Raw genomic sequence first — 72,089 nt, 5'->3', positions numbered from 1 at the left:
AATACATGGAGAAAATATTAATAACTTCACCATTAAATAAATAAAAACCCAGAAGACGACTTTACAAACTGGACAATGTGTGTATGTATTATGTGTTGTGACTGAAAAAAAGCAAGTTAGAGAATTAAAGTTACAGATATTTTATCATGAATTAAAATTGAACCTACATTTTGATGTGTTTGTAATTTAATAATTATCAGATTAGTGGGTTTACTTCATTATTGAAATGTTGCATTTTTGAGTCTTAAAAAAAAAAGAAAAAAGAAAAAAAATACAGTTTGATAACTAAATCAAAAGATAAACATAAATTATATATATGTAAGTATTCACCATGCTTTAAACAACATCTTTATCAAATGTGTGAACATATTGTGCTGTTTCTCTCAGATTTGTTTTCTTTAGAGCGTTTGGACTGACACTGCAGTGAGGGACCAACTCTGTAGTGAGAATATTTTTTCCTTATGTGTTGAAATGTTTCTAGTAGTTCACTGTTCCAGCTGTGGAAACTGACTTGTTTAGATTATTCAAGTGTCAGATTCAGTTTTATTCATTTTAAGCATAACAGTGACATAGATGTTGTAAGACAGTGAATGAGTGATTTTGCTTTCTTTCATCTTTTTCCAGTACTACTGCATAGATACTTGACCCTTGACCCTGTCTGAAGTCTTCATGCTCATGTGCTCTTACAGAAAACCCTTAGTTATGTATCAAATTGGGTGAGAAATCTAGTTTTATCCAATACGATGTTCTAGGCAGGCATGGCATAGAGGAGTATTTAGCTGTTAGCAGTGCAAATTACTGTCGAATCAAAGCAGGTAGTCCTCACTGCTTTTGTAATGTGATGAAATTGCACCATTCAAACACACCACTTTAAACTGCCCTTCAATGGGACTTCATGACAGGTAAAACTAATGATATTCAATTAAGATCAAGATCAAGTTCATCTGTTGTTGTTAGGTGTGGTCTCAGACCACCAGCCTAATAAAAGGTAAGTGTAGGTATTAGAATATAACATAAGTGTTATATTCAAAGGTTTTACAGCCCTGTTCTTCATGTTGGAGGCAGCCTCTCCCTCCTGTCTGAGCTGTGTGGGGTCGGGTGGGTTGTGGTTTATCTGTGTCACAGAGCTGATGTCTATCTTGAGATTTGACCTGGAAACTCAGGGGTGAAGTGGCCCATTAACCTCCACCCGGACTTCTGAAGGCCTCTTCATAGGAGCCACTTAGCATTGCTGCTGTTGTCTCAGCTCAGCTGCCTCTGAAGAGCAGCAACCCTCTCTTTTCAAGATAAGTCATCCATCCCACCCTTCTTCCATCTATCCATCCATCCATCCGTTCGTCTGTCCAGGACCAGCGTTAGTGCAGAGGATAGCCAGCCTGTGAAGAGGTGTTCACTTCAAAGGCTTTTTCTAAGCTGAGACATCAGCAGAAAAGAGTCCGCGTCTACCTCCCCAAAATCCGCTGAGGTCTTTGGTTTCACTCGCAGGGTGGAAAAACACAGGTCAGTGCTTGTTGTCGGACATCAAAGCCGAGGCCCTGAGAGATTTATGTGCTGGTCGTGTTCTTCTGTCAGGCTTACACACGGCTCTCTCTCTACTTTGACAGCTGCTGCGGTCAGAGTTATAGCTTATACAATAGTTTGGCAAACTTACTGTAGAAGTGAGGATGCCATGTTCATGAATCTCTGAGTAAAAACAACAAACAGTCAAACCCCACCTGTATGGTAACCACGTCACGTTGGTACCAAAAATCCAGTGAGTCACCGAATATACCAGACACCTGATGAAACAGACTGAAGAAACCCAGCCGCAGCAGTGACGTGTTCATACCAAAGACGAGTGCGTTTAAATTCAAGCGTTTGCCAAACTGATCACTGATGACGCCACATTCATACCTGAGTGACTGTGAATCATCAAGTACGATTCAGCAAAGTTTCATTACAAGTAATTATTAGTAAGAACATATTCACCGCACCGTCTCAATGAGCTCACTACACAAGGTGAAGGTGCAAAGGTAAAGATCCTGTGGAGATTCACACTAATCAGCTGTGCTAAGAACTGGTGTCAGTTACAGTTAATTAAGTGTCTATGAGAACTGGTGAACTTGAAAACTTCAGAGTTAAATACAGACTAGTCTCCATAATAGCAGGAGACAGGGCACTACATGATTTTTGAGGTAATACACGTAAGATTTTCCAAACATTACCATCAACTGTCAGTTGGAAGCCTTGAAGATTTTGCATCTTAACGGTCTCCTGCCTCTGTAATTTGATGCATTTCCTTTTGAAATGGAAAGTTGCACCGGGGCAAACTGCATGGAAACACTGTCCAGAAGTGGGTGGCTTGGACCAGAGCAAAAGTGTAAAAGAAAGACACTGAAGTATAGTGAATGAAGCTGGAGAATAGATCCACTGTGAAAGGCTTTGTGCCCAGTCTTCACCTGCCACAAACAATTACTCAAAAGTTATTTCACGCTTTTGGGACACAATCAAAGTATCTTTTAACTTTAGGAGTTGCAGGATTTATATGGCATATTAAGAGAGGTATCATTCAAAAATCTAAGATGTATTATTGTGTGTGTTTTTATGCATTTTGTGTATTTTATTTCAAATTTAATGCATTTGAAATTCTTTCATATATTTTTTGTAATTTGTGAATGGGAATTAGCTGAAAAGGTAAAAACCTGTGTTTCATTACATATCAATGATCTTTCTGCTTCTTCTGAACATAAAAGTTTTTTGAACCAGAACTTGAATTATACAATGACAATTAGGGGGGTCAGCTTTTTCTCCAGGGAGAAAGGGAACCCAGTACAGCGCAGATGCTTCAGTGAAGTGCTACTGTCCTAACAGTATCTTGCTTGTTTAACTAAAGCTATCAAATAAATGTAGTGGAGCAGAAAGTACAATATTTCTCTCTGAAATGTAGTGGACTGAAGGTATAAAGCAGAATAAAATGGAAATACTCAAGTGAGCTGTTAGCTAAACTGTAACCTCAGGCTAAAGTTAGAAACTAGCTTCCAATTGTTAGCTAAACTGTAATCTCAGGCTAGTTAGAAAAACTAGCTAACATTATTTAGCTAAACTGTAACTTCAGGGTAAAATTAGAAACTAGCATTCGCAGATACTTGATACAATCCAATTCAGAAATTCAAGACAGTACAGTTTATTAAACAAGCTAGATAGTTAGCTACTGATACTGCTACTTACATTATTTAGCACAATTGTAGCCATTAAAATACACTGTTTTCTTTAACTGTGAAATAATGCATTGAAACTTCACACACTTGTTAACCTTGTCATCTCCTGAGTCTGTGCTGTACACTTTGTAGTACTACACTGTGCTATATACAGTATAGTTGTGTAGCACAGTTTGTACTTATGCATTGTGTGTTTGTGGCGTATCACAGATGGACACCAGAGGGATACAGACTCAGATGTTAATCATCAGAGGCCTCATGTTTATCATAACCCTGAGTGTTTGTGTATGTGTTGTATGCGGTTAGAAAAGTCACATCATGCATGAATATGAATTTGGCTCTCAGTACGATGCTTCAAGGCTCAAGTGCAACAGGATCAGGGATCAAATCTAAATAGAAATAAACATCTGCTGGTGTCTGTTGGGTAACGTTGTCCTGCTGGTGGATGAAGGTACAATATCTATATCTGCAATCTCATATTTGCCAGATTTAAGACAAGTGTTGCCCTGCTGTTGGGTAAAAGTCCTCTCTCAGTCTTTGCAGCAGTTTTGGACTGACAGCCATAAATCTTCTAAATTTAGCACATAGCATTCAAAGGGCTCCATCAGCCCAAGGGTCATGGAACTTCCTTGACCCAAAGCTGAATAATTAAACCATCAATTCAAGCGGAAACATGCTAAAAATCAAAGTTGCAGTTAGACAGCAGCTATAGGTAACCTTTCTCTCCAGTAAAAGTCTGTTTCGTTTTTCTCCGCGGACTGAAACAGGCAGATCTCAACATGTCTGATTTATAATGCCAATTCAGCTCCTCCAAAATCCTGAGGGTAGCGGAGGAGGTTTCTAATGATAAGCCCGGTCTTGGGCTTGGTTTATCATTCCATCAGACTGCAGAGTACATATCATACGATGGAACTGCAGCTAGCGCCTGTGGTGTAACCTTGATAGACAGGTAGCATAAAGTGGTACAAGTGAAATGTGCCCAGGGAGGGGAGGACACAGATATACAGTATGAAACAATGCTTTCCTTCACTGAGAAAAAGAGTGAAGGCGTTTCAATGTTACAGAGGTGTTGGCTGGCACAAACTATATCTGGCAGTTTTAGTGGTGGGAGATGGAAGGTTGGAGTCTGATGAAAGCACGAGCAAGGAAAGACAAGAACGTGGAGAGGAGGGAGAGAAAGTGTTAGACACATGATAGAAAAGTGGCGCTGTGACAGTGAAATGTGCCTGAAGAAGAAATACAGTAATAGACACAAAAGTGTGAAGTTTCACTTCAGTGAAGTTTGAATGTGATGAATGTCAGAGGAGATAAATAAAAACCTTTCATGGGAAGAAATGATGAGAGAGACAAGCTGCATTAAAGCCCATTAGTGTCTTTAGGAGTCTTCCCTAAGGCGAAACACCTCACAGTACATCATGTTACCAGAAGGTGATAGTGTGCAGATTTAAAAAGTAGGCTAGGGTCCATGAGGATTTGACTAATGATGAGTTGATTTTGGCTTTTTATTAAATGTTGCACATAGGGCTTTGGTATATGATTGAGGACATTTTCTGATATTGGATTCAAATGTACACAAAAGCTCCTATAAACTCAGTGAGAATTTCTCTTTGTTGTAGTCAGGCACCCTAAAGGAGGGTGCAGGTGGGGTGGGGGTCTTAATTAGGCTTAAAGTTATAGGTACATAATTGAGGATGTGGCATCTTTGACTGTCGGGTGCGTGAGAGTGCAAGCTTGCAACAAACCAGCATGCACCGAAGTCTCAGCTTCACACACACCCCTCCTCTTTGGCCATTTTACAATTAGCCGAGAGTTAGTCAGAGGATGCAGGGTTCAGTTCTCTGAAAGGGAGCCATGCTTCTGAAAGGGAGCCATGCTGCACTCACAGTTGACGTGCTCACCCATAATGAGAGCTGATTGGGGACTTAATCGCGCATTAAGCCTTTATTGTTGCACCTCCGGCCAACTGATGACACAGTGGTCCGTCCATCACGCTGTCTCAACCCAAACGCCCCGGGGCTCGACCTCACAGCGTGCAAATGACATGACGTAAGGTCCGGCTCGCCCTGTATCAAGTCTGTGTGTGTGTGTGTGTGTGTGTGTGTGTGCGTGTGAGAGAGAGGAAGTGTGTGTTACTGAAAGTGAGAGTGGCCGTGTGTGTTTGAGACTTGTATGGGCTAAAAGAGGGTAGTGAGAGGTCAGAGAGTCAGTTTGTATAACCAATGTGTTTCCATGTTGTATCTCTGCATTTAGAAAGTATTGGGATATATATACCATTACAGTTATTTTTACTTTCATAGGTACTTGTGTATATTTACTTGAATTCATATTATTTGAAGAAGTGTTATATATTCTTTACAATTTAAAGATATTATTGTACATACAAAATTCTAGCTGTACAATTATTTTAAATGTATGTAATTTTAATATTTTTATTTAAATAATAGTATTTACTTAAATACATCCGCACAAATATTAATGTATGTTCTTCTGCACTTCTATTTTTAAATTTTACATATACTAAAATTGGAATTTCAGGATTATCTGTACTTGCATTTTATGTATTATTTTCTGTAATTTAAATTAATGAATATACTGGTCTACATACTTCTCATACTGTACATATTTTTCATTTTAACTTAACCAAAATTTGATCTAAAAATGATCTCTAAACAATAGTATTCACTAAAAATACATACTGCATACATTTATAGATTTAAAAAATGTAAATATAATAATATATATCATAAAATACTGTGAAATATTAGAAAATCATGGTGCAAATGTTCATTTTTATTAATTTTCTTTATAATTTTATTCAAAACAATAGTATATACTCAAAATATATACTTCAATGTCTGTATGTGTATGTGCTTTTGTATATTTTATACTATTACATATATTACTACCATTTTAAATATACATAGTGTATATTGATTATAATGATTGTTGTTTCTACTTGCATGTATTTCTTTATATTTTGAAAATACTGACATACATATATATATTTTACGAAATCATAGGTGTAGAAATATTTTACTCTTTTATTGCATTTCATTTTAAGCAGTTTTAAATAGTTCTACTTATATCATAGTATTATAATAGTAGTATTTACTGTAAATTTTAAATTGTAAAAATATGTTATTTGTTTTCTTTTCTTTCACTAATGGTTTTATTTAAATTATAGTATTTATCTAAAATACATGCTTTCAATATTGGCGTCTGTACGTGCAAGTGCAGTAACCACACTGCGTCTTTTCATATGAATGTCAACCACAGCTGAAAACTTTCCTTTCACCTTCAGGCTGTTTTTGTTGCACTGTAAAACTTACCGACCCACGTCATTTGACAAATTAACACTGTGCAGCACGCACAACTATGTAAGCATATCAAGATAATGCGTTTTACTGTAACACAATAAGTTCCACTTTGCCCTTCCTGTGAGAGCGTCTCCCGAGCTTTCAGTTTGTGTGTGCAGAGAAAATCTCCAACATGAAACAGATCCAGTCCATTTGTTGTGATGAATAGGTGGATGATATTGCGTTCCTCTCTGAGTTGAGGCTTGTCTATAAAATGTGTAGCCTTGGGTGGTGCGCATGTAAGCCAGGCGTGCCGCATCAAACTCTTCACATTTCAAAAGGCAATGAAACGATCTGTATCCTGTACCTCTGTATCATGACTGAACACTTTGTGTGTTTTCATCTACAAGTTTTTGTTAACTGCCTACTTAGACAAATGTTTTGAGCCGACTGTTTCGCTGTTTTCTTAACATACAGAGGATGTTTATTCAAGTTAAATCCTGCTCATTTCAAAAGCTTCCTGTTGGAAAACTTTATCATTGTCAAATAAAGGGTAGTAGTGTACTGGGACACTTGTGATTGTGCATTAATTTAAACTTAATTACTTTTCATTTTCTATCTTGGCGTTCCATCATATGCTTGTTAATACTTCAACTTTAATATATTTCACAAGGAAATATTCTACGTTTTACTCCACTACATTTATTTTATATTATATTTTACTTTGCTTATCATGACTTTACAAACAAAACATTTGACCAGATTATAAAATATTTAAAACTATTCAAACAGTATATAAAAAAGTTTAGCACAAGGTTAATTTTTGACATTGGAAATAGCAGTTTACAGAACAATACAACTCAAGGTCTACTTAGTAGTTTGTTTGTGCCCTCAGCTTTATCAGTGGATGGAGTTTGCTCAGTTGTCATGGAGACGGATCTGTTTACATACAAGCTCAGTAGCTGCCATGATTTCATTAATAACACTTTCAGGACTAAAACCTGAGCAGGAAATGCAATAGAAAACAGAATATATAAAACATAATTACATAATTACTGTACTTAGTTATTCAATGAGTATTATAGTTATTCTTTGAGTAATTTTACTGTATGCTGCTACTTTTTACTGCACTACATTTATTTGACAGCTATAGTTACTATATGAAGCTTTGTGAGGTTCATGCTGAAGTGCATTTGAACTGATGCGACTGCTTACTGAACAAATGTCATAGTAAGTGACTATGAATGTCTGAACTGAACTGAATCAGCAAAATGATTAATGTTTTTCAGCTCTGTCTCAGCGTGAATAAGAGCTCCTGGATATTGTTTTAAGACAGACTATTACGCTGCTGTCGGTCAAGTAAAAGAATCTCTGAGTACATTTTCCCACATTATAGAATAAACAAGAAGCCTGTGAACAAACTCATCTGCTGATTAAGATTGTTGACGATCCTGGATAAGATTATCACGCTCGACTCAACCCCAAATATGTTTTTATAGTGGTTTTGCAACATTAACTTGAAGATCTGAAAACTTCCAACACCATTGTCATACTGTGCAGCAGATGCTGCCATGAACAGGGACTCAAACTCCCCTCTGCATATGTACAGTATAGTATGGATGAAATTATTGGCAAATGGATGCAGGCGTGGCCTCAAAGTATGTGTTAGCCTATTCTTCTCTGTGAATACATACCCACAGGACATAAGCATTCATGTCAGCTATTCTGATGAGGGGCCCATCCCACTTCTTACCCTCCTAAATAAATGATTCCTCTCTCTGTGCGCGCGCACACACACACACAACACACACACACACACACACACACACACACATGCACACACACACACATGCACACACACACACACATACACAAAACTTTCCCTCTTTCTCTCTGGAAGTGCTCATTGTTTGGAGTCCTCCTCCACACTTTGAAGTGAAGGGGTCAAGCGGAGGCTCCCTCCTCGTCCCCGGGGGAGAGGCGAAGAGTAGAATATTCAGTGTGTCGGGAACATCTGGGAGAGCGCGCTAAGCAGGGCTTACTTGGCAGGCGGTTGGTATTGGCACAGGCAACCTTCCTACCGGGGGCCTTTCATCTCCGTTTGAACATGTGGATTCGGCCCTAACCCTGGGAGGAGTCGGAGGGCTCACCGCCAGCAGAGAGGCCGAGGCGTGGTCGCTCTGAGGAGGAATCCGGCTCTCCTGCTGTCCTCAGGAGCTCCACCGAGCATTCCTGCCTCCCTCCCTGGCTCCTTATCCATGTGCAAGCTTCCCTCACCTCTTCCTAAAACGATGTCGAACCCTGAGCCTCAATCTGCTTCGATTTGTACATTAGGGTTCAACTGATATGGGGTTTTAAAGAAAGCAGGAGTAAAACCAGAAGCTTGTGTTTAAAATTTAATTCATGTCTCAGTCACAAATCCTTGTCCAACTTCAAACTACACTGAAACAGATTCAGTTCTTGCAGGGTTAGCAGCTCCTCTATGCGCACAAAGGAACAGAAAAGAAATAATAATTAACTTTGTCCACTGTTTATTTTGAACTGCATTACACCAGAGGATGGAGCTAGCAGCCAAAGCTAACGAAGAGTAATCAAGGAGGCGCTGAAACATGTTGTAAGCACTAAACCTATCTAAGAAAGAAAGTGTTCAGAGGAATGACAATGAAAAGAAGAATAAATTAGATAATATGAACATGAGTGAATGGTCATTTATGAGCTCTAGTAAAGTGTAGCTGCTAAGCAATTGCTAAAAACTGGCTGACCAGACCAGCTACAGCATGAAACTTCAGTTCCTTCTGTTACAACAATTTCAGGTTTATGCAAGGGAGCAAATAAAAACACAAATGAATGAATTTGAGCTTCGGAATGAGATGCAGGGGTATTTTACATAGATAAAGATAAAGGCAAGGCTGAGAGCGGTGACTGCTTCGTTGTGACATCACAAAGTTACAGAAGTCCTGACAGCTGGTTTTTAAGGCTCAGTTTCTGAATACAGGCTGTGTGCATTTCTCTGTGGACTGAGGCTTTGATACTTTCATGGTATTAATATGGAACCTAGACCTGCTTTACAATCAAAAAAGACCTGGACATCTACCTTTATAAAAGTTTTTATCTGACTCTTTTGGCATCCCATAGCACATGTAGATCAGAAGAGAGACAAATTACATTACACTGTATTCATCTCATAGGAGCTGGATATCATCCAAAAGTGGGAGTGTATCCCTTTTAAACAAATAAATCCAAGCCCATGTGCTGTAGCACTGAACATGATTTTAGTTGTTTTTTTTTGTTTTTTTTAAAGAAATGAGAGATAAGTAAAATTAATTTACTAAAGTACATGACATGACATGCCATTATTAATTAATTATGTAATGTTGTGTTGTTTTAGATATATTTGCACACAGAAATCTGTGCCAGGTCACTTAGGTTTAACCACAATTTTAAAACATCTCTTGCACAATATTTTTATGGAAACATGGGGTGAAAGAGCTACAGTTGTCCTGTAACACCACCACCAGCCTGTGTGTTTATTATTAGGTGATGTGGTTTTTGGACGTGAGCTGGATACTGACACGCAGACTCACAGGGACCTGGTCCAGGAGCAGCAGCAGCAGTGGTGGTGGTGATTGTGGCAGTATTTCATCATCATCATCGCTGAGTGTGTGTGTGTGTGTGAGACCGAAGCACGCCGCTGGTGATCTGCTGAAAACAGGTGTGTGAGGTTTGAGTGTGTGTGGAGACAGGGTGTGTGTGAGAAGCAGGAGGTGGCTGGGGAAAAGTCATTGAGCCTCCTGGCTTCATTATATCTGGGTCATTGTGCTTAAAAGCTGAGTGGCGCCAGAGCAGCAGGTCAGGGAAAACCTTGGATTTTACTGTGATACAGCGACGAGGCTGCAACTGATCGGATAATGTTCACTCAGCCTCAGCACATGAACCATTCACAAACACCTTTATTTAACGAGGATACACAGACATAACCAGGATTTTACACATTTATAGTAGATTCTGTTCAGGAAATAGTCATTTTTTGTTGTTGTTTGCTCGAAGTTAATCAGTTTGCGATACTGCAGTTAGCTTGTACAATACCAAGGACATAACCTCAGTGTCTTCAGTGTAAGCTACTGCTCAATCATGAGAGGACACTTCCATGCTTTATTTTTGGATACAACCTACAAGAACCTTAACCCTGCTCATCGTCACACCTTCCATTGACAGCGTCCTCTACAGCAAAAATGGTAAAAGGTGAATTTGACAACAATTTGATTAGAAATCATCACAGTTTGAAACTACAAAAGAAGAATTATTATAGATTTTAGTCTAACCTCTTTCTTCAATATAATATTTTTGTTGTAGAGTCTGACAAATGACAACTAAAGCTTTTTGATTCACATTGATTGATTCCAGCATCATCTCAAACTGAGATGCAACGATGGAAAAATGAACCTGCATGTTAATGATCGACTTGTCACAAGATGCTCCTGCTACATTTTCTACTATAGCTGCAGCAATTAGCGGATTAATCAATGAGTTGATAAACAGTAATATAGTAATTGGAAATAATTTTGACGATCATTTTTTTGTTTTACTCAGGTGTCCTGAGGTGTGAAGATTTGTTGCTTTTGTGGTCATAAATGAATAAAGTGAAGATCTTCAGAGTTTTGCAGTTGAATAAAAAAGGCAACTTGAATTCATATCTTACAGCAGTGGGACATTTTATAGACAATGAATGATTAATCAATAATTAAAATAATTGTTAGTTGCAGTGTGTGCATGGTTAAAACGTGGCTCCAGAGTTTTAGTTCACATGGGAGTGAGTGGTTGGGGTTAGGGTTAGATAAACTGCTTATTGCTCAGCAAGGTTAGTCTGTATTGATATACAAGTCTACGAGTCTATGAACTAACAAAAAATAAAATGATTTCTTCAGATTTTATATGCAGAAACACACGAGTGTCTTTCCTCTGGGGGTCCAGCTGACTTACCTGAAACACAGTTGATCCGTCGTTCCTGAACGCCTGGTGCCTGGTGATTGTGGTTCGGGAGCCATCCATCTTCTCAGCAGATGATTCACCACAGCGAGTTTCCCTGTCTAGACGCAGAATATGTGATACTGAGTTAAACATCAAGCGAAGCCTTTGACACATCACTGTGGAGACGACTTTGTGTTGGTCGTTTAAATGATCCAAGAGGACAAGCATCAAATGGAGTGTGAAACCATGCTTTTCTCTCCTCAGGCGTTTTACATCAGTTAATGTTGTCCAGGCATGTAGCTGGATTCAGGACGGAGAGGTCAGTCATCCAGGAGACAAGAAACTGAACCAGACAGAACATTTGTCTCTCTTGCTACGCTACACTAATTTTCAGAGATGTAATCATCAATTACTGTGTCCCATTAAAGATAAAGTACAACAGTCAATCATCAACACAATTATCTGCTAAAGTCTTTGGGTGTAATGTAAAGTGTAAAGTGTGGAGGGCTGCAGATTAAAACCTTTAACAAGGAAGACACAAGGGTTGGACACAACAACACAAATGATTACTAAATATTTTTAACTGTTTATCAGTTTGGCAAAGCTTGTGTTTCAGTTATTCAGTGCAAATGGAATGAAACGAATGAAAGAGACTGAAGAACATGCCTGACGTTGAAATAGTAGTGTGACAAAACTACAGCTGAACATTTTCAATTCATTATTTTATGACCAAAAACTCTTACTAGCTGGATGAAAGCTAGTAAGTAGACCTTGAGTTGCTAAGATTTTTAGGTCAGAAACCAAGAATGAAAATGTTCAACAACCCAAAGTATTAAGTTCAGGAGTTTTACCAAACGAAGGAATTAGTCTCTCCAACATTATAAGGTAGTATCAATCAACCATTCATTCCCTTAAAAAAAAAATGCTGAAAAACTTTAGCAATATACTTACAACAGGGAGCTTCCAAAGATGGCGGACATATCACTTCAATAAACATTTCATCCGAAGAAACAAGAACCTACGTCTATTCCACTACTGTTTCTCCCAACTGTATTAAAATACTAATAAAAACAACTTCCTCTTCATGCCTGCTGCCGTTTTGTTTATTGGGAAAGAGTTCTGCTCACTGGCTAACCTGACCTCACATTAAGGGTTGTTCCTTTCATGTTTGTTTGTTTGTTTGTTAACCGTTCTTCTTCTTCTTTCTTAATATTTCTTGCGTTTCATGGCCGTTGTTTACCGTTTTTACGCTTCCGGGCGACCCCTGGTAACCACGGCGACCCCTGGTAACCACGGCAACCCCGCGTTTGCTGTCACAACGCTATGAACTTTAGGTAATTCCCCTCAGGCAAAGTAGGAGAAATGCGGGCTTACGGAAAGTGCGCAGAAAGGGCTTAAAATGTCTGCTAGTAAAGAGCCCCCATGCCTTCGACGTTTTGACAGTGGGACAGAAACTAAGCCCTCATGAATTTACCGGGAACGAGCCTCCAGTTCTGTGAGTCTGTGACGGTGGACATTAAGATTGGGCCAATGACTGTCTCACATCCTAAACCTGAGCTAAATGCTACCTTCAGGTGTATCTCATGAGGTCGTATTTTTGGCAGCTTTTCTTGGATGGTAGATGACAGACAACAGAACAAGATATTGCCATGTCCCCCTGCCGTAAATGTTAATTATTTGCATAGCATAATCATATTTAAGAAATAGTCAACAACAAATTAATAAAAAGCAAATTTCCTGCTAAATCATGAACACCATCTTAATGGTTTATTCAGATGGGCTCTTCATAGAAACCCACAACATGCCAGCTAAAACCTCCAGAAGACCATTTGTAACTAGCAGTGTGTTTTGCTTGGGGATAAAACACAGGACCTACCTACTAAGTTATCAAACTCCATCAGGTATATAAGGAATCAAAAATATTATATTAGGACTTCACCATGTTACATAAGTTATTTTCAGTGTTTTGAGAGTTTTAGCTCCGCTTGCACAATGTCGCCTTCACACTGCTGCTGCTTTACTCTAAGCAGGAGAAGGTTCAAGTGCATGAAAGTTCTGAGAGAAATCAGCAAGTAGACCTTGAGTTATTGTGAGACCTATTGTATCTGTGGTTTAAAATATACTCAAGGATCTGAATTTCCTAAAAACCATAAACAATTTGTCTGATATTCTAACACAAAGGCCAAATTGGAAAAATAGTGCATTTAGTAGCTGTTCTGGACTTGCATCGTATCACATGATCTTCATCTGCAGGTGGAGTTCATCCAGATTCCCCAACATGGAAGAAATCCTTAAAGCACTCTTAAAACATGGACACTTGACAACCTACAATTCCTTGACAACTGGACCCATCTGCTGATGAAGTTCATGTGATCCAATCAAAAACCCCTGAAGAGCCACTAAATGTATCTGCTGACATTGTTTTGTTAACTGCTACGTCAACGGTCAAGATTGAACTTTTAAGCTCCAATGCTGAAATTATTTGCAGCTACTTCGCATGTGATGTCTAAGACGCAGCATGGAGAGAGAAACCTGTGTGCTGTGGATGAGCAGCCTTCACTATAGCCAGCTCCTGTAGGGATCTGGCATTAGCTTACATGCTGTATTGTGGGATGATGCGTGATCCTAATGCCACCACTGGCCCTTCCTCCTCTTACTATACACCACCATCTCCCCTTCTCCTTCATTGTACTTCTCTCCAAGTAGGTCAGCAAGCGTGCCCTGTACATGCATGTGACCCGAGCGCCGCGCCATCCAGGATTCCAGACACGTTTCCCATTCTTCCCAAAACAACTGTCGGGTTAATGAACCACACAGCGCGGCACATAACGTCCTACCAAGCATTATGGATATCTAACACAGCTGCCGGAAGGCTTTCAAGCAGAGCGGGCTAATGTTAATCATTTCCCACACTGTCATTAAAGCGGCAGATGGAGGCACGCGAAGGCCTCACTTCATTGGCCTGGCGCTAAATGAGGCGGGAGGCAGAGAGACAGCTGATTGGCTGCTTAGAGACTACTGATCATTAAGACGGAATTTCAAGTTAAAAACAAAAAGTGGAAATTTTAAGAAACATACAGCATGTAGCCTCTACAATTTATTGTATATTACCAAATTTCTAAAATGTAAAAAATAAAACTCAATGCAATCCCTTATGTAAAAATAATTTTGAAAGATTCAATATAACTGGAACAAATAAGGCTGGACATCTTCCATCTGGAACTAACAAAGCTTCAAAGAGGGATTTTAGTAACTAACCTTTCTCTGATCAAGCTACTTCTGGAACTTCATGAAATTAATATTTAAGACTTTGTTCCGGGGTTCTGATTTTCATACAAGCCAGCTGTACACATTAAAGACTCAGCTGTTTTCAACCAACTCATGGAATCAATAATTAGTTAGTTGGCTACAAGTAAAAAAGTCTGCCACTGACAGTCGTCCTTTAAGCTGGTACAACTGATGGTCGCCATGTGAGAAGCTGCTTTTGTCAACTTCTGTCAAGGATCCATTGTTCAAAAAGTTCTAGAATGGGAAGTTTGACAATTAAAGGGGGCGTGGCTTAGTGAAGAGTCAGTGATGAGAACAATAGCAACAGCCTAAAAGAAACCTTTATCTCAAATATCTTAACATCAAACATCAAAAAACACAAAACAAAATAAACTTTGGTATAAAATACTTTAATAAATAATAGGATTGTTCTAAGAACAAACAAAAAAAATTCCACTAACAAACCAAGACTTTTACCAAATTTTGTACAAAATAATTACAATGTTCTGCACATTCAGCCCCTTCTCCGGGGCTAACACAATGTAAAATTTACTGACAGAATATGAATTTGGATTTTCCATGATTTGCATCAGCATTATTAACAAAAACATAAAATATTGAAAACATAATGTTCATCCACAGATAGTGACAATATTTGACTTTTTTTTTTTTTCACTACCGCTGTGGAGGTAATGCTAAATGTTTCTCTCTTCCTGTGTGTTCTTAGTGCAGAAACAGACTCTTTACAAACACTGGACAACAAGCACAACAGTCAGCAACATCAACAACAACACAACTTGTTCCCTTCATTAGACCAGAATAGATACACAAGGAGAGGCGGGGCTAAAACAGGGTTAGAAAATTAGGATACAAACTCATTCACTGTGCGTAGGTTCCCATTCAAACCACACACCCTTTGTCTACGATGGGGATTCTGTGTCGTGCTAAAGGGCACTACAGCAAGGGTGGTTGACTGCCGTCATGAAAGTGTCTCCTGCAGCACAAGGAGGGTTTTCGTGCTCACTAAAAACCCTGCTGCCCTGTGTGGCACCTCTGATGCCAACAGACTGGAAAACGATGAAATTATAACCTAAGTATGCAGAGGCTGAAGAGAGACTGGCAGCAGTGCTTTTAAGTTGTTTGGACCCTGTGACCCGTAAGTGTGTACTGGAAATAGCAATCAGATGCATCAGTGCTGGTTCAAGACCTGCTGCTCCACCACAGCACAAGGTTAATTTCCTCTGTGCCCTTTGGAGTCCCCAATTAGGAGCAAAAATCTTGATTGTTTAACCCACTGGACTTCCTAACTAAACTGAAATTGTAGAAAGATGAGAAGGAATAAAGGGATGCTGTGTAATGACATTAAATGCATATTTATATCCTGCCATTTGTTTGTCTTTGAGTGTATTCTGATTGTAAAATACACTTGGGCCACATGTTAAATTCCCGAAATGAAAAGCATGTGCAGTGTACCAGTTTTCTCCTTAATATTCCACAATGTGTCAAACATTGCAAACATCTGATTCACCATTATGTGCCACAATATCTGCCAGAGGGAATGTAAAATTGTTGATAGTGTTAAGAAACATCAATATATGACTCTGTACAATGTAACAAGAGTGTTTGTAACATGGGAGTGGATGAGGGAGCTGTCGGACACAGCTGAAGTCATTTTCTGAGAAATTATTAAGCAAAAAACTGAAGAGAGAAAAATGGATCTGGAACCAGTGGCACGAATTCAAAAGGGGAAAAATGTGCACTGTGGATTGATGAGGAGAAATCAGGCATGTGCTAAAATAGACAACTACTGGCTCACTTCTCGAGACTTTTGGGATGAAGACTTGACTTGTTTCCTTTTCCATTTTCAAATCTCTTGCACAAAAGGAAACCAAAAACATCTCAGCAGGAGGCCCTGCGGCCAGGTCGTCCAATGAGACCAGCCCTGTGTACTGATGCTCTGCTGCTTTTGAACCGGATGCCAACAGGGTGATTTTCATATTTACACACACACAGCCTGTGGGATTGGGTAAAACAAAAACATGAAGTACGGAAAAAGTGGAAAAGATCACCAGTTTTTCCCAAAGAACTGTCAGTGAGCTGAGCTGAAACATCATTTAAAAAATTGACATTTAGATGCATTTGGAGAGTTGGCTCGCATGATTTGAATTTGTGGCTCTTGAAACATATTTTGCATTCTGGGAAACTGGAACTCAGAATTAACATGAATAAGAATTAAATTGGTTTTGATCTTTGTGGACTTGGAATTTGTATGTAGGTGTAGTTTGGGCTTTGTTTCAGAAAAGTTAACGTTGTAGGTGGGGTGGCACCTCAACACAATTTCACTCCAATGAAATGACCAGGACTGTTTTAAAGGAGGTTCCTATAGTTGTAGCATTGACTACTGAGCTGTTCGAGATGTGACTCACTGCTGCTCATGTCCTAACAGCCTTTCACAATGATGGACAGACCTGACAAACAGCTCCCCAGACTCTGTATTTGTCTTCTTAACAGCTGTAACAAATAATCACAACACATCAAGACAAACAATCATGATCTGTTTTCTTTTTTAAACCAATGCTCATGACTCAGGGAGACTCTGGACACAGTCCGAAAATCTGTATAAAACCTGTCATAGTGTCAACAGACACTAATAAACGGAATGACATCATTAAAAAAAAAACAAAAAAAAAAAACAACCACAAAACAATCTTATTTAGAATAACTATGATACAAAGCATCACTTAAGTTACTAAACTCAAATATACACAGCCATTTGTTCATATTTACATATGTACATCACAAAGAAAATAACCTTTACTGTGGTATGAAGAGTTGTTACTAGGACATCTTTCCCTTTATATGGATTTAAAATCTGCATAAAGTCTATAAGAGGAGAGAAAAGAAAAATAAGGGGCTGAAGGCACTTTTCTACCATAGCAAATACTGAAAAATCATCATGTAGACTCGCAGGAAGCGGTGACCATTATTTTGAAAGGGTATATAAGAACCTTTAAGCCTTAACACAGAATGGAAAAGATGTTTTATGAATGTAAACAAAAACTTTTCATGCCAGGTATCATACAGTCAATTCTCTGTGCCAGCTTCCAAAGAACTTAAATGTATAGAAAACTTTTTTTTGTGTTGTTTTTTTCTTTATAAAAAGACATGATATGAAGACAGAGTAGAAAAGGCCCGGCGGTCTGGGCTAAGGCAGACAGGAACCTACTGCACCAAACAGCAGAAACGACATACACAGCCGCACAGCCAGTGTCGTTCGGTTAAATCTCCAAGGTTCAAAAGAAAGAGAGCGTTAGTCCTCATGAAGAAAAAACAGAAACAGTTTATAAACAGAGAAAAAGAAAAATCAGGAACAGTGAAAAAAAAAAAAACTCTTCTTGATTCCAACAGTGTGATGATTAAACTGAAATCCAGAAATCCAGAAGCTGTGATGTTTATTTTCCATCTTTTTTTTTGGGTTGTTTTCTGTGTTTTTTTTGTTGGTTTTTGGTGAAACAAGCCTCCATGCTGCAGACGACCAAGTTAAATAAGGTGTAACAAACAAAAATAAAAAATTAAAGCATCTGTAATCTTCACTTTTGGTGCTTTTAAGAATTGAAAAGTCAGTGACATTGAAGACATTGCAGTTTGTTTTTCTTTGATTCAGGAAGGTCCCTCCTCCTCTGGCGTGTTCACACGTAATGGTCTTTAATGTCCTCGCTGAGCTTGGCGGCGTTCAGGTTTTTACACCGGTTGTCCTTGGGGCTGTACGCTGTCCGGTGTGGTGCCTTCACTGGGCCGCTGCGCGACGTGCAGATGACCCCTCCCTTTCCCATCATCCCCCTGTCCTGCGCTCCTGCTATGGAGCACTTTTGAGGCGGACACTTGTCCCCTATGCCCAGCGCCCTCTCCTCGTCCTCCTCCTGCTCCCCCTCCTGCTCTCCTTCCTCTTCGCCCTCGGCCCCGTCGCACGTCCTGTCGGAGGGGCCCATCAGTTTCTTGCATTCGTACTGAATGTCTTTGTCGCGGTTGTCCTTGAGGGCGTTGCTCCGCAGTGGCTCCAGCTTGTTGTTGACGGTCCTGTCCTCGGATCGGGCGGCTCTCTCACGCTCTTTCTTCCTCTTGCGGGTCCACCAGACGCAAACAACGATGCAGAAGATCCACAGGACGCTGAAGACGACGCACAGCACGGGGACCAGGTAGCCTGAAGGACAAAGTCAGAGGAGATGTTAGGAGATCATTTTCTGGCTAGCAGTTTCCCCCTGCTTTCATCCTTTGTGCTAAGCTAAGCTAAACATGTCACAGCTGCCTTTGCGCTGAATGCAAACAAGTGATCTTGTCATCTAAGCCTCAACAAAACAATAAATATGTGAAACAATGTGAAAGAAAATCCTTGAAACAAAACAGTGAATGAGCTCACGGACTGAGAGGAACTGAGCTTCCTTTAAACTTCTAACTCACCAGCAGGAGGAGATTTGACCATCGTCTCCACTTTGACCTCCACCACGGCGAGCATGACGGTGCTGTTGTGGCGTTTAGACAGAGCGCTGATGATGGCGCTGGCTGCTTTCTGGATCTGTCCACGATCGTTGTCCTTCGATCGCCCGTCCTGCTCAAAGGACTGCAGAGGCGGAGAGAGAGAGAGAGAGAGAGAGAGAGAGAGAGAGAGAAAGAAAGAGAGAGAGAGAGACAGGAATTCAATGGCTTTGTATTTACACAGAATTTCACACGTTGTTTGTACAGCGGCGACTAGCCAACGCGTTGCTGTGCTGTTTTTAGCCCATTACTTTATGAAGTCATCCAAACATTTATATTAACGTACGTAATCATATTCAACATGAATGTTTTTACAGTTCATGTAATTTATGCTTGAAGCTTGTAACTTGGTTGAGTTCAGTCAGACATGCGACAGAACGTCTCACTGCCTTCAGTTTTTGGTTGGTGCGTTGTCACGTTGTGTTTAATGTAGCTGGGAGAAGGGATCATTTTATAAACTCTCCTTTATATTGTGTTCAAGACAACAATATGACACTTAAGGTTTAATTTCTCCATAGCTGAGGGAGTTACATAATGGTGTTGCACAGACTCTCTTAAAAGGTTTCTTTATTTAAGGAAAAATTTAGGGCATTTGAAAAAGTGAAAGAGATTTTACAGCAGTAAAATTCTACTGTTTCCAGAGAGACTGTTGATTTGCTGCCATTAGTTTGTGATACCTGTTATGACATTAAAGAAATGTGCTGCTGTGATCCTCCTGTTGTTTTGATGGGACCCTCACAATGGTGTTCAATAGAAGTTTTAAGCAACTGAAAGTTAATTTTCATTACAGGGAACACAAAGACTCCTAAAACCCTTGTGGAGCACTTTGACTAACCTCCTACAATAATGTACAGAGAGGCTGATGCCAAATGGTCCGAGTCTCGCTCGAGGCTACGCGAGACAACAAAAAAGAAATAACACACATTCATCCGTCCGAATAAAAGAGATTCTCATCCTAACATCTGGCAGGCTGCCCCCACCCCTCCTGCTGAGACCACAGAGGGTGGAGTTAATTGCCTAATAAGGTGCTGAGGGTGAGAGCTGGGAGGTGGTTGGGGGACAGAGGGGGATTAGCTCTGTGCTGTGCAGTTCAATTAGGACAAACAATAGAGGAGAGCCCAGCTGTGCTCTCCGCTCGGCCGGGAACAAACACTCCTCTTTTCTTCTCCTGAGGAAATCAGCAGCTCATTCACACACACACCTCTAACCCCGCCTCCCAGGCTGACTGACAGGTCACATCACAGCGACAGGGGGCTGAGAGCACATCATCAGCACTGTACTGAGCACTGACTGTCTGCCTGTGACACTGAGAGTCTCAAATCATCATCGCATTAAAGTTGCAGCAAATACTCGGCCACTCTCTTCAACATGTTTACTTTTCCATCATTTGTTGCCCGTGGAAACAAGGGGGAGTTAGGAGAGTGAACAGGATGCAACATGTTGGGAACTATTTTCATCAGCGGATTAATCCAGATTTGTTTCTTGCAGCAGTAGGGTGTATGTGGGAGTGAGTACAATAGAGTAAAATAAACTACAGTGTGTGTTCACGGTAATGAAGTAACACTGACGCGTCTTCAATAGTTTCTGGACAACAAGGTTTGTGGATACACAACACTTGTTAGTATGAAGTTGTGTGTTTTAAGGGAATTTGCAGTAATGGAAACACAGAATTAGGAGTTTATAAAGCCTCGTCCTGTTTACAGGACACTGTGAGGAACCTGGCAGGTGAAAAACTCTCCTCACTTTATGAACGTTACGTCTGAATGTCACTTCCACATATTTTGCTGAAGCTACTCGAGCATCTCATTTTCCTTCCAACGCACTTGACGCAGCCTCAACATGTCGAGTTAAAGAAGGGACGGCTCGCTCTCCAAACCGAGCGCTCCTCGCTCTTTCCCACATGCTCAAACATATTGAACCACTTGTTTCTTGCTCAGGTTGGATGCCTCGCAGCGGAGCGGCCTGCTGATCGGTTCAGGGGTTTACAAACACACCCAGAGCTCTTGGACGAGAATGAATCGACACGACTCGGGGGCTGAGAACCGGCTGCACTCCGCGCAGCTCGCGGAGATGATGAAGATTTCACCCACACTTGGAAATGAGCACTGACATTTCTCTGCAACACGAGTCGACAGCAAGTGGGAGTGAGGTTTCTTATAAGAGCCTTGTTGTGGGGTTTTGGGTGGATGTCAGGCTCGCCACTCCTCTTCCTGTATCTGCTGCTCAAAACAAGGCTGCAAACATCAGAGGAACAAGAGCTAATCCTCTCCATTAAGAGCTTAAAGCCCCGAAGTGACTGATTTCCCCCGAGTCTGGGTGGCCGAGAGTGAGAGCAAGACAAAAAATAGGAGAGACGAGGGAGAGGGGTCGAAAAGACAAAGAAAAGGGTGAGGGAGAATGAGAAAACAGAAAAGCAGGAAAGGTAAAAGAGACACGTTGAGAGAGAGAAGAGAGAGAAGACTAAACTGGAGGTGAAAAGAAGTAAAGGAAGAAGAGGAAGAAAAAGAGAAACAAGGAGAAGAAGAGACAGAGATCAGCAAGGTGTTCCAACAGAAAAGCTAAATCTCATCCAGATGTTGAAAGCTTCAAACGCCTCTCTCCCTCCTCTTTCTTTCTCTTCCTTTTCTTTTTTCGTTTCTTTTTTAAAGGAAGAAACAGAAAATAGAAAAAGGTTCAGATTTTACTGCACTCCTCTGGAAATGATTTGCAGTGATGAATTAAGTGCGACTTAATAAAGTGGGAGAAGAAAAGAGGGAAAGTGGAGAGGGTGAGAGAGAGAGAGAGAGAGAGAGAGAGAGAGAGAGAGAGAGAGAAGGCAGCAGCTCCTGAATCTGCTGCTGTGTGATCGTGTGTGTGTTGCTTCGACTGTCTGTTCACCTGCACGTTCTCTCCGTGTGTTTAGAGAATATTTATACATTAAACTCACTCATGCACATTATCATTGGAAATTTCAGGTCTGTTAACTTTCATTTGTATTTCCAAATAAAGTGGTTTAGATAATCTGGCTCAACTGTTACAGCCTTTCTGATTGGCTGTTTTCGCAGCTACGCTGCATCATTCCCAAACCTCAGCAAGACAAGACTATGTAAATAAGACCAAATATTTCCTGTAGATCTTCCACGAGAGGCAGGCAACCCGAGCAGAGCTAAACTAGCGCTAGCAGCTAAAGCTACATCCAAAACCCACTGGAAATAGCATTAGCTGCTAGTTTCCATTGTGGTTCATTTGTTCACTGGAGGCATTTCAGAAGAGGTGTGTCTTCGAGCTGCCTGGTGTTCAGCACACACATTTCAGATATTGTTATAGTTCATTCCCAGTAGACATGGGCTCACTGGTTAGAATGGCAGCCAGGGTGGACCCGAAGCGTTGGGACTTTGTGGGTGTTGTATTTGCAAGAACTTGATGAAAAAATCAAAGTGAGATGGATGAACCACTGTAGGAATGGTTGCAGTACCCAGGTACATCCTCAAATGCGGGACAACCCAAAACTAAGTCCTATATTTGCAGTAGTTATCAATGCGTGTGTGGGCAGGTGTGTGTTTGTGTGTCATAATCACCATGGCGACCTCCACGGCATCACCGTTGGAGTAGGACAGGTCACAAAGGATGAGCAGCGCTCGCTCCTCGGCCAGCGTCTGAGTCACAGGGAGGTACCTCAGCTCCGAGCAGATGTTCTCTACAGTGGTGCCCTGCAACACACACACACACACGGATACAACAGATTAGTATCTGCACTGCTGGCGAGGAACAATCTCTTTCTAATTCCTCCTAGCCAGCCAATCAGAATCAGCGGGGGCACAGATTTCAGATCAGTATCAGGAACAGATGAATTTCCATTACTTAAACTTCACTCAGACCTGCTCCAAGATGCCAGGTAAGGTTTCATGATTCCGTAGAAAGAAACAAAATACAACGAAAAAACTTTTCCTGGAGTTTTTTATTTCAAGATAAGATAAGAACCCACTCTAAAACTTTACCGCTTTTCTTTCCTAGATGACTCATGTGGGAGAGGACAAGCTAAACCTACAAATGTCTTTATGAAGAAGTTACATGGTCGGGTTGGGCAATATGATGATATATCACACACTGTCGCACTGTCAGACTGTCAGAACAAAAGAGCCAAAACGTACTCTCCTGAGTGCACAGCAGAGCATAATGTGAGCGTTTGCGGTGGAAGATTCGAGCAACAAGACATCTGAGATCATTTTCCTCCCACTCCGGATTGTTAACATTCGATAATTCAAACAATTATCGAACGTTAACAATGCAGGGTGGGAATAAAATGATTTCAAATGTTTTGTTATGACACGACACATCAACAGGGATGAAAAATAACTTGATGACTGGGTAAAAGAGGCCGGTTGGTGGTTTTCAAACCGTCTCCGCAGCCTTATTTCAAACTTTTCTCCCACTGAGAACTCGCACGGACTCAAACACACAAACTCACAGCAGGGATATCAGGGCTGGAGAAACGTCTGTCCCTTGATTTACAACAGCGCTACACCCTCTGAATTAAAAGTCTTGCTTTGATATAGAAGACTGAAACCACAAAATTCATGTCTTGAATGCTGTATTACTATTTGAAGCAGAGTGTGCCACCCATCATTTTTTATTGCTGGAGCCATTTTAGCCATTTTTTCCTCTTTTAAATTTCCTGCATTTTCGTTTTTATTGCCCAAGGAGAAGGAAGAATTATAAACTGTCAAACACTGTGACTGCTGTGTAAAACCACAGATTTTCACTCTGGGAAATTGAGGAGCTTAATCAGAACATTTCAGTTTTGGATGATTGAAGCTATTTGCTCAATTTTTTTGTATAAAATGTAAAAAAAAACTGTGTCTACCAGACACAAACCCAAAAATATTCAAGTGTTTGATATAAACCACAGAAAAGTGTTGAACATTAAACTTTATCTACGAGAAAACAGTCCCTCACCTGTGGCACTTTGTCCTTTTTGAAGATGAGTGTGATGCGAGCGCAGTTGTTGTCCAGGTAACCACTGTTTGGCTCACACCGGGTGTGCAGAGGTGTGGGTGGGTCCGGGTTTGAGCACACGCCCCACTGGTGGCAGGGTGGCGAGAAGCAGGTGAGGAACTGATGCTCCACACACTCGTGACCTCCGGGGCAGGACGGAGGGTTGGCGTCCGCAGGAGGAAGAGCCTTTGGCAGGAGACACGGCCGACGACCGCACCTCACCTGGAAGAGCATGGACTCGATCACTTACTGCCGTCACTTTGTTTTCATAACATCTTCTATGTTATTGGGCGAATTAAATCGGCTATGTATATTATCAGTCATCCCTGTGAGGCTGACCTTAGAGCAGTGAACGTATCCGTTGACACACTGGCAGGTGTTACACTCCTCGTCCCACCGGCTGCCGTGAGGAAACTGCAGGTCAGCGTGACGACACGACTTCCCGAGTCCGATGACTGGAGAAAACAGGAGATGTTATGAAGCCTCCATATTTACTCAACCAGCATACAGCTGCAGATCCACCAACATCATACAGCTGATTGATAGTGGTGTTTTAGAGTGAAGTCATTTTAGAAGAGCCTTAGAAAAAAAACCTTTTCCATTACTCACACTCTTGACAGCGCGGTCCCGCGTGGCCTGGAGGACAAACGCAGCGGTAGCCGTTGATTTCGTCCATGCAGGTTGAACCTTCAGCACAAGGAGACGACTGACACTCATCTATGTCTGAAAAACAAAACCACAGAATACATGCAGTATTTAGAGAGTTATTAACTTTTGGGATCTTATTTTGAAAGGACATGAGGTCCAAGGGTAAAAACTATGATCTCTTTCTGATCGTCAGGAAATTTCTGTCAGTAGAATTTCCAGATAAATTCTTGTGCTTCAAATCTTAAATCTTGAGTTATTAAAAAAGAGGCGTCTAGAAAAGCATTAGTATCTTTTCAGGAGCAGAGGAATCTCTTTGCGTCTTCCTCGCACTGTTGATTTCTCCTTCGAGTCTTTCTCCCTCCACAACTTCACGTTAGCTGAGAAAAAACCTGAGCTCTCAGTGATTTGAATGTTAGATTTAAATATCCTCAGTAAGCAATGGAATCCAGAGAATCACTTCGTGCACAATGGGCTTCTACCGGTTTGATTTGAGACACTTCAAATGGATAACACTCCGGTTCTGAAAGGGCTTTTCTGAAGAGATTTCTCCCAGAAGGCCACGGGAGAGCGCACTGACCCGTCTGACGAGCCTCAGCTCTGACCTCGGCTCAGCGCAGAGGGGAGAGGTTAAGACCGGCTTCCTAAAAGGGGCTTCCTAATCTGTCGCCCTGAAACAATTGACTCACGCTCCCCCGCTGCGCCCTTTCACCTCTGACCCCCCGCCCACCTGACCCCTCCACACGCCTCCCCTCCGGTTCCCAGGGACTCACTGATGCGGCAGTCCGGTCCGGCGAATCCTGGGGCGCATTCGCAGCGAAACCAGTTCACGCCGTCGACACAGATGCCGCCGTTGTAGCTGCAGAGAAAACACAGAGAGAAACACATGGATGAAACTGAAAAACAAAAATCTTTTTCCTTCTCGCTGCAGTCGGGCTTTTCTAAAACTGTAAATCAGTGACTTCAGGTGAGCTGCATCTGGAAAGTGACACATTTGGCAAATTCCTCGACATTATTTGACGTCTCCTGTGAAAATGTAAAAATGTCTATTTTGGATTTATGTCTCAAGAGTGGTGAAAAGACATAAATACTTAATGAATATACTGCTGGTTGCTGGTGAAAAGAAGGGAGAGCCCAACTTTAAATGCATTGATAGAAATTACAATGGAGGAGATGACAGCATTTGTCCATCATATGGATTAAATATGTAACACCATACAGGCCTGATTTTATTTTCACAAATCAATAATTTTGTAAAAGAGAAAAGATCATCGTTTTTACACGGTAACTATGTACTTATATCTCCAATTTAGTCCTGGAACAAAGACACATGTGACTGCGTCCCCTCCTGCACACGGAGCTGCATGACGTGAACTCCACTCAGATGGTTTATGTTCCCTCATTTTCTAATATTTCGTTAAAAGGCGTCTCGTATTGTAATTCACTAGGAAGTTTCACCACTGTCACAAATTCTCCAACACAACTTCTTTTTTCTGTGCAACTAGTATCTTGCATTACATTTTCACAGAAATTCGGTTATAGAAGGAGATGTACTATTTCTAAATTTCACTATAATAACTGCAACATGACGTAATCCTGCAGAGAGCTTCTGAAGAAATCAGCTCTGTAGGAAATTATTAGGAAAGTAAAGAAACCGCAAACTAAAATATTACCACTGGTTTATATACCACTGGTGCTGTCCTGGTTTAGTTCTAACAAAATCTATAATCATATTTTTTAACATAAACACAAACACTATACATTTAGTACATCTACATCTGCTATACAAGTGTCTGCAAGGCATTATGGGTCTGTTTTTAACCCACTGAGGTGAGTGTTTGTCCCATGTTCTCTCCGAGACTCTGATTGGCAGCAGGCTGGAGCTAATGTCCAGACTTCATATGTAAATCCCCCCTGACCACATACTGAGCCCCCCACCCACCCAACACCTCCACTCTTCACAGCTACCCCCAGGTCGAGGCCGGTGAATGGCGAGAGGGGGCGTCTCTTCACACTCACCCCCTCCTTCCACCTCCTCTGAAAAACCAAAACCAAAACCACCACTAATCCACCTGTCAGTCATTGTAGAGGAGGGTGAGGAGGACAGAAGAGGGGGAGGAAGGGGGGAGGCTTTTGTCCAGGGTAGCCTCTCTGATCCAGAGAGGCTGTCAGTGGATGCACCGCCCTGATTTTCTTTCCCACTTGTGTGTTTTTGCGGTAATTTTGTCAATGATCAAAAAGTCTTTAAATGTCTCGTTTTGTCCGACTAACAGCTCAAAACTAAAAGATTTTTAATTTAAAATGATATAAATCAGAATAAAGCAGCAAATTCTCACATTTGAGAAGCAAAAATCAGGGAATGTTTTGCATTTTTTCCACAAACACATTCAGATAAAAATAAAAAAATAAAGCCACAGTTTCAGACTATCAAACAATAAACATATAGGTAATCAAAACATATATGAATTCAAGTACATACATCTGCACTCACACCTCAACATCCACAGTCTTTAATGAGAAAATCCAGAGTATGAAATCAGATTTGCTGCTGTGTGAGAGTCAGTGGGAAACCCTGTAGCTGCTCCACCGCTCTGTTTCAAGTTAAAACACTTCGTCTCAGGTTGGAGTGAACCCAGAGTGTCTCAGGAAAGATGCAAATGTCAACTAGAGCTGATGTTTCTGAATTATTGAGAGTGAAGGTGAGGATGAAAGCTGCCACACCCAGCAGTAAACAGTTTGTAGGATTTATGGCTCCGGTCCAGACCACCGGAGTGGAATCAGTTCCCGAGATCCCGAGAAGAGATTAATAAAAACTTTGACAATATAAGCAGATTTTTATAGGTGAAACTCTACTATTTGTAGCACCAAAATATGCCAATTAAATAAAAATAAAAAAACTAAGCTGACAAAAAGTGAAGCCATTTTAAAAGTAAGAAATGAAGAGATATAACTGCCCTTCTGTGTCGAGAGACGTTTGAAGCCACTTTCTACACAGACATGAACATAATGCACAAGCAACAGTGACCAAAAAGTGGCAGAAAGTTTTCAGTGGGATAATGAAAAGAAATCTGTCTTACCATGGATGTGGGTTGCAGTCATCGACATCTGCAAGAGAGAAAAAGCAGACAATCAGTATCAGATCCTTTCCTGTTTCCAGTTATATAATAAATGTACTTAATTATAAAGGAATAAAATTATTCCTGCTGTTCCACAAGCAAAAAAGCATTTATTCATACACTGCAGCAGTTCTTCAGGACAGTTGGTCGTCTTAGTCTCTCATTTCTCCTTTTTAAGCTTTTATTACTTAGTATTATTATAGTTTTGCATTTACCTTTATTACTGTCAAATAAGTGAAGTTTTTCTAATGCTGCATTCATGTCATATCGAAGTTACTGTTCTTATTAGTTCCCAGCCTGTGAATAACACTCACGTCAACATCCAAGTCATAATCGGCACAAAATAACAAGGATATGAAGTCGGCCGAGGTGATTATATCAGATTAAATGGATAAAGTACTAAACTGTCAATAGTATTTAGTGACGCTCGCACAACCAACTCTACCATCATACAACTGTGCTGAACATGGCTCAGTGACCTACTCTGTGCACAGGTGGGTCCTTCCCAGCCGTCCTTGCAGATGCAGGTGAAGGTGTCTCCTCCGCCGACACACGTCCCTCCGTTCTCGCACGGCCCCGAGTCGCATGTGCTGTTCTTGGCTACAAAAAGAAAAAATAATGGCTGAACATCGTGGGAGATCTGCGCTCTGGTCTGGCGTACCTGAGTCTGACAGGTCGTTACGGGGTAATATCACATCATATTATTACACTGTTATTACCAGAGTCATAACAGTGTAATTAGAGTGCAGTGTGTGCCTGACCTGTGTTGCAGGTGCTGCCACCCCAGCCTGAGGGGCAGCTGCACAGGAAGGAGTCTCCGTGGTCGTAACACGTCCCTCCATTACTGCAGGTAGTGGAGTCGCACTGGCTCTCACCTGGACCGAGGCAGCATGGGAAAAAGAAAAAAAAAAAAGAGATTTCAAACACTTGACTCAGCGCCAGTGTTAAGTAGCGATTACTTCAGCTACAAAGCAGAGTTCAGAGACGGGAGAACAAGCCTGCACAGCAGCCAGTGAGGGCACCATGCCTCAGATAGAAGATTAAGAGGCTGAGGCAGTTAAAAAACATAAGACCTGACATGTTGGAGAAGAGGGAAAGTGAAGACAAAGACGCCACTCATCAGTGTCTTGGGCTCTGCTTGAGCTTTTCTTTGCTCTGACTTTTTAGCTCATTGATAACAATCAACATAGTTTTTGGTACAATTCCAGCTTAAAATCATTTACTTTCTCTAATAATTAATGATTTTTGATCCACTGATTTCAGGTTCTTCCTTAGATTGAGTGCTTTAATTCTCAAAAGTGTAGATTTAAGCATTTAGCATGCACATATGTATATTTCCTCCATTTTCTATCACTTTTTTGTTTTTTTACACATAAACTTACAGTCACAGATTTCTTTACAGTCTTTCACACACTCATATCGACTTACGTGAGTGGCAGGTCTTTCCTTTCCAGTTGTCCACACAGTTGCAGTAGAAGTCGTTGAGCAGGTCGACACACTGGCCTCCGTTCTGACAGGGGTTTCTGTTGCACTCATTCACATCTGGAACAAAGTCAAACGACGAGTCAGCACAGTAACAGGTTCGTTTAGATATTGATTCTATATTGATTTTATCACCTGGATGGTCTGGAAGCAGGAGAATAACTCACACTCTTATAAAGTTAAACAGAATCAAAGAATCACACCTCCTTTGTGCTGATGTTCACGCTGCAGTCATGAATGAAGGATCATGTAAATCAGTGTAATCAGAGATTTTGATTAAATATTTAATTTGGTCTCAAAATGGTTGATTATTCTCGTTTATTATTTTTTGCTTTTGGAGCAGCTCTCCCTAGAAATATTAATGTAGGTATGCTACTACTATATGTAGAATAATATAAGTCACAGTGTCATCTGCAAATGTGCACACTCGCCAATGACATAAGCTCCCAACACAGATAGAATCTGTCAGCTGGTGAAGTTACCACATTTTTCCACTTGCCTTCATCTCACAAACAAACCCTCCATTGTCATCCACTAGATTCTCAGACTGCTGATCATTCCCATGGTTCTCCTTTTGGCCCGAGGATGGATTATGTCAGGTTACGTGACTCATGAGAACTGTGTACCTGTGCTGTTGCTCACACTGAACCATGAAAACCCCTCTTCCCTTCAACACAACCACACACCCACATCCACACCCACACACACCCACACACACACTCACCAACATCGCAGAGACTGCCCTCCCAGCCATCTGGGCAGAAACACTGGAAGGAGTTGATCCCATCGATGCAAGTGCCTCCGTTCTTACAGGGGGATGATGCACAGTCATTAATGTCTGCAGAGAAAGTGGAGATAGATATTTACATATGCTGAGTCATAAATGTGTTTCTTTGGAAAAAAAAGAGCATGTTTGTTTGAGTACAAAAATCTGAAAAGCATTCAAAAACAAAAACTGAAAAGTAATCTGATGTGAACAATTTCTCGGCAGACACAATAATGTCTGTGGCAGCAATTCCCTGCTCATGTTCTCCTCTGGATTTCCTTCTTGTGTTTTTTCCCCTGTCTGCTATAAACTAATCTAAGACAGTGATGATTAGTGAAACAGGAGTGTGAATTACCGTAAGAATCATGTGGTTCCCAGTGATGGTAACTGATGATAAATATAGTCTGTATGTGTGTGTGTGTGTGTGTGTGTGTGTGTCGGGCTAATAATGACTCACTCTCATGGCAGTAGGTGCCAGTGAATCCCGGCTCACAAGAGCAGCTGAAGTTCCCCGCAGGCTGGCTGATGCAGCGGCCGTGGGGTCCGCACACATTGGATGAGATGTGCCATACCCTCTTTTGGGTGTCGTTGGTTGCCACGGCAACTGTGCAACTATCAATCACTTTGGGGTAAAAAAATAAAAATAAATAAATTAAAAGGTGGAAAAGAGATTATCAGCAGGGTAATACGTTGTGGTGACTCCATCTTCCAACAGGTCAAGTTAAAAGTATCTGTACAAAGGGTTCTCCAGATGCTGTGGTACCTTGACACTGGTTAGTCTTGCAGTGGTCCTTGAGCTCTGAACAGGTTTTGCCCTCGTAGTCATCTGGGCAGCTGCAGTAGAAGTCTCCCATCAGGCTGTGGCACTGGGCCTTGTTGTGACAAGGGTTTGGGCTGCAAGGGTCGTTTTGCACCTTCAGAGGGAAAACAGAAAGTTAAGAAATGTTTTCACCACAAATATAGCTGCGATAGAAGCATCACACTGTCTTTTTTTTTTTTTTTTACCATGTACTTTACTAGCTGGATTTAATCCTCACCTCACAGGTTGTACCAGCGAAGCCTTGGGGGCATTCACACATGAATCCGTCCAGCAGGGCGTGGCAGCGGCCCCCGTTCCTACATGGGCTGCTGGAGCAGCGGTTCCTCTGAACCTCACAGTGACGGCCCACGAATCCTGGCTGGCAAACACAGTGATAGCCTCTGGCCACCTCCTGGCACAAGACAAGACAAGAAATCAGCAACAACAGTCATCAACGTGTCAGAGCTCCCGATTTATTCCTTTAAGTGTCAAAGTGAGTGAGTGTGACAAAGTGTTCTGAGTCTTTGAGGAAGCACCATCCAGAAATGTCTATCTGATAACTATTAAAATAACATTATGTTTTAGTTTCTATCAGTTTAAGTGGAAACTCTTTTTTGTACAATTGGTTGCACAAAACAAAAAATATAAATATAAATTATATAATCAACAGTTTATTAATCATCAAAGAAAATATTTGTAAGTTTCTGCCATATTTAAAACTTCAACACTAAGCTGCAGAGACATGCGAGGATAACGGGAGCTATAACAATTGCAACTGCAAGATCTAACTGTATGAAATTATAGGATTTCACAAATTCCTGCAAAAAGTAGAAACACTGCCTCATGTACAAGGGTTACTGTTCAATCAATAAACATCCAATGTCTATCAACACGTGCAGTTTTTCCAACGTAATAATATGGCTCATTGAAATAATATTTGTATTATTATTTCGGACATTTGGGTCAAAAATCAATGAATGACTGGATGTTGTTTTAGTTTTCAACACTGATTCAGGTTGTTGTGTCAGTATTTGTGTCAAATATTGCTGACAGCTTCTTTTGCATTTTTACACACAGATAAAAGAAGCTGTATAAGGAAACCAGGCTGGTATTTCTCCTGTATTTTATTTTATAATTATTCACTAATATTAGAAAAGAAAAAAAAAAAAAACACTTTTTTTCAGTACAAGTTGGTAACCAGTATTTTAAAACCAAAATGCCCTTGAGCATCTTCTTTTATGTTCTGACAGGCACTTTGATGATCAGCAATAATCTTGTTCCATTACTTCACTGCTGTGTCATGTTGCATTAAATAATTATATAAATAAAATAAAGACCTCTGTTGTTGAAAGCTAAAAAGAAAGAAAAAAAAAGACCCTTTCAGCTTCTCACCTTGCAAGTGGCTCCGTTTTGACACTGTCCGTGGCAGCTGTTCACGTCTGAGGAGAAATCAATCACAGTGAAAGCGTCACATATTTATTTTGTGAAACTGGGAGGCGGTAAAATGCATTGGTGCTGTAAACATGCAACTACTACAGGAAAGAGGCTGAAAAAAACCAAAGCGGAGTGACCCATGCCTGGAAGAAATGCTAGAAGCTCATTCAGAGGAGCAGACGGGCTGTGAGAACATGCAATGAAACCAGAAAGCAGAGGACAAATCGACCCCTCACATTTTAAACAGAAGTTAAAAAGGTTTTAGTCTTACAAGAGTTAGCCAGGGTGTGGCAGGTGTAAACAGCCATAGGAGAGGTACGGAAAAAGAGAGTGAATGCAGATCCGAAGCTCAGCCCGGTTGTTTAGCTAGATTTTCTCCCATTAGCACCAGTAACATCATGTGTTTTCCAATAGATGGTTTCTTTAATTGCTCTTTCTTTAATTTTTTCTTGTGTTTTATGACATAAATGAGAATCTGCTACTGAACAATTTGCCATATTAACCAAAACAAACAACATAAATTCCTCCAGTCTCAACCATTAGCATGCTAGCAGCCTCATGCGGCTGTAGTAACAAATGTGTCTGTGGTTTTCTGTCCATATTTCAAGCTAGTGCTTGCAACTGTAGCGCAAAGTTATATTTGAACAAGAAAACGCTAGGATTGTTTTGCTAATTCAACAACAACAGAATTAGCATGCTACGGGAGCGATAAGATAAACAACTATTTACTACTGTACTAGCAAAATTTAACAAAATTTTTAAGCATTTTTTTTTTTGTTAAAGTGATTAATTATTTAAACGTGACTGTTGAGTATAATAGCTATAATATCTTAGAATATGGAACGAAAACACCATGAATATGTTGTAGCTAACATTAGAAACATGAGCTACAGAGGCTAGTGGGACAGAAGCTAGCCAGCAGGGAGGGCAGGGCTTTGGCTCTAATACTGCTACAGTGGGTGAAAAGAGGCTGAAGACTAATGATCTGCTGAATTGATACTAACTGATGTCACAGTTCTTGCCCACCCATCCAGGAAAGCAGGCACAGAGATATCCACCAATCAAGTTTTTGCAAGAGTAAGCATTGAGGCAAGGCTTGATCCCCGTACACTCAAACATGTCTGCAAAAATGGACACGAGAGACACAGAGAGAGAATGAGTGAGAGCGTTGAGAACCTGCTCAGAAGCCCCGTCACCAAGAGCAGCTTCAATGTCGTACAACACGATGAAATTACGGCCAGAGATTTGTCGGCTTTCTCTGAGCTCTGTCTCTGACTCGAGGGAGCGACTGTTGATGACTAAAGCCCCTTTCAGACACTGAATCTGTCGTGTTGCTGGCTTCATCCACCTGTTACAAAAGTGGCCTTTGGGCTTTAAAACAAACTGTTCTCTGTTACAGAAATGTTCCATAAAGACTGTTAAGCTAAGAGCTGCAATGCTCATATGATATTTTAATGGCTGCATCAGCAATGGAATTCAAAACTTATTTTGTTTTTTTGTGCTTTGATTTACGAGCACCACATCAGTACTGAGGGGGTATTTGCATGTTTCTCACTTGTCATTGAACAATTTCAGAAGTAGATAAGAGAGTTGGATTTCAGCTGTTGGTTTTAGTTTGTTTATCATAGTTACAACTGACGAAATTTGAGTCTCTGGTTTTCATTTAATCCCAATATTTTCCCCTTTTCTTCTTCTTCTTCATTAGGTAAAACAATCCTTTACAAAGACGCATTTTTAAAATATTCTTTCCTGAGGTCAGAACAACATTTCTGCATATTAAAATTGGTTCATTCACAGTATTTCAATGGTTATTGCATTTATTTTATCCCTTGTGCATTAGAAAATATAACTAAATGAGAAATGTATTAAAGTGTGGTCATTAATGTCTCTAATATGCATATTTAACCTTGTGTGTGCTGTAGCCTCTGTTAATGTGACTGGATTCAGTTACGGTTTTCATGACTTTTATGAGTAAACGACTCGGGGTCTTTTTCAAACATGTAAAATTGCCAGAACATTTACAGGGTGAAGTTCATGCCGGAAAGGGTTTCATTTCTTCCACAGCTTTCCACCCACCCACCCACCCCATGCTCTATCTTCACCCACCCCCCTCCTCAGGGATAATGTCTCTCTATGGCATTCCCTGAAGGCCAACCTGCGGCATTCCAAGTGGTCAGTTTCAGAGGCAGCGCTCGCCGCGCCCGCCATGCTGCCTTGCTCACTATAAACCGACACAGTGCATTAATACTACTCCCAGGAGGTAAGCGGCACCTGTTGGCCTGCTGAAATTAAACACCCTGAACCCTTTTCCAAAAACCCAACCTCCCCCACTACAGCCACCCCACCTCCTCGTCTCGCTCTGTTCCAGGTAAAACCCGGCTTCCTGAAAGGGGGAGCACTCTGAGAAGAACAGAATCCGTAACACAAGCCACTGCATTTCAGATGCTCCACACACATGTTTACAGGTTATAAAGTGTTTCCTGGCTGAAGTCAAAGAGGGTGAGGGCTCCGCTATGCTGCGGTGCCGCCTCACCGTAGTGTACATACTCCCCCTGTCACGCCCAGTCTGGAGCCAAAGATAACCCCCCGGCGGAGTATATTTGGTCCCAAGGCTAGCAGTTGCCAGGCGGGAGGTTATTTTTAGCTTTACTCAAGTCACCTGGCTCGAGTTGCAGATGATACCCAGCGAGTATCTCTGTTGGGCATGCGTATACACACACACACAAACACACACACACACTAATTTAGAATTAGTGACCCTCCTGCAGTAATACTACTGGTTAAGCGACACGGCAGGATAAACAAACAGCCAGATATGCTGCAACTCTGCAAGCAGATGGATTCCTGAAATGAATCTGGACGCAGGGCATTCACTGTAGGTGCATCACACAGGGAAACACACCAGCTTCATCACAGCAAAATATCACCCAACATGCAACAGTTACATGAATCAGAATATTATATACATTTCCAAACGTCCCTCCAAAATGCTCTACATTTAAATTGGAAAAAACGAGACTTCTCAAATGACTCTTCCTTTACATTGCATTAATTAACAGTTCAGTGCTTAATTAGACTTAGAGACGCACCTATCTGGCAGGTCTTGCCTGTCCACTGTGGAGGACAGAGGCATTTGAATCCGTTCTCCATGTCGATGCAGGTCCCGCCCTGAGCACAGGGGCTGGAGGCACATTCATCCGTGTCTGAAATATAAACAGGACTGATGTTAAATCATCACAGTCACATCAAGAGTAAGTAAATAAATCTTTCTGTCTGCAGTTTACTATATGTGCAGATTTAATGTGTCCTGCAGTGACAAATTCACACTTGCCAAACATAAACAGAGAGAAAAATGTCACATCATCTGTGGAAGACTGAACTGGACTTCGGAGTAGTTTCGAGCCTCTCACCTTTAGCACAGGTCGGCCCAGACCAGCCCGCTGGACAGTGACACTCAAAGCCTGATGGGACTTCATGGCACGTCCCTCCGTTGGCACAGGGGTTAGACACACAGGCGTGCTCCGCTAGAGAGAAAGATTTAAAAGAAAAACAGGAATTTTCAAAAATCTTCATGCTGATAAACATGCTGATAAACACGCCGTGGCACGAAAACCCAGATTTTGCACCTGGTTCCCAGACTCACCGATCTCACAGTTCTTGCCAGAGTAGCCGTCTGGACAGGCGCAGTTGTACTCGTCTGGCTCTGTGTTCATGCACGTCCCTCCATTCTTACAGGGCCGGTTGGTCCCACAGTAGTTCAGATCTGCACAGCAACAGAAACTGATTCAACCTACACTGTTTGTAAATATCAGCTAGAAGCTTTCGTCTCTCATGATCCTGCAGCTCTGTGCCGCTTTGACGTCTAAAACACAACAGCCATAGAAAACGACTCGTCACAGGCTTGATTTCATTGTGTTTTGTTTTTTTTCTTCCAAAAACATCTGATTGCGGGTTACATGGAACACAATGTAAGAATATATATTTACAGCAAATGTAATTTCTACCTTAGGTCCCTGCATCTTGACCAATTGCACTGTGTCCTCATGTGACTCATGTGTTGCAAGGAGAATCAAGCTATAAAGGACCATATCAGGGATTTTCCATGTTTCAGCCCATTTGTTGAAAATCACAAACATTTAATGGAAGCTGTTGATTGTTGTGAAAATCATACAGATGTTTGAATGTACTTCGGCTCTAGGCTCTAGGAAAAAACACATTCAGGAAGCTAAAACACTGGTGTGGCCCTTTAAATACACAGATCAATCATGAGTTATCTTATAGACTCAACGACAAGTTCATTTCAACCACATGATGCAGACATCAGGTGACTTTTTAACAACCATTTTTCACGTAAAAACAGTGTAAACTAGCACGTGACACAAAAACACGCTCTGGGTCTGACCTTTGTCACAGAGCAGACCGCCCCAGTTCTTCTCACAGGTGCACTGCCAGGGCTCGTTACAGGTGCCGTGAACACAGCCGGGGTACGGCAGACACTCGTCACAGAAGGGACCCTGCCAGCCGTAGTTACACCTGCAACACACAGAGGGGAGGGGGATTAGTTTTTACAGTTCAACAGTTAGTTCATTTCCCTCTTTATTCCTGGTTTGCTTCCCACTTTATTGCCTCTTTATTAATTTTTCGTTTGTTCTCTCTTTCCCTTCCTTCCTTCCTCTCTTCCTTATTTCTTCCTTTGTTCCTTTTTTTAACTGATGTGAAACTGTGATCATTGTAAAACTGGAGACAGATGTCTGCCGTCTTTAAAATGTTGAATCCAGAACCTTTTACATATTTTTTTTTATTGTCGGTGCTTATGTGAGTGATAATCAAATAACGGCGCACAGAGAACAGAGTTCAGCGGGTGCAACAGTGGCTGAGTGGATGTTTTGGTGAAATAAATGCCTCTTATTTCACAAGCTCACTGAGAACGTGTTCTTATTTACAGCCCCCGCCTGCAGGAATATCGTGCACACAGATGCACTTAATAACACAGGGGGGGGGGTGGGCCATGAAAAACAGTGATAGTGATAACGAACGAGTGATTTAATACTTTCACGATGTATGAAAACACACGAGGAGCGCTCCATGTTGGGCGGTGTGCCAGTTAAATGTTCGCTGGCGAACGTGAAGAATGCACAGGAGAGAGGAGAAAGCACAGGAGAGCATCGACTGAGTTCCAGCTAAATGTCACAACAGTAATTTGTAAAGACAGAATGTCTTAATCAAGGTGAATGATGACAATAATCTTAGGACACACAGCTCCAGCACAGTGTGGTTGGTATGCGTGTGTTTGTGAGTGTGTGTCCTATCATATTGCTTACAGCACATGGACACATTCGAAAATAATTGATCTGTAACTGATGTTGAATATTTTTTAACCTTTCATATGAAACGTGGCTGCAGCTAATGATTATTGTCATTATTGATTCATCTCTATCATTTTCATTCATTATTTCATTTAAAAAAGATGTTAAACGTCCATCACACATTTCCTGATCAATAACAAATGTTCAATTCTTACAGTTGAGACGTTTACACTTAACTATGAGGACTATGGTAATCTACTAATTTTGGAGGCACAGACTTTCAGGACTCAGACAAAACTGACTTGAAAAGAAGCAGTTTTTTGTTGTTTTTTTCAGTCGTATTTCCTCCCGTGTCGTGTGTCTTCTTCTCTGCACCTCTTCCTGTGTCGTGAGCTCGGTCGAGGTCAAACTTGGAATGAGCGGCGGGTTTGTGGAACGAGGGTTAGTCGTCTCGAAGGGGAGGCCAGCGAAGGGTTAGCTAATCTGTTGGTTTATGGCAGCACTCTGTTATTCCAAGGCCAGCGGTAACCTTGCCCCACCTGTCCTGTCATTTCTCCGTCGGGGCTATTTTAGGGAGCAAACCCACTCCCCCTCCTCCGCCACCACCAACACCACCACCGCCACCAACACCAACACCACCAACACCCTCCCCCCAACTCCGGCTCACAAACACTTCAAAATGGATGCCGACCAAACGCTCCTCTGACCAGCAGTGATATACGGCTCTGTAGTGAACTGTAATGTGCTGTAGTACACTGAGCGGCTGTGGACAGTGACAGACTGGAGGCACCACGCTGCTCGGGCTGGGCACTGAACCGCACTCCTTTTTTGGAGTCAGCCAATGTGTCTGTGGCACAGAGGAGTGGAAACTGTCAAATAAAAGGAGGGGTAAAGTAATGTGATCAGACTTCTAATCTGGTTTAGTTATTGATCTGATCAGTTCCTGTTTTAAATCAAATTTTTGACTTTTTTTCAAAGTTTTTCTTATGGGTGCTGGAGTCCAGAAACATTTAGCATGGGAGAGCTTTTATAGAAAAAATGTTTCTGTTTCTCAAAGGAACATATGACATCACAAAACATATAGATGTTGGGGTCTACCGCCATGCTATAGCCTTTGTGAGGCTGAGCTAAATGCTAACATCTGCATTCTAACAGGCTGACAGCGATGATCATAATATTTTTTATTTACCACGTGCTCCATCTCCTGCCCAATACAGAGGATTGAATGGTACGCAGTGCATTACAAATGTATTCTCTTTGCAGAAACAGTGTTTGCAGAATAGGTGAAATGTTATACCTAATGAAAGGCAGAGGAATTCATTTGTGCTCTCATATAAAAAGAGAGTCTCTAATCTGGTCCAGATTTGGCACCTTTCAAACATCTATTGTGTGCCTGGAATTCCTACATGGGTGGAGCTCTAATCAATCACACAGTGACTGTCAAGGATTCACAAAATAAAAATGAGGCCAAGACAAAGTTCAGGTTATGTTAAAACATGCACATCAAGACGTGATGATGTTTCATGTACCATCTGTAAGCCGAGACGTCTTTAACTGGATGCACGACTGCAACAACTTTAATCTCATCTTGCTTGGTAAGTCAAGCCCAGTTGTGTGTGTGTGTGTGTGTGTGTGTGTGTGTGTGTGTGTGTGTGTGTGTGTGTATGAGACAGTGCTGTGTATTGTTTACTACAGTATGTGGTGTTGTCCGGCGCTGCGGTCAGTGGTGGTGCCCTGCGTACTGTCAGCCGTGCAGCAGCGGTGGCAGCGTGGACAGTCTGTCTGGCTGCAGTGTGGGAGAGCAGGGAAATGGTTTCGGGCAGCCACAGGCCAAGGGTGGCATTACCCACAAACCCCGTCGCCGGGCTGCTGCCGTTCCATCAATGGAGGGGGCCGCGGGGGCCAGCCTGAGCTGAAAATATCCCGCCTTGCCCACAACCCCCGCCCCGCTGCGGCCCCTCAGACAAACCACACCCAAAAGACAGGACGGTGGGCAGGGGTAGAGGTAGAGGGGGCTGTTAGTGTGTGTGCGTGTGTGTGTGTGTGTGTGTGTGTGTGTGTGTGTGTGTGTGTGTGTGTGTGTGTGTGTGTGGTACCACTGAATTATTTACAGGCGAGCCTCGCGCCCAAATCCAGCGGACAGACTTAGCCCACTGTTGCCTAGCTACATGTTTAGTAGTGTCACATGAGGGAGCGTAGGTTGTGAATGCGCTGTGTGTAAGAAACAAGATACCAAACACACATTTTTAGTTTTCTTCTGCCAGGCTGAGACGCCTTTTTTCCTGTTTCTCTCGCTTTCTGTCGCTCCGTGCTTTTCTCTGTCTTTAACCCTTCACTCTCTCTCTCTCTCGCTCTCTGTTTCTCCCAGTTCATTTTTTACACCCTTTCTATTTCTGGCTTCACATGTGCCCTTATTTCTTTAGTGGTATTGTTTACCTAAAGGAAAACTCAGGGTTATTACAACTTGTGTTTTGTTTCTGTATTTCTGTCTCTATCAGCTCTGACACCACAGACTAACACAGGTGTTACAACACTGCCGCCCTACCTGTTGTCACATGGCTGAAGTTTGATACTTTACAGTTCGGCCATCTCCATGAGAACTAACGAACTCCATCTACTGATGACCTCTATGAAGATGAAAGCCCCAAAAGAACCAGTAAATGGACTTTGGGTTTATATGATTTCCAAGGTTTGGAGTGAAATTTATAGTCATATATCCAATAATCAATGATCGTGCTTGAGAAGTGATTCACCCAATATTCAATTAATTTAAGACTTTCTGTTTGCTATCTTTAAAAGTTTAGTCGAATCATTTAAACTGATGATTTTAATTCGATTTTTTTTTAAGAATTTGAGTTTTGATTAATGCGGGCTATCCACTGCAAATCAACCAGAAGAAAGCTTTTATTCTGTCAGTGCAAATCTGCATCAGTCTTCCAGTTTCTCAGCAGTGTGTGTGTGTGTGTGTGTGTGTGTGTGTGTGTGTGTGTGTGTGTGTGTGTGTGTGTGTGTGTGTGTTTGTGTGTGTGTTACTGATAGCTCAAAATCACATGTTGAGGCACATTCCAGGGTGTTTCTGTCCCTTCCTATCCTCGGGCCATTTCCAATAAGAAATGTCAGTTTAATTTAGTTTTTTTAGTTTCTTAATTAAATCAAACCTGTTTCAGTATAAAACCCTCATCTCCCTCTCCTCTTCCAGCTCCATCTCTGCTCAGTTTGGCTTTTTAAAGCACTCGTGATCCACTGTGTCCAAATGCACAGTTCAGCTCCACATGTAATCAAATCTAAATGTCTCTCTGCTGCCTCCTCTCCCCGTTACAGAGCTGCTACAACACTCGCCTGCTGGTAGTCCACTGTGCGGCCATATTACACTTCTATAGGGTGGGTGAGTGAGGGAAAGTGAAAGTGTCCTTAACATAAGCTTTCATGCTTTAATGGATAATGTAAAGCACTTTGAGCTGCCTTGTGAACAACATAAATAAACTTGCTTTCCTTATTGTGTTGAACATCATTCATTTACAGTTGATGACTTTTTCGTCACCCCTGGGTGGGGGGAACCCACACTTCCCAACAGGCGAGTGCCAGCCATAACAAGGCCCAGGATAGGAAGAGATGATGTGGGCTGCAGACATTAACGAGGGGTGGGACTGGGGGGCACATTGCCTCTTTGCTGCTGGTGGAGGACGAGGGAGGAAACATAGCAAAAAACAATCTCTCTCTCTCTCTCTCTCTCTCTGTGTGTGCGGGCAGGAGCAGGCCAGCTTCAGGACAGGAAGCAGAACAATGGCTTGTGGATCAGAGTGGAGCTGAGGGATGGAGGTGGAGGTATAGGGGGGGCACTTTACAAAACTACGATGGGGGAGGTAGAGTGGTGCTTGGTATGTTATCAACAACTCCCCCCTCTTGCTCTCGTCACTCCGTTGTGTCACCACTGGTATCCTCATTAAGCTCTTCCAGAAGTTTTCCATCCAAACAAGATCATATTTTACATCACTTGGCAGCTGCACTGTAAAGGTGAACAAAGTGGAACAAACAAACAAAAACAAAAGTGGAGGCGACTTACTTGCATTCCCCCGGCCAGCTGCACGACCCATGCAGGACGCTGCATCCTTGTTTGCAGATGGCTTAGGGGAAAGAAAAGAGACAGAAAGTGACATGTTTTTATTAGTTCCTGTCCAAAAATCTAAAACAGAATCATCCGTTCAGGAGAATATTTAAAAGTGTGATGAAGAATTGTGTCTGGATTTTTGTCTTGCACTGTGGTTTCAATCATTAAAATCTAATTTCCTGTGTTTCATGTTTGCTGTCAAAGTCATTGTCAGAAAGCTGAAGGTGTCTCCAGCAGCCACGAGAGTTTCCAAACATTCTTTGAATTCTTGCTAATTGACACTTTGACACATGAACTTCAGTGAACTTCCAATTTATTTTCTGGAAAGGGTGATAAGGAAGAGCAGACTAAGAAATCTGTGTCCATTTGATCACAGGAATTTTAAGTGTGGAATGTTTTTTTTTTTGTGTATTTGTGTTTTTGTGGACAGTAGTACAGTAATAGATAAAAGATATTTAAAAGGTAGTAGGATGAGTCACAAAATAAAACATAACATATTATTAAATAGTTAGTTAACTTTAGTTAGTTACTTATTAATCCTCTTTCATGTTGGCCTGTGTGTTACTGCATGTGTTTACAGCACGACTGACATCTTCCCTCACCTGTTTTGCAGTCGGCCCCAGTCCAGCCCTCCATGCAGCCTCTGTTTCCAAGCTGATCACACACATAGTGGCCAAAGTAGTCGTCGCGGGGACGGCAAACTTTGTTGCATTTGCTTCCATAGTAGTGTTCGTCGCAGCGCACACGGATGTGGTACTCGAGTCTGGCGGTCAAGGTTTTGTACTCCACCATGTGCTTCTCCTCTCCCGGACTGATCATCCCTTTATGGATGCTGCGCTCAATCAGCAGCTCCTCACCTGGACAAAAGATTTAAAAAAAAAAAAAAAAAAAATCAATGCAAACATGTTAGACAATAGAAATAAGACAATGCACTACAACACTGGTGTGGGTAATACTGTCAGATATTCCTTACATTGTTAGTCTAAAGGCAAACAACAGATGCAATTAAAGATTATGTTCAACGATTAAACAGTGGATTATTATAATCACTTCACCTCACAACATGTCAGACATCAGAGTGATTTTCTTGATAATGATGTATGAAAAAATAGGTCCTCCATTTCAATCAGAAGAATACAAAAGTGGTTTCTCATTTCTAGCTGCCAATCCTCAATTTTGCAGGCTGAAATTACAACTTTATCAGCCGTAGCTAGCTAGCTAAATGAGCTAATGCTAGCTCTGTGAGTTGGTTGAAAAGACTGTCTCTGACTGTTTTCAGCCGACTTGTTTAAAAACGTAATGTGTTTGGCTGAGGTTGCTGGAGCTGCTTACGTTAATGCTAATGCTAACATAAGTCTAAACCAGAGGAGGTTTACCATACAGTGGCAGTTTCAGTCTCAACGGCACTTTTACTACCATAACCTGTTACCTCAGAAAATTAGCTCATGATAAGGTAAGCTAATGAAACGTCCTCAGCCTCGGATATTACGCTAACATTAGTGTTGCTACTCCAGGTAGTAAGCTAGTAAGCAGGTAGGCTAACGTTTGCAGCATAAGTGAATGCAGAGATTCTGTACATATATAAACAATCACTGTTGGAGTCAAATGACTAGTCAACTACTTTTTCAGCCAAACAGAAAAAAAAAAAACCCCAACACTCAACAGGTCAAGAATTTGGGTCAGTTAGATAGAAAAAGTCAAAATAACAAAAATTCTCAATGACATTCCAGGGAGCAGGGCTGATTCCGGTTGCGGGATTTGACCCAACAACCCGGTGTTCAGCTCGATTAGCGAGTCCACGAGGCGTCGAAGAATGCCTGGCATTAGCACAGATCAGAGGGAAGGTGTAACCTCTGGTCAACTTCCCTCTGTTCCACCAAGAATGTGGAAGAAGAAAAAAAAAGTAGAGGAAAAAGCAGGAAAGAATAGGAAAATTAAGCAAGCACAAACAGAGGGTGTAGGAGCGAGGTCTGCGAGGGCTTGATAACCGAAATGCTTTTTCAGTTTTCCTGCTTGGTGAAATGCTTTTCTGGGCCCCCCACCCCCCCCCACCCCACTCCCCCTCTCAGGATATCCAGCCCGACTTCATCGGAGCCAGGCCGGAAATAATAAGAGACGGGGAACAGACAAGGAAGGGCGACATAGGAAGGGCCCTTTAGCTTGTTCTCAAGGAATAGAAGCACCGTGACCCAGCAGGCTTTGCTGCTGCTTCCAGAGCCGAGGACGACCTGGAAGAGACAGAGCTGGAAGGAAGGACTCGTCTTCACTCTTCATGTACCAGCACAGCAAGAGTTAATGGTTTCAATCCACCAAAAACAACCAGGTTTGACCATAAATACTACTGTTGATATTTTCGTTCATGACTAAGAGGATATTTTCCTCGTATATCAGTGATGTCCTCTGAAACCATGTCAGCTTTTCATGGCCCAGTTTTTAATGCAGTGTAATAAATTGCATTTTCTTGCTTATGAATTAAACTTTTTATTTTTTTGGAACAAGGGGAAAGTCTGATTTCTTCTTTCAAAAGTTAATAGTTTCAGTGAATCTTAACAAAGAGATGAACTGTTTCTAAACCACTGGGCTATTACCTGGATTAGATTTGCTGCAGGTGTGTCTCCGCTGCATCAACTGTGAAATTTAACACACATTCCTTTGTGTATCTTAAAAGCATTGTCATAACTGCTGAAGTTTGACACTGTAGAAAAAGAATAAGAATCCATTTTCATGCTGTCCTGATTTTCTGAGTCTCACTGCGAGTTAACACACTGCCACAGATTTCAGTCCCACACCCACCACCTGAAACACCCAGGCACTCACTCACTGCTGTTCATCTCCAGCAATTAGATATAAAAATATAGACCAATCATGAGCTCTCTCGGTACTGGAGGAGACATGCTAAGAGAGGCCGTTGTTACTAGGGAGAGCAGGAGGGAGAGGGCCGTATAAAAGCGGCTTATATAAACAACGAGGGCCTTCAGATCTGAGCAGCTGATCGAGTCAAGAGCAACATGATTGTCTGTGCTTTCAGAGAGAAGCCTCCACTTTTAAAACAAAGAGCGACCGGTTTGTCCACCCAGACAGTTTTGCAGTTTTCAGCCAACGAGCTGCATGTAACTGGAGTGTTTTTTGTTAGGGGACTGTGGCACTTTGACCTTTGACCTCTTTATAGCTTGTCACTTGTAACAGCGGTGATCTTTGAACTGAAGTCAAGGCTGCGCTCACACTGGTAGTTTAAATGTATCTGTTCATGTTTTTTCTCTCTTCCTCTGCCATCTGATGGGAGTTTTTTTCACATGGATATGACAAACAAAAATGTGACATCTAGCTCAAATCAAAATGTGTGAGTGTAACCATAATTAATGCTGCAACTGCGACTGGATATATCCATTTTCCAATACCAGTGTCAATACATGAATATATAAATATGTTTTTCTAGAAATCTTTGTTTTTTTCATTTAACAAAAGAGGTTAAAGTTGTAAAATATTTCATCTAAACTCCGACACGTTTCGGTTCAGACCAAAAATAAATCTTTAAAAAAAAAAACGCTACAGCTGCAACTGAATTGCAGAATTTTTTTTCATCAACATCCATGTGCTTCTCCCTTTAAGTCCGGATGAGACATGCACGCATAGTATATATATACAACTTAGAAGATTCAGACAAAGACTTTGACCTGCTAAGCTGCTAGCCCGTTAGCCAGATCTCAGGGAGGAGGAGGGGGTCAACACTGTTTTTGTGATCCCTCATTAGAGGTGGTGGCTTCAGTGTTAGCATGAGCTCTGAGCGGTTGAACCTTCACAAGTTGATTCATTTGAGGGATATTTCTAATCCACTCAATCATTTCATGACCCCTGAGGTTTTACCTTGTGTATACTTAAATGGATGGATGGAGGGAAGTCTGTAAAAGCACACCTGGAATGAGATACAGTGCCAGAGCATCAGTGTCAGTATAACAAGTGATTAAGTAATAAACTGGTTTTCAAGCTGTTCCTTTGTTTTCTTCCTCCAAGTGTTGAATCAAGAAACTGACTATGACCTCATGGAAATGACATGGCACAAGAAACTGCAATCAATCAACTTTCAAATGCCGTCCAAAACTTTTTCATGACTGACATCAACCTTGATCGTTATATCGCTTTACTTTTCCCATACTGTATGGATTTATATTGTTGGGCTGTAGTTACAGGACGTAAATCAGGAGGTGACACAGGCGTGGGCTGTAGTTTTCAGCAAACGCTACTCAAACAGGAGGAAACAGTGCATTTGTTTGGAACTATTTTCAGCGGCAGATTAATCCACATTTGGGGCTCTGGTGAGTATTTGGGGCAGCAGGATGGTGCTACTGAGGGTACTGAGTCAAAAATAAACTGTGTGAGTGTGTGTTCATGGTAATGAAGGAAGGATGGCTCAGAATAATAAGATACGTCGGGCTTTGATACACAGACAACACTTGTGAGCAGGATACATTCATGTCTTTTTTATGAGAGCAGTAAGATATCAACAGCCTTGTCCTTCAGCTCCTGGTGTCTAACAGGTAAATTCTCCAGTACAGATGCTGCTTTTCTATTGGGCCAGTATCAGTGTTTCTCAACCCACCAGTGAAGCTCTGAACCAACCGACACTCCAGCAGCACACAGAGTCAGTAACAGCTCCGTGCTCTGTTCTCTTGCCATTTCTGTTGTGTTTTTTAGCAGGCGGGGGTTTCCTGAGGTATAAACAACCTGCACAAAGCCTTTCTTTTTCCTGAGGCCTCTCCAACCTGCTGCCTAGATCTGTTCACACAAGGCTCCTGCAGCACATACTGTAACGCAGGGCAGGAAACTCACTTCAAGCCCCCTTAGCTGCTCTGAGGAAGAACCCACAGCTTGGACCACCTTGTATTTTAATATTATTTTGTTGTTTGGTGCGGGAGTCAGTCATTGCACAGTTTTGAGAAATATGCTTATGGTATTTCTTGCAGAGAGTCCAGAGGAGAAGCTCAACACCACTCTCATCAAAGATAATCAAGTTACAGTGATATAAATTAAGAAATCTAGTCGCCAATTATCTATTCGTGAATTATTCTGCAACACTTTTGATAAGTGATGAATCACTTTTGTAATTTTTAAGTGAATGTGACACAACGTTCAGGTTCCAGTTTGTCAAATGAAAATTTTTGTAGTTTTGTGGTTTTAACACATGGGTTTTGTGTGAGTGTTGGTTAAACAAAGCAAGACGCCCGTTTGGGCTTCAAGAAAGTAGAATTAGCCTGTATCACCATTTTTACGACCATATGGACAAAATCACCAGCAGATCAATCGATAACCAATCAATGTTGGGGTGCTGGGCCTTCCTCATCAATGACTTTAAGGATTACCTCTCAAAATTGTTGTCTATTAATTGTCCTTCAGTTGACTGAATTGATTATCTGACTCCGTGTCTCAGTGTTTCTGTGTGTGAAATATTTGGGGAAACAAAACAAGATAACTGAGGGAACCATTAAAAGAAGATGTGATACTAGCTGTGTTTCCATAAAGCAGAACTATCTGCCGTCCAACGTGACTTTACACACTTTATTTAACTGCAGGCTTCCTTTAGATTAAATGTGCATCTGTGTTGTGTAGAAAATACAGTACAGTGTAATCAGGACTTGTGTTGGCAGACAATCAGAGGACTCAGATTGGGCTCTCGGGCAAAACTAAACTTGACTTCGACAACCCTGGGTTCTTATTCCTGTGCAAACCTGGTCCAACACGGATGAAAACTCTCTCTCTCTCTCTAACTATGCTACAGGATCCCTAATGCTCGCTTCACCTGCATGTAAAACCCACAGCTGGATTCAACCCATTCACGCCTGCTCTCTGACGTGTATCAAAGGTAATTCCTGTCAATGCAGGAAATCCAAAAACTGAGCCAGAAAGTAGATACACTGAGTAAATAACAACACCAGTACCTCCTGAAATACAGTGACCACCTCTGATGGCGGTAGGACGCGCAGGATTTTTGCTTTATATTTTTAGCTTGTCCAGTCTGACTTATAGTTAAGCAAGCAGGTAAGGTTTCACTTTGACAGGACACTTGGCTGCTGACAGACTCACTGACAGATTCATGGATCAAACCTGTGATCACGCAATGAGAAAATGCCCGACCCAAAGTCTACAAGACGGGACACGGCGGCCGACTACTCAGCACCTTCTGCCTGTCTGACTTTCACAGCCCGACTCCCCCCCCACCCCCTTGAGGATTAATAAAACTTCCCTGCAACCATTACACTGCCAGGTCTACAGGTGGTCGAGCAAGCAAAGACTAAAGTGTCCCACCGCCGGCGTTGCGGTCCCGGCTGAGGCACGGCAGTCTGGATGCCAGCCTGTCACAGTGTTTCGGGATAATGAAGTGGCGTGCGGTAGCCAGACAGCTGCCGGGATGCTAATTAGGAGGGAGACATCAGAGGGGGAAAGGGGGGGGGGGCAAAAAAGAGAGCCGTGGCCCGCAATTAATGGCTTAACGAGGCAATGTGCTCACAGGCTTAATATAGAGGACTGAAAACAGCCTGAGTGACCCTGAAGAGGGCGAGAAAAAGGGGGTGATGATGGTGACGGAGCACAAATAAGCTACCTGTCAATCACAAGTCAGATCTCTGCATGGGAAAATCCAAGGCGCTGCTCGTAGCTTATTTTATTTTGGTGGCTGTTTATCTTTTCTCAAGTCATTATGAAAACAACATGTTGGCACAAGGGCGGAGAACATCACTCATCGCCGTTATCTTGGTCCCTTCAGATTCAGGTTGTCTTGATTCAACAAAGCTGCTGTGGTTGCGAAAGTGTCAGTATCTGTTAAACCAATTACTTTGTAAGATATCTGAAGGCTTAGGTGTTTACTGTCACTCTGAACAGCTCCACTCGAAGGCGAGGTGAAAATCCTGCCGTTACAGAGACGTGCAAGACTTGACGAAGAGCATGAAATGGTGATAATGTTCTGTGTTTCACTTCTGTGTGGGACAGATTTCCCCGTGGGGACAATAAAGTTTAAGCTGAAGGTGTTGAAACCTGACTGGCGCACACTGTTGGACAATCTTTCCATGATACTGACGCCTTTAGGGGTGTGGGTTCTAGTGATGCACGCGTCCGACTTTTTCACCTCCTAAACCGGTTCGGATACGTCGACTGAGGAGAACAGCAGTGCCATTTAGCGGCACATCACACATCAGCTCAGACATTAGCGCACTGCCACAGAGTTCCACAGATGTGTCCGAGCCCCATCGATCCTCAACAAATATATTCATGTGAAAAGGAAAGAAACTAGAGAAGTGTTATTGTTAGAAGCATGCATTTCTTCATTGGCACTGAAAAACAACTAAGCAGGTGCCGCCAGCAGGTAGGAAGACAGACACCACTAAAACGTTCCAGGCCCTGAATCAACTCGTCTGGAAAGTGAGCCGAAACCTAGAGAAGCAAATCCTGCGTTGTCTGAACACATAGATTACATCCTCCAATTAACCCTTCTTCCTCCCAGTGATGGTGGAGAACAAAGGCAAGCAGAGCTGAGATCAAGACAGTGTATAAACAGGATATAGCTGTATACCAAAGAAATCAGTGAGTAGGCAAAAAGCAGGTTGGAACCAAACTTATTGGCCTGATAATGAGATCTCAGACTCCTGTTCACGTGGTCCACATTAGTGACTTTGCAAAATAGAAAATGTTCTCATGAGGAGGGACTGAGAATAACTCCTTTCTACTTTGTGTGGTCAAACTTCACATTCAAGATCTTTAAGATTGCTGTTTCCTTGAGGATGATTTGCATGACATCATGACCTTTATTTTCCTTTAGCAGCACCAATGTAAGTCTCTAAAAATAGGTCAATCTGCAGCACTGTTCAATCTACCAGACACCTTCACTGCACAGCCTCTATTAGGGCTTTAGACTACCGATACAAACCAAACAATTTAGCACTGGCTAGCTAGCTTCTGTTAACAATATGACATCATTACGGACAATGATAAATCGGCTCGTTGCTGCAAAAATACACACATTAACAATGAGGCCAGATTATAATCAAAAGACCAACATATAATCAGATATGGACTGAAATGGACTCCTGAGAACAAAACAACCAATCTGGACTGAAAGCCGCAGTAACAAGCCGGACAAGCTCAAATGTGGGACAAACACACATTAGGAAGGAGCCACTCAAAGCGTTTCAGTGCAAGTAGAGGGGGGCAAACTGTGTGATCTGGGGCAGAGGAAGAAGGAAATGGTTCAAATATTTTATTTTTCTATGACGTTTGTGTTTAAAAACAGTACAGAGGGCCGAGTCTTACCATTGCTGTGTGTGCCGTTGTCCCTGTCCCACGCCTCCACCATCACAGTGTACGCTCGCTGAAAAAGAGAGAGGAGGAGGGCAGAGGTTATCTCAGTGCATACTAATACAGAAAAACAGCACATACACACACAGACACACACACAGAAGTGCACACACACTCCTGCTGAAACTAAGATATGCCCACTTTGAGACGTAGACGAGCATGATGTGGAGTTTACACAGAAACTCAGATATGACTCGGTGTCACTCATAAACAGGCACACGATTACAATGAACACACACACACACACACACACACACACACACACACACACACACACACACACACACACACACACACACACGCACGCACGCACGCACGCACGCACGCACGCACGCACATATTTGGCATAAAAGCTGAATAACTGTGGGAAAATGAGTCCTGTTCCCACACTGCTGTCACTGATTAGCTTCCTTCTACCTGAGGCTAGTTAACGTGCAGCCGCTGTTGTGTCAGAAAACAAAACATTCACCTGGAAACCACCAACACACGTTTTCATATTTCACAAGACAGACCTACTTTATTATGATAATCTCCTTTACTACACTAAAAATTAAATACAGTTTTTCTTTGTCATTTCTGAGTCAGGGAGGGACTCGTTCTCTCGGCCACCTTCCCTGTGACCCCGTATTGATTCCAGAGGACGAATATTCACCCTGCCGTTTCCTCGACTCCTCAGGGAGGTCAGCACCTCGGGAACCGACAAGGAATTGGAAAACTTGCTCAAGGGCACTTTCTGTGGTAACATATTGATTTCCAATGGGGGAAAAAAATCATTTTTCCCGCCTTCTCCACAGGGATCTGTGTGTGCCTCTTAAGGTCAAGTGGCAAAGGATACTCTTGGATCCAATACTGTTCAAGGTTTCTTGCAACATACTGTAAAATTAACTTTTAAGAAGAGTTACGTACTTGCTGTTAGCTACGGGTTCGCTTGTGCATGATGGATACTGAGCATTAAATTGATTACACTAGATGAACATTTGTCAGAATGTGAAGATATATTGAATATCAAGCTAAATCACAAGTTCTCAAGAAACAATTCAAGGTTGATCAGGGATGATTTGGCCTCATCTCTTGAATACACTTCTTAGCCCTGGAGTTATGTGAGCGATACAGATTAGGATGCAGTATTATGTGGATATTGTGTGTAAAAGCGCAGCATGCCTGCACACTATGCCCTACTTTTCCCAGCCGACAGACTCCGCCATCCCACAGCAACAAACTCAAACTCTGGATTGTTTCAGGTGCAGAGCTGTTTTTTTCCTTTTTTTTCACGGGCATCAGCAAACAAACCAAGATGGAGCTCGCTGTCTGTCAACTGCATGGGGCCGGACGAGCAGCTGTGAGTTCCCATGACCCAAGTCTGACTCAGAGTGACTGAGGGCTGCAGGGAAGATTACAGGGGAGGTTACATGGTGGTGCTGGGAGAGATTAGAGACACAGAGAGAGAAGACAGGAACATGAAACAAAAAGGTAGAGAGCTAAAACGCTTTAAAGCTAATTTTATGGTACTCTAATGTCTGGTGGTGGTGGTGGTGGTGGTGGTGGGGGGGACAGTTCACAGAGTGGAAAGACAAAACCTCCAGGAAAGATAAGAGACCGTGTTGTTACAAGTACATGGAAGTTGCTTGATGTGCAAAGAGCAGGTCTGGAGCTGTTTATTCAAATTAGGCAGCACTTATATCTTTACATTTGGCTTTGCTCGGACGAGAATATAACTGTGCTGAGACAGATGCATGAAAAAGCAGGACTCGGTCTCAAGGAAAGCAAATGGAACTGACATCATCGACAACTAATGGTTGTTTTCATGTTCAGTTAATTGTTAAATCAAGAAAATGTCCATCACCACCTCTAAGATTAGGTCTGGTCAACACTTCAAAACAGTGATATAAAACAGAGGAAAATTTAACCTTTTGAACTAGAAACTAAGAAATAGACTGATATAAAAAAGTCAGTGGTGGCGCCATTAATCTCGTCAGTGATTGCACCAGCACTGTTGTTTACTGGCACCATTATGCTTCTTTCCAAAATAAGTTGCATCATCAGAATAAGATTTTATCTCAGGATGAAAAAAGATGCTGCTCGAAAAAGATGCGCTTATGTTTTGCCCATTTTTATTTTGAAATATGGTGTTGGACCAATCTCAGGCACAGATAGTGAATTAACCATGAAATCAAATCATCGGTTGTGTGAGCCTGGCGGTGTCTACGTATCGCCATGCAGCATCCAGAGAGATACAGATGGTTTCAGCTGAGCAGCATTTTCACAATCCACAGTTTTTAGCATCCACTCCCTGTGAGGGAGTGTGAGGACGCGTTACACCATCACCAAGCAAGAGCCAATCATAGCAGAGCAGTTACATGACCAAAATAAGATAAGGTAGGGTCATAAGGGTGAATGTGGTTTGCACTGACAGTTATCAAACTTCAACAGCCTCTAGTATTTGATTTGACAGTCTAATGGGGAAGTTGTTCCACTGTTGTTCCATTTCAGGACTGCAGAGGGAGCTGTGTTAAAAAAATAATTAAAAAAAACAATTTCCAGCCAATTCAGATCAGCTGGTTATGATGTAGTCTGAGAAACAGCACTGCAAAGGAGGCGTGTTCATCAAATGGATAACTAAGTGTTTAGGATAAGTTTCCAACACTTTACATGCAGCTCCATCAGTCTATTTGTGGAGTTATTCAAAATCTAATACTATGATCGGTCAGGTATCTTATCAGTCCCACCCCCTGCTTTATTTGTTTCAAGTAGAAACATCACAGTGGATGGAAGTTCAAAATCTGCTTGTTCGAACAGCAAAATTTCACAATAAATGATCATCGAGAAGCTGGTGAAACACTGAGGATTACAAGGTTAATGCACTGTAAATATCACAAACAAATACCATGACAGCTCTTCTCTTAAAATGAACTTTAGAACTGCTCCAGAAGTGATAGAAAAATCAGCCTCCGGTCATGAGTCAGGAATGCAACGTTCGACTCAACCAATGAAAATATTTCTGAATCCGAAAAAAGGGACTGAAAACTAAAACAGTGTGGGGGTCATGAAATACGGTGACACAATATTTCACAATATGTGCATTGTTGAGCTGAAAAGTGTCTCACAGACTAATTAACTATTGTCTGAGCAGTGTGTGTGTGTGGTGTGTGTGTGTGTGTGTGTGTGTGTGTGTGTGTGGGAGGGGTTATGACTGTGAGGCTGAGGGAGTGGCTATCCCTAAGTTTGTTTGTCATATATTTTCTATTTGTATATTTATCATACACTGGCACATTTCCAACCGGAGACTAATAATCCAAAAACCTGCTGACAGGCTGAGCACACACGATGCCACCACCAGCCTCCTGATCACACGGAGGCTCCGCTCCATCACCAGCACATGACACACGGTGATTTATGAGCCCAGCGAGGAGCCATAACTCCGTAATGAGTGAAAAGAGATGGACATTATCATAATCAATCTTCCCCTTTTGTAATCAATTTTAAATGTCACCGCCACTGGCTCCAAGGGAGAGTGTGAGTGTGTGACACGTGTGTGTGTGTAAGTTTGAGTGTGTGTTAGTGTGCAGTATGTGTGTCCTTGAAGGACAGGAGGTTGAGGATCACGATGTCACGTCCCCGCCGTCTGCAGGGTGTGTGTGTGTGTGTGTGTGTGTGTGTGTGTGTGTGTGTGTGTGTGTGTGTGTAATGGGGTTGGAGGGGTGGGGACGTGTTGGGAGACACTCGACACCTCCCAACCAATTTACAGGAGTCAGAGGGATTTGAGTTTTCATTAGGCGAGGAGAAAGCAGCCCACTCCTCACCGCCTTCACCTGTTCAATGAATAAATTACTGCCTCGGCAGGAACAGCCGGCAGCAACACACAACTCTGCTGAGAATACACTGTACATGCTAATAAGATTTACTCCGTAGTACTCCTGCTACTCCAGGATGATCTCAAGTCACTTTCACTTCCATTCACAAAGGGCAAGATTTTAGACTTTAGGAGAAATCGATTGATTACGCCACTTTTCACTTTGGTGGTTAATGGCGTTGTTTCCCGCCACAGTGGGTGTGGTGTTCACGATCCATGATGCTCTGCGACCATCTCAACCTCGGGACACTTTGCACCGACTGATGCGGCAAATTAAACCACAATAAAAGTCAGGAGAATATGCTGATATACAAATCAAACATCCCCTATAGTACGACTGTAACTGTCTGTGAGTAAGTCTCTAAAGTCACTCAACCAGATTAACGTGGCTTCTTCTCTTGTCTCCCAACATTTTAAAGAAACCAGGAAATGCATTTTCACATCCCTTATTACCTAACCTGAATGATTAAACTTTTATCAGATTTTGAGTGAGTATATAAGACATAAAAATATCTGCCACATCAACACTTCAAATCCATGACTTTTACATGCTAAGGTGGAATCAGGGGGATTATTGCTTTAATTGAAAATTCACAGCAGCAGGGAATTTGTTAATGGTAAGAAGAAGAAAAAAGAAAAAGCCTGAGACCCAATTAACAACTTTTCTGGAGTTGTGATCAGAGGAAGAAAAAAAAAAAAGCAGCAGCAACACCTGTCACGTCACACCTGTTAGTCTATTGACATGAATAAAACATGTCGCTCCCGGCAGAGAGGAGCTGGGATGGTTAATTTAGCACGTTATTAACAGAACAAGCCCATCGCCCCTCCGCCTCTCCACCCGCCGCCGCCACCTCCACCACCTCCTCCTCCTCCTCTCTCTAAGGAGGCCTCGTTCAGACAGCAAATCTAATCAAAGCTAATCTAATCAGGTCTTTATACTGAGCTGCAGAATGGTGAAATGACCCAATTCACTTTTCCCACACCAAACGCGTGGAAATCTATTTCTGTCGCTCCAGGTTACGCCGACTCCTCCGGCGACCGAGAGGAATTCTGTGAATTAGTCTTTTATAGAAAGTCGATGGCGTGTACGTTCTTTAAGGGGAACAGAGGGAGAAAAATACCACCTTAAATCCATCAGTTAGCCCTCTGACTCATTCAGTGACATGCTGAATGACTTCTTTCAAACATAAATATGATTGTTTAAATTAAACACGATGTTTCTCCATTTTTTAAAAAAATGTCATGCAGGACGTATTTCTCTTGCGTATCGGACTTGCGTTCAAATTTCCTGTTTGTTCTTCATCAAATTAAGGCGCCAAACTTCTTCAAACAAATCCCAGCGATCTCAGTAAGTCATAAAATCTGAGAACAACATTGTGCTCAGATTTTATTACCTCCTCCAGCTGCCACTGGGAATCTGCCACTGTTACACTCACACAGCCACCGCACATATAAAACTGTGTATCACAACCACAAGTCAGGAGCAGAGATGTGCGTATCAATCAACTATAACTTGTAATCTTAGACTAGGAGGCGATGCGGAGGAGGAAGAGGTAGGTCTTTGGTTTATGAATGTCTTTCATTAATTTGATTCTGCTACAAGGTTTTCAGATTAAACAGTTAGGACAAACAGAACAGAGAAAAACAATAAAATAGAGGAAAACAGAAAAGACGGCATGATACTAGGAGCATGAGCAAAACCTAAATCCAAATCCATCCTTATTGGTACAATAAGGATGGATTTAGGTACAAGCACGAGTGAAATCCCCATATTCCCCCGTGAAAAGTGTCTGACAGGGCTCCTACAAACTGGTGTGCATGTGTAAAGCTCCCAATGTGTGTGTTACAAGTTCAAATGCTTGGCAGAAGCTACTGATTCGATAACATGCTGTAAACAGTGTGAAGTGGAAGCAAAGAACAGGGAGAGGGAGAGAGTGAAGAGAGAGAGGGAGAGCCAAATTCAGACCAGCCATGACCGTAAAAGTCCACAGTGAGTCACTGAGGAAATCCACAAGGTTTTCACATCCTGGTTGAGGCTGATTTAAAGTCGGAGCAACTGTGGAATTGAAATAGAAATGTGTAAGCTAAGTAAGTTACACGCTATTACGGAGGTACACTAGCATCACAGTTGAAAGGATGAGATGTAGCAACAAATAAACGGCGCTATATGCTTTATGTCCTACAGCGATGGATGAGCTTCACCCGGGACAGGATTGTTCCGGTTTAAAATACGTGCCCAAAACCTGCAGCGGAGGACCAGCAGAGGAAGCAAGAAGACCGGGCCAACTTCTAATGTGGATCATAGTGGTTCTAAAGACGTTATGTTCTGTTTCAATCGTCCTCCTCTGGCAACAACTGGATGCAGCCACAGATTCAGAGCTCTGCCTCGAACCAAAAAGCCGACACCTGAAGCAGGCGTGAATTCCAAATTCAGCATGTTGCACTCCAGAGAGCAGCACAAGAGCGGCCTTATGTAAACGCTCTCAAATCCACTCCTGACATTTCGCCCAAAGCAGCTGGCCCCCTCCTCCTCTATCTCCGCGTTTCTGTTTCCATCTCTCTCTTCAAGCTCGCCACCCCCCCCCCCCCCCCCCCTCCCTCCGCTCGTCTCGATAACTCAATATCTGGCCACAAAAGCTGAGGCATAAAGTCATTGTTCCTGATGAAAGGCGCGGTGACAAAGAGGTTAAGGCAGCCCTTGTTTCCACGGTGCTGCTGGGAAAGTGATATAGTCACGCCACCGCTGACCCACCTGAGCGCAGATGAGCGGCCCACCTGCAACAACCCAACAACACGCACAAATAAACGAGTTGGCTACATGCAACGTAACCTCTGGTTGTTGTTTTAGCCTAAACTCTTCAGTGGGAGGAGAAACTTCAAGTGGCGTGAGCGCAGTTTGGATACAGAAAGTGTAGAGTTGTCATTCATTACTTTATTTAAGTGTTAACACAAACACACAGGGTCAGAGAAAACGACCGATCCAATGACTGGAGTAAACTTACACTCACAGCGTGTTTAGAAACACTTCAACGGGAAAAAATAAAGCTCATTGCTATAGTTCAGTTAATGCACAAAAAGTGTATTTACTGTTGAAAAAGACAACATCAACTCAAGGTCCACTTCCTTGCTTGGTGTGGAGCTTTTGACCATAACAAATGGTTTTCACCAGCACAAATCTACAGTTCAATGACAACTGAGCAAACAGCATCAGCTGATAAAGAGCTCCAGACCAAGTGGAGTAAGTGGACCTTGAGTTGAGACAGTTTTGTCAACTACTGTTTCCAACTGAAGCTGATTGTGGGACAGAGACTCCATCAAGCTTCTTCAAGTCAAAAGATGATTGTGGTTGGGCGCTCAGGTAGCTCACCTGGTAGAGTTTGTACCAAGTGCTGAGTCCTCTGAGTCCTTATCGCGGCGGCCTGGGTTCGAATCCATGTCATTCCCTCTTTCTCTACTGTCACTATAGAAATAATCTTTAAAAAGAAAATAGGATGGTCCTGGTTCATTAAAACAAGGATCCTAGAGTCATAGTTTTAGGCTCTTTTTGAAGGTTTCTTTCGGGTGGGGCGGGTGAGGTTCATGGCGGGACAAAGGTGTTGTGGTTCATGGCCGACATCTTGCACCCCCAGGTGATCATTTCACTGCACTCAAGGTAATCCATGAGATGTCTGGACCTAAATCACTTTAACTGCAGTTTGAACTGGAAGTGAGTGCACCTGAAATATCGCCAACATTTACTGTTTGGATAATAGTTTTACTGTTCGCCTTCATTTTCTCTTCCAAATAAGTTTGTCTAACTTTAAGGTTTGTGAGAGTGTTTCAGGGCTTTCTACATGAAGTGGGAGGTTGGGTAACTGAAGTTAGTGACAGAAATTCTGAGCCCAGATGTGTTGAGAAACCCCGCTGAACCTTCACCCAATCCCTCTGGAGAGGACGGTTACATCAGGCTGCATGGCATCCACGTTGCAGCAACGTACGCAAGAAGAAGAAGAAGAAGAAGAAGGAGAAGAAGAAGAAGGAGAAGAAGAAGAAGGAGAAGAAGAAGAAGCATTGTAGTTGTACTTGTTAGAGAGAATCTCCATCACATTTGCCCTGTTTGACTTCTTCAGCATACTTTTGTTGGAGCCAAATGATGAGTCAGAGTGTGTGTTCATGCCGAGCGTGTTTGCAGCAGTTTACTTGAACCTTTAGTTTGGTTTATTTGTCCGCTAAAAGAATGACAGTCATGTTAAGAAGTCCTTGATATCCAGCTACTACTTGATGTGGTCTTTACTGGGATAAACACCAGAGAAGAAAAAAAGCACACTGCTAAAAGATCCCAACGGGCCGCCAGTAGGCTGAGCATTAAGACTTAATAAGATTTCTTGAAACAAGTATAAAAATTAGGCCATGGCTAACAAACCCTCCAACTTTGTGCATCATGGGAGAGACAAACTCCATGTACTGCAACTTTGGTTCATAAGCTGCATCACAGTGGGAGCCCGAATGAGCCAAATACAAAAATACAACACAATGATCTTTCCCCACTCTGCTTCAGACCAAAGAAAGCAAACTGTAGGTGTGATCGCACCCTCAAAGCTAGCAAAACAAGCTAACAAAACTGGACCACGGGAGCCAAAAGATTTCTAACGCACCAAATATGTAGCTACAGGGTTTTCTCCTGGTAGGTACTCTGAGAGAGAAAGGGAAACAAGGACAAGATAAACAAGAGATGGATGAGATATTAGGAGATAAACAAATATAGGAACAATGAAGGGTTTGGTCATCTACAACCTCCACCTCTCTTTTTTTTTTCTCCCTTGTCTCTATCGGTCTCTCGGTGAGGTCCAGCTGATCTCCATTAAGGCCGGTGAACGACTACTGGAAGTCAGGTGGGAGATTAAGCTGCTCCGTGTGTCTCATGTGTGTAATAACATGCTTTAATTACCACTGCTCACCTCAGTGCTCAAGACGCATGCATTTCATTAGCTCTGCCTCTCCTTAACACACACACACACACACACACACATTAAACACATTAAAGACACAAGCCCACTGTGTTGAAACGCTGTACATAGATATATATGTGAACACTAAATGCACATAGCAGCACTTCAGAGTGACTCATTCTCCTGGTCACAGATCAATGGCAGTCATCAGGAGCAAGTTGGGATTCGGTGTCTTGCTCAAGGACGTGTGGACAAGACGAGCCAGGAATCGAACCACCAACCCTGTGATTAAAGGATACCACCTCCTGAACCACAGTCGTCCCTGTCATTAACCAGGCATATAATAGCAAGATAATGATAGAGCTGCAACTGACAATTATTTTCATTATCAATTAATTTTCCTGATCGTTTCATCCATAAAATGCATGAAAATATGAGAAATTAAACTTGAACATTTTCAGCATTTTAGCTTAAAAAATGAAAACTGATTAAAATAGCTGCCCAATAATAAGACTGTTAATAATAATATCACATTTGTTTAGTGTGACTTTGCATTGACTTACATTTATTCTCTGGATATTTAACTCAACCTAAACCACAAACACAGTCTTTAGGTAAACATGTGGTTTACCTTCATGTGGACCTGCCTTTTGTCCCCACCTGGGAGGTGAGTCAGCTTTATGTGACTGTGTGAACAGATTTATGTCCCCACAGTGTGCACAAGTACAAAATAAAAAAAAGTAATCGTACAGAAACATCAGTCACACATAAAACCAAAGCCAACAGCAGCATCGACAATCGATCAGCCAGTCAGACGGAGCAGCTAATCACGCATTTACACGCCTCTGACCAGAACCGGGTCAGCTGACATGGAACCAGCGGCAGCGTGGGAAAGATGAGCAGACTCGTCCCGATCACAGTTAACTGAGCGGAGAGCTTTCAACTGCCTCAGCTGGACAGCACACACCACGTAACAGAGCCCTGCTGTGGTCATCCTGCAGGCTTTCAGGCTTATTAAAGACACACAGAGCAAGGGGGGGGGGGGGGGGGGGGGTGAATTGTTGTTGAATTGGTGTTGTTATTTTCCCAAGGACAGCATGTCTCAGATTATCCCATCTGCTTCATGAGACAAATTATTGTGGGTTCGACGTCCCAAGGTCAAGAAATGCAGGAAGTAAAGCAAAACTGCAACTTACCACCTTTCTGGTCAATAAAATGAAAGAGTTTTACACAAAAAAGTTATGTAACACTGATAAATAACCAATTACCGCCTTTACGTGTTTGTGACGTGAGACAACGTCACAAACACGACCTGACGCTTCATCATCTTTGCTGTAGCAGAAAAATATAGATTTCAGCTTTAAGTTAAACAACTCTCCGGCATCAGCTTGTGCCTCTTGTGTCGTTACATAATCATTACACTTGAGTCACATAGTTAATCTGATTTTTCTCCAGAATCATCAAAGACTTTTCTCACCATCTGGATAAAGAAAATGTTCAGTCTGCTGAAAATAAAAGAGAGTTTTAACCCGGTTGCGACTCAACCTGCAAATGCTCATTGTGTGTAATGTAATAAAAGCATAAATATCAACCAATGGAAAATAACAGTAATATAGATGAATGTATCTACATGTAAAAGTTTAAATTTTGTGATGTTCTGGTCAATTAGAGTGAGGAGGACTTCTTACCAGCATCTTAGAAACAGTACGAAACAGTCAGAGGAAACAGATCCAGATTTTTTAATCCAGATTGGCGAAAGAATAATCTGGAAATATTTCTCAATACATGCACAAAGTAGGACTAAGATATCATTCATAATAACATATATGGCAACAGACACTGTGATAAATTGAATCAATTATGCAATGTATTCACTGAGTTGTTACAAGATAAACAAAAAATGGGAGCTGATGATGGTTGGCCGCACCAGCTCTCTGGAGTCTGAACTGTCCTGGAAACTCTGACGTCAACACTTACACTATAAGTTTATGTGACTGTCGACCTTGTTGCAGATCCAGTGATCATATCTTCAAGAACGCGAACGAGCCAGCTGTCTGCTGATGTCAGGCTCATGTCACGCAGCGCCAGCAGCAGGCGCAGATACATTAGTGAGCAGACTTTATTAAACTGGATATCCTTTGTTTTACTCAGCCGCAGCATCTGGTACTGACAGTCCATAACAATGACAGCCTTGCAAGTTGTGCATATCTTTTTATTTTTGTTGCACAACTGCTCTGCACATGTAGGCTAACAAAATGTGGCTTTCTACACGTTGCAGCCATCGTCCCTGGACTCCAAATCTGCCACATGACTTCTCTCACTCAGCCTCTAATCTCCATCTGCGTGGACATCACTCCCTCCTCCTCCTCCTCCCTCTCCTCTTTTACCCAAAACTAATCAACCATAAAAGCATCACCAAACTGAGAGGAGCTCCTGATGGAAGAGCAGGCGAGCGCGCCAAAGACGCACTCGGCAAATGAGCCAAACGAGCCGACGGCCGGCAGTGACGCCATCGAGAGAAACAACCGAAGACGACGACGACGACTGGCAGCGTTGCACTTTGTGATTGCTCACTGATACTCCTCTGAGAGAGGTGATCTTACACTCGGCGTGCTGTAATCATAGCCTGTTTTCCTAATGCTATTTGACTAAAACATTTATTCTAGGAGCAGGGGGTCGAGGAGGTCTCTAAACAACAGCTGTTCCACCTCTGTCCTCTCAGTTCTGCCAGGCTGAGGAGGAAATTCTGGCAAGAGTGGAGACCGACGAAACAAAAAAAAAAAAAAAAAAAAACCGAGCTATGAAACTGAAGGAGTACGCACCCCTTGATCCTTGATTTACTCACAGAGGGGTGAGGGGAGGACAGCAGCTCTAAAAATACCCCATAAGGAGAGAAGGAGAGGGAGATGAGGAGGCAGGAGAGGGTTTGGGTGAGGGGGGGGGGGGGGGGGGGGGGCAACAGAGAAGAAGTGAATGCTTGTTTTTGCTCCAGTCACTGGAGTAAAAAAAAAAGAAAAAAAAGCGGCATCTAAAGTGTCGGCATCCTAAAAATACACCTCCCTCGTGACAGAAAACTCACAAGGAAGCTGAGTTTTTTTGTTTTTTTGTTTTTTTAAATGAGGACTTCTTCGTCTCCATCTTCCCTCCTTCCTTCGCTCCATCGGTCAATCCCTCTCCTTCCTCCCCCTCCTCGTTCCCTTTCATGAAAAAGATGTCACTGAAGACCCAAACAGCCGGAGGCGGTTAGCATGAAGGGGAAATGATCAGCAAAGGAGAGGGCAGAACAATGTCCTTCTTTTTTTTTCTTTTTTTTTTTTACAGCAGCTAATTCATGTCAGGACCAGTGGCCCAGATACTGAGGCCGACTGAAGGAGTCCACTATAGCAGCACCAGAGGCTACAGGCCACGGCCGCGTACAAAACACACTCTGTTAGCTCTAACAGCACGACACAGTACAAACTACTCCATGTGTTGGGAGGACAGGACGGTCTGGGCTTTTATTTCATGAAGCGAGTGAGACATCTGTCATTTAACACCTTGAAAAAGTAGAATTTTGTCTCAAAAGATGGTTAATAATTAAACAAAAATGGGTAAAAAGAGGATTTTTGTTTGACATTACGATGTAAGGATGATGTTGAGATGATGGCTGATAAAAATTCATTTGTCTTGAGTGTGAAAGTTCAAAAAATCTTAACTCAAGATTGAGATCTACAAAAGTACAATCACTGAGGAAGGCTGTGAGCTGCGGTTAAAGCTAGTAAGTCGATCTTGACTTGAGATTTTTCTTTTTGTCAAACAGCATTTCTGTTGTTTTAGAAACACAGTTTTCATCGCTGAATAAACAGAGAGAACATACGCTCGATGAACCTAAACTCACTGATGAAAAACACTGAACCCCGGACGTTTACTCCAGTCGCTGACGGAGTCGTTTCCGTCACTTTCAACCAAGTGAAGAGAAGCCAAGAACTTGAAGCTAACAGCGGGTCCTCCAACTGAACCTCAGCCGAGCGTGAAAACTGCCGTCACAAACCTGCTCACACTAACAATATAATGCCGTCACATCACAAGTTTTAATTGATGAGTCAAACCAGGCCAGTTTTATTTATATCACCCAAAGTTGCAAATCACAAATTTGCCTTTGAGGCCTTCACAGCCTTTTATTATACAGAGCATCCTTTATTCATAGACGCTCAGTTCAATAAGCACAAAATCCTTAAAAAAAAAAAAAAAAAAGAAGTCCTCCAGGCTCAATGAACACATCAGTTGTTTTTCCCTAAACTCTCGAGCGTCCTCTGAATTAGCGCCTCCTACTGGCAGCAGGAGACACGCCACAGATAAACTGTTCAACTAACTGTTTCATGTCATGACAAGGAGTAAAGAAATATTTGGTTAAGTTAAGGGCAAGATTGTGGTTTGGGTTAAAATAAGTACCCTGTTAAGGCGAGAGGATCTTTATCGTCATGGTTACAGTAATAAAATCGTGGTCATGGTTACAAGAAACACAGTTGACAATGGGAAACGCATAGTGGTTTAGTTTCCAGTGTTTTTGTCGACCCATCCATCCTCCCTACGTACTGCATCACCTCACTTCCTCCTTTGCTCCCACCATAATTACTACGGCCACTAGAGGGCGCTGTCACTTGAACGTAAACATGTTTGCTGAAAGACATGCAAAAGATGTTGTAAAATTGTAATATGATCAGTTAATTCAGTTAGTCTAATGTCTGATTAAAGTCATTCATCAAGTAAAAAAGCCAAATACTAACTGGTTTTAGCTTTTTCTCAGTTTTACATTATGGTTGTTTCAAGAGTTTTCTGTTCATTTATAAATTAAACAATTAATCAATCAAAAAATAACCAACATATCACAAGCTGTGACTTTAGCAGCACAGACATTAAACAACTGATTGAAACCAGCGATGTGAACGTGATGAGCCGTCTGGAGAACTGATTAAAAAACATCAAGTGTGCTGACATTTTTTAAAAAGCCCTCAACTGCTTCGACCTTGACAGCCTCATCAGAAGAAGCTGCTGAACACTGATACCTTCCTTCATTTATGTCCCCCTCACACACACTCACACACACTCACACACACACACACACACACACACACACACACACACACACACACACACACACACACACACACACACACACACACACACACACTCGTCTACCCCCTCCAAGGCGGATAGTGGAAAATACTGACCCCACACACGCCGAGTGAGACAATGACCCAATAACGGACAGAGCGTGAACCTGAGAGGCGGCGAGGTAAAGGCATCCCCCAGCCCAGATTGACCGGGGATCTTCACTTGTTTGAGTAGTTGGTGACACTGATATCCACCGCCTGTGTCACACACAACTTAGTGGTAACCGTATCCGCCCGCAGGGCCCCAACTTACTACTTCCATCTTCCCCTCTGCTGACAGCTGACCATGGGGAGTGATGAATGGAGAGGTCACGTAGCCAGCGCGCACACAAAGCACCCGATATGTACGATATGTATGTTCTGACATGAACGCACGGACAGTGTTTCTGTTCTTTCACGGCAAATATGGCTGGAATGAGTATTAATAGTTAAAAGACTGAATGATTTTCAATTACTTCAGCTTCTTATTTCTGTCTCATCATCTGTTTTCCAATGCAGGGGCTTCTAAAAGCAATCATGTGTTGCTGTTGCATGTGGGTTAGGGTGCAGAAATCAGGGGTGCATTTTCATGTTTAGTCTGTAAAAAGTCTAAATTTAAGACAAAATGTCCATCACACATTCCCAGAGCCCAGTGTGAGTCATCAAACAATTCGAGCAACCATTAAAAAAATCCCCGATATTTAATAAGACTGAAATGAAGCAGAGAAAAAAAGAACAAATCCTTTTTTTTTTTGTATTTTTTCTTCATAAACTCCAAAAACGTCATGTCTCCAAGTCATTTTGTTTATTGAGTCCTAAAAGTCTTAATTTGTTAAAAGAAGTTAAAAAAAAATCTGCGGGTGTTATGAGATTATTTCAACCTGCCTCTAATAAAAATCAACACATTAACTCAGATTGCTGCACTAGAATCAGGAAAATGACACTTAAATGTAGAAAATTCCTTTAAAAAAGTTGTTTTTAATCTATAAAAACATTAAAATCTCACTTGTATTCAGAAAATATGACCATTACAACTAAGTAATGTAATGTAATTCTTGGTAATATGTAAATAAGTGATTAACTAATGAGTCATTAATGACTTTTCTCTGGATTGACTGATTGTTTCAGGGACTAATTGCTCCAGCACAAGTTAATATTCTGGTGGTTATGGCCCCACACTCTTTTCCACTTTGACTCACAATAACTGAGGGCTCTTATTCTGACAGCTCACTCAGCTGATGTGGGAATCAAACCTGTGACGTTTTCTCCACGGGACTTCACTCTCAGCATTAGCCCTCCGTGATACAGATCTCTGGGTGTAACAGCAGCTCCTCTGGCCTTACAGCAGGTTTCATAAAGCTCTGATTGCCAGCACTGTTCCTGTTTCCCACGCTGGTTCTCCAAATAAGGAGAGGGAGCAGGTTTTGATTGGCTCTGCTGCTCTGTTTAGATTAGATAATAAGTTACCTGCCACTTCTTAATCAACACTTGCATGGAAATCCTTAGTTTCCCCCATCCCTTCAAACACTGGCAACGTACCCCCCCTCCTTCTTTTCCTCTCCCACTCACTGTAACTGAAGCCAGACAAACAGCAGCTTGTTTGGTAACTCATCAAACCCCCAGACACAACTGCACCACCGCTGTGCGTCATGCGCGCTCAGGGCTTCTTTTTTAATTTTTATTTTTTAGCTTGATCAGAAACACGCACATATTCACTCAAAAAAATCCGAGAGAGGAATGTGACGTCCTCCACGAGGTGTTGGATGATGTAGAGACGCCAAAAGTTGCCAAATGGACACGCGGAGGAAAGAATGAGTGGCACGCAGAGACCCAGAATGCAATGCAATGCTACAGTAAAAAATGTGCCAAAAATGTGCCAGATTACATTTTGTACGAGCTGGGATGGCAGATTTAAGGCTGCGGCATGATTCACCACTAAAACATCCAAACTCCCTTTTATGATGGAAGATTATCACATTAAATAATGTTTTATCATGTAATGGACTCTCACAGTTCTGGTGAAGCATCCAGGTGAATATTTTTGCCACTTTTACGCAATTTTTCCTCCAATAAACACTGAAATTTGTTCTGTTCTCCACATCAAACCGGCGAACACACAGTGACACGATGATCCACTTACCGGCCACGCGAACTGGAAGGGAATGATGATCTTCCCGGCGTCGTTGTTCCGGTTCTGTCCGGTTTTCTGGCCGCCTTTGAACTGAAAAGTATTCCCACCGATAACCTTAGTAGTTTCCGAGCCGTAGGTGCACGGTCCACTGGTCATGACCTCCGTTTGGTATTCCTTTAAACACACTTTGAAGTAGGTGTCGCACTCGTCCGCGCCGCAGTGGCCCTCCGCCGCGCTCTTCTCCGCGTCGCAGCACTCGCCGCTCAGCAGCTGACCTTTGGGGTTATCCACCGACACCAACTGCAGCTCGAAGTAACCCGTGGACTGAGACACCTGAGGAGGACACGAGGGAGTGTGAGAGGCTGAAAACACTTATATATAAACGCTTTAGGGTGAAATCTCAAATGGCAAAATGACCCTTGATTCATCGAATCGCTCTAAAAATGATGCAAGTGGAATTATCTCGTCTTATGAGCAGATTTAAAGGGGGGTAGGACTTTTTCTTTTTCTGCAGTTGTGCAGTCAACTCTGCAGCCCACACACTACACACACTACTATACGTGTAGGCGACCTAATACTCCAATTCAGCTCACTCTGCATATCAGGCTGCAGCTGTACACTGGAGAAGAAATCCACCTTAACAAGATCTTTATTATTAAAATCTGATTTTTTTTTTTTTTTCAAACAAGTTTCTACAATGTTGAAGATTTGCTTGTGATCCGACCTCTTTGGTTTGTTTCAGGGGATTTTTCCAAGCAGGTGAAGCTGTACCAGAGACATGTGAAGCTATTTCACCCAGTTATTTAGAGTAACCGAGCTTTTAAGACTCTGCGTAAAACGCTAATTGACGCAGTTAACACTGGCACCGATTCCTTAGTGATGAAACTTTATGGAAAAATACAAAACTTTGACAAATTCCTATCACTTGATAGATAGGTAGATAGGTAGATAGATAGATAGATAGATAGATAGATAGATAGATAGATAGATAGATAGATAGATAGATAGAGATACTTTATTTATCCCCTAGGGGAAATTGGTTAAAACAGTGTATTTGTGTATTATGATACAAATGTTCAGCTAATGACGTTTCCTAACTCGCCTGTGAACTAAAATTTATTCAATCTCCCGAAGGAAGTGCACATTTAGTAATTTCCGAGATCACATGATTCAACTATCGAGCAGGCAATTCAATTAAGGCTGGAATTTAACCCCCTCCAAAAACACAACTTCCAGTCTATTGATAAGTTAAACCACCATCAAAAACATCATCTCCCCATGAGATGGATCAGAAAAACTTCTCACCTCAGCCCGCAGTGTCAGGAGGAGACACACTAGTGAGAAGCGGTGCAGTTTCCCCAGATTATTCCACATGTCTCCGGCTGCTCGGTGTTGGTTACCATTAGGAAAATACAAAATATGTCTGTCTCAATCAGTCAAAATACTAATGATGAAGAAGAAGAAGAAGAAGAAGAAAAAACACAGTATCCTCCTTCTCCCGGTCTCCGAGGCATGCACGGCGTGGCTGCTCCCCGGGATGCCTGCAGCTCTGGAGGAGGAAAAGCGCACCGCTGCTGCTGTTTGGTCCACGGACGCACAACAAGACGCGCAAACTCCACTTCCCTCCGCCGCTCGACGCACTAAACGGCAGAGAGGGAGAGCAGCGGCGCATCTCTGCTGCCCAAAGCCGGAGTCGGGCGCTCCCCGAGGACGGGCAGCTCAGCGAACCAATCAGTGGCCTGCTGGGTGGAACGTTTGACAGATGACAGCCAATCAGGGAAAGGGGCGGGAGGAGGACGGCTGATGGATTTATTATTGAAGTTTGCTCACACAGGAGCTTGTACTTGTTTTGTTTTTTTTTTTTGTTTTTTTTACTGTACTCACGCCGTCAAATCGCATTTTATAAAAGACATGTGTCTCTCTTCGTCCAAATGAGAGTTTTTCATGATAAATTGCAAGTTCCTTGTAGAACTGTAATGTAGACGATTCATATAAGGACAATAAAAACAAAAAGTTTATGTTGTAAATCTCACCCATAAATAAATAATCAGTCAGATCACGAGGAGTGTGGTAGGCTTCATGTTGTGTTTAGTAAAGGACAACTGAACTGTTCCTCACTGACCTGCAGGCAGAGGAAACATGGCTGTTAGCGCCCTCTACTGGCCAACATGCAGAACAGTGATGTGAAGTGGATGCCCACTGCACTTAGGTCCATTTCTGTGGCATTTATATACCAATTTGATCATAATTGTTTTGCAAAATAAAAACATCATGAAAAAGGAATAACACAGACTACACACACACAAATGATAGGGAACAATAAATGTAATGTAAAATCTTTTAAAATGTAAACTTGTGCATGGACTTCAAGTAAGACGTTAATATATAAACAACAGCTATGAAGCATTTAAAAAGCTGTAGAGCGTTAGGTAGATGGATAACAGGAGAAATCAAGCAGGATGGGCCTGGACCTGGAACATCTCAGTGGAATGCAACTTTAATGAAGAATTAATTACACCTTTGTTTGATTTCAAAGCATCTTCCGTTCATAATGAGAACAAGCTGTAACATAGTTCTGGTGGCAGCCATGAGAAATGTTGGCTACCATCTATACATTCTCAGGTAGACTCAAAGTACACATCAAGCTTATTGGAAAAAACTTGTATTAAGCCTCTGCAGCTGTCAGTGTATTTAACACAAAATAAATAATGTAAAACAGTGGAGGTGAATCTGTGCTGGTATCTGTGGTTTCAGAAAAACAGCCACTAGCGCCAACACACTTCTGAAAGTAATTAGATGCATTAAGGTCAAAAATTAGTCTCTTTATCAAAAGATAAAGGTCAAAGTTATTAGGGTCTACATGAGCCTCAGGTTTTCTAAGACAAGCCTGCACATCATCTTCACCTTCATTTAATCATCAACGTTTTAACAATCTTCAAAGACTTGACTCATTGCTGACATTCGGGTGACTGGCCTGAACTATTTACCTTGTTTCTGACGTTAAATCTTTGGAACTGGAAACACATTGGGAAATTCAAATGATGGCAGCTTCTCTGCAATTGATGGAAATTTGGAAATTATGTTGGACACTGAGTGCAAAATGCTCAGCACAATGGTGCTCTGTGTGCCCAGAGCCTGGAGCCTTTCTTTGATTTACACACTTTGGGGTAATGTGGTAATACACTCCTAAGTTTTATTCCAATGTCCCAATCCCAAACAAGTCGGACATTATTTCCTGAAGAATTATGTTCACATAGCCTATTTCTGCAAAATATTATTCCCATATAAGGCTAACCCTGATGGCCTCAGGTTTTAAATGAGCTATTTGTAACTTTTGCTATTGCCACATAGCTAACATTAGCATTAACAGCTGTTTACTTACCAATCTAGAAGAAACATTACGAGTTCAGCATCAAACTTTATTCCTTCGCGGAAATAAACACCAATGTTGACTCTTGTTTTGCTTCCACTTTTATCATTTCTTTTCCTCTAATGAAATTAGCATGCTAACCAGCTAGCCCTGGTGTGGCCCGGCCGTCTTGTCACTGTAGCGTCCAGGCTGTCCTGAAGACGTAGCGCTACGTTTTGTAAATGCAATGATGGCTGAGGCTCTTGGCAAGTGACCATCACCACTATTCACCCCTGGCAAGAAACTTTAAGGCACGGACCATTAATTGCAACGTCCCCGGTTGTTGCATGTCATTCCCTGTGACTCTCTTCCCTCTGTTGTCACCCCTCTATGAAGTCATAAATTAACAGTCTTCAGACCACTCACACCACAGGACAATGTGCTTCTGTGTCCATTCATATGCTCGATATGTTCCAAACATATTTGACATTTTCACTACAATGTGACAAAATATGGCTAAAATACACAGCTTGTGTTTGTTGCTAGTGCAGTTCACTGTTTACCCGTGTCACATGCAAATGCTTGTGCGTATGCTGGGCAAGATACAAGCGGTGAGTGTAGTTGGAAGGTTAAAATGGAGGGGAAAAGATATCAACAAGTGTTAGCATAGCTTTAACAAACCTAGCATGCTAACATTGAGCAATAAGCACTAAACTCAAAGTTGAGCTGAGGCTGATTGGAATATCATTCGTTTTGTGGGTATTTGGTCATAAACCAAAGCGTTGGACGAGTTAAAATTCTGACCTGATGATGACACTAGATGAAAAAACAAAGTGATCACCAAAGTTATTCAAATTTATCCTGAGGGGACCATGAATGTCTGAACTAAATTTCATGGTTTTCAATCCAGTCGTCGTTGATATATTTTCACTCAAAACCACAAATGTGAACCTCATTGTGGCACAAGAGGAAAAGTCAGGAGATCATCAAAGTCAGTAGGAGTCATCCTCTGGCGACAATGGATGTCTGTATAAAATTTAGTGCCAGTAAATCAGATAAATATTTATATATTTCAGTCTGGACAGAGCTGAACACTAAAAAAAAAAAAGGTTGTTAATCAGATGTTTTGTCGAGTATCAGTCTTCTTGTCAAGTGCTTTTTTCAGGATATTATTTGCCATGTTTCACACCTTTGTCAGATTGCAAAGTTGCGTTTAAGAACTGCAAGCCTTCAAGCGAGCATGAAAACCCTGTCAATGTGTTACTTCCAGCGTGCAGAGAAGATTTCCTGTTGCTTTCATACTTGACACACCAGCTTTCATTTGGGCGAACGAGGCGAATCCACACTGTCTCAGATGACAGGCCAAGGGTCGGTCTAATAAGACAGCTGTGTGTCCTCGTACACATCTTCCTGCAGCAGCTTGAGCTCGTGCAGACAGTAGATCAGTTCTGCAGGCTGGTCAGTCAGTGGCTGAGTCCGACAGGTGGCCTCTGACACCCTGCAGCAGATGTTTCCTCCCAGGGAAGCAGGTGCAGAGACACACACACACACACACACACACACACACACACAGACACACACATTTTGTCATTTGCACATAGTTGTGTGCATATGACTCATTCACATGCCTCCACACAGACACAAACGTCTTATGTTCATCTCTTTACGACGGCTCTTATCAGCAGTGATAAGGAAGTATGTGAAACGCAGCTCAGAGATAAACCTGGGATGTAATGAGGTTAATTAGCTGCATATAAGTTACTGGACTTGTTGTAGAAGAGAATCAATGGAGAATTCACAAAGACACGGTTGAGTTAGCTCACCCTGTGTGTGCTTCGAGGTGTATGAGCACTGTATGATCCTGAGGAACCTTCACTTTAAATGAGTATTTCCATGTTGGGAGACTGCTGACAGTCTTGCACTGGTTGGATGTATTTCCTACACTGACAGCTGCAATAACTTTTCAAAACAAATACTGACTTTGCCAACTAACATTTTATATTTAACTGCAGATGAGCTCATAATAATAACTAATACAATCACTCTATCTTTCTTTCCATTTGTTTCATTTGAGTATGCCAACATGAACATCTGTGTCGAGTGATCAGCCATGTCGACATTTGAAGAGAAAGCTGGGGATGACAGAAAGTTGGCTTCTCTGCCACACGAAGGTACAATCGTTTAGTAGCGTTTCTCAAAAACTTTTCAGTTTTCCACATCCACAGGAGTGACCACAATTTTCTACCAAGAACAAACTGATCAACTGACTGAAAAACCAACCAAATCATGCCAATCCACCCAGTAGTGATCGAGTTATTTCACTAAAAACCAAAAGTCTCAACCTCATGGTGGCGCTAGACTAAAAGTCAGGGGATCACTAAAGTCGGCAGAATTCATCCTTTGGGAACCACGAATGTCTGCAAAAGATTTAATTGAAATCCATCACACAGTTGTTGAGATACTGC

The 72,089-nt window shown here is 42.0% G+C and overlaps 1 protein-coding gene across 2 annotated transcripts; it reads right to left on the bottom strand.

Annotated features, from left to right (window-relative positions):
* Window positions 1-15,051: 15,051 nt before the first annotated feature.
* LOC130180655 (protein jagged-2-like) lies at window positions 15,052-68,207 on the bottom strand. Of its 2 annotated transcripts, XM_056394305.1 has the most exons (26): window positions 67,581-68,207; window positions 66,285-66,608; window positions 50,190-50,247; window positions 42,494-42,748; window positions 41,847-41,907; window positions 36,880-37,010; window positions 36,121-36,240; window positions 35,888-36,001; window positions 35,567-35,680; window positions 33,482-33,598; window positions 32,436-32,482; window positions 31,282-31,455; window positions 31,008-31,158; window positions 30,702-30,866; window positions 30,203-30,316; window positions 29,425-29,538; window positions 28,758-28,871; window positions 28,480-28,596; window positions 27,958-27,985; window positions 25,654-25,739; window positions 24,845-24,958; window positions 24,575-24,690; window positions 24,197-24,457; window positions 22,819-22,950; window positions 19,187-19,346; window positions 15,052-18,929 (listed from the first exon to the last, which is right to left on the bottom strand). In XM_056394305.1, the coding sequence occupies exons 1-26, from the start codon at window positions 67,647-67,649 to the stop codon at window positions 18,418-18,420; spliced, it is 3,768 nt and encodes a 1,255-aa protein (XP_056250280.1). In that variant the 5' UTR covers window positions 67,650-68,207; the 3' UTR covers window positions 15,052-18,417. The 2 variants fall into 2 exon arrangements, with proteins under 2 accessions (XP_056250280.1, XP_056250281.1); XM_056394306.1 differs by lacking the exon at window positions 33,482-33,598 and having other exon boundaries at window positions 67,581-68,206.
* Between the last annotated feature and the right edge of the window lie 3,882 nt (window positions 68,208-72,089).

The sequence above is a fragment of the Seriola aureovittata genome, chromosome 13 (genome assembly GCF_021018895.1).
Source record: "Seriola aureovittata isolate HTS-2021-v1 ecotype China chromosome 13, ASM2101889v1, whole genome shotgun sequence".
In the NCBI taxonomy this organism is placed as follows: Eukaryota; Metazoa; Chordata; class Actinopteri; order Carangiformes; family Carangidae; genus Seriola; species Seriola aureovittata.
This window is presented reverse-complemented; position numbering and strand designations above follow the sequence as displayed.

Excerpts from the sequence above, each read along its gene's own strand:
- LOC130180655 (XM_056394305.1), bottom strand. The coding sequence starts at position 67,649 with ATGTGGAATAATCTGGGGAAACTGCACCGCTTCTCACTAGTGTGTCTC. Across the intron at positions 31,456-32,435 it reads AAAACGGAGCCACTTGCAAG|GAGGTGGCCAGAGGCTATCA; the intron begins GTGAGAAGCTGA and ends GTCTTGTGCCAG. Across the intron at positions 29,539-30,202 it reads GGGCAGTCTCTGCGATGTTG|ATGTGAATGAGTGCAACAGA; the intron begins GTGAGTGTGTGT and ends ACTTTGTTCCAG.